A 72,089-nucleotide genomic window follows, 5' to 3' on the forward strand; every position below is an offset into this window, starting at 1 on the left:
CCATCCATCCATCCATCCATCCATCCATCCATCCATCTGTCTGTACGTCTGTCTGTCCGTCCATCCATCCATCCATCCATCCATCCATCCATCCATCCGTGCAGCTATCCAACCAGCCAATCCAACAACCACAGCTAGACATGGGGACATCTCTGGTCTCTGGTCTTCACAAGAGCTCTAAAGAGCGCACCCGCAATAGTGTAGTCCGAGCGCACCCATAGCAGTAGGGCCGGAGCGCACCCGCAGCAGTGAGGCTGGAGTGCACATGCAGTAGTGAGGCCGGAGCGCACCCGCAGCAGTGAGGCTGGAGTGCACATGCAGTAGTGAGGCCGGAGCGCACCCGCAATAGTGCAGCCGGAGCACACCCGCAGTAGTGTAGCTGGCCTTTCCACAACCAACAGTTTACTCAGACACTAGGCTGTCCATTTTTAGTGTTATCGACATGTACTAAGGGGTCTGCCCAGCCCCTCCCCCCCTCCAGATATGTTTACCCACCAGGCTGTGCTACCCTCCAGAAATCAATAGGAGTTCCAGGAAAAAAATGACAGCTTGCTGGCTGTTGGTTTCAGCACAAGCCTGGCAACAGCCTCCTAGCTGACGGAGTAAGGACATCTTATGGGCTCACTCCAGGGACATCCTTTTATCCTTTAATCAGGCGGCAGGCTCCACCCAAAGGCAATTGCTCTCAGGCCTTCAATATTTCCTTCTCCTTTTCTAGAATAGAGAGCCTCAGCATCCTCCCCAATCCAAATTAAAACCAGAAACAGCAACAACAACAAAACCCAATACAAAAAAACTTCTACTAGAAGGCAAGGAATTTGTGCCTCATGAGTGTTCTCTGGAACCCACTGAAGGTCTTGGCTGGGAAAACTGAGGGGATGAGCCCAGGACAGTCCCTTGAGCAAGGTCTATGGTATGAGGCCCATTGCCACATAGCATAGCACTATGGATGCTTAAGCTTCCCAGATGGGCACTGTTCCCAGGAGAGTGAACAGTATGTCAGGCAAGACGTGGCTAACTTGATGTGTGGGAAGAAAGGCAGACTTGTGGGGCCCAGCAGCTCTTGCATGTTTAATTCATAGTACAGTAATTAAGTTTGGGACCAGACCTCAGAAAGGGACAGAGGGAAGGAAGTGAGAGTCGGTGGAGCCCTGCGGACATTTAACACTTCGGTCATTACAATCCCAGGCCATACTATCATTTAATCATGGGCTCAACGACACAGAATTATCCGACTCAGTCTCTCATTATAAAGGAACACTCTTTATAATGCAAGTCACAAAGTCTTCCTCGGTAGCCCCCATTTCTACTCCCCTGGCCAACTACGTTTCTTTCCTCTCTCTGTGGGGACTGCTTAGCCCCATGGTGGTTCGTGAGTTTTACAAGTGTTGGAGAGTCCGGAGTGACTTAGACTAGCATGCAAACAGCAAGCTTTGGAAGTGCTTGCAGCAGTTCTCAGCCTGTGGGTCACAAGGTCACGACCCTACTACAGGAGTCAGTCACACATCAGCTACCCCGCGTATCTGATATTTATTTACATCATGATTCATACCAGTAGTAAAACTACATTTATGGAATTGCGATGAAAATCATTTTATGGTCGGAGGGCACCACAGCATGAGGAACTGTCGTAAAAAGTCGCAGCATTAGGAAGGTTGAGAAGCACTGTGCTAGAACAACCAATGGGGAATACGGGAGCCTGTCAGGGTCACGCGGAGGCACACGTGGTGAGATTTGTGTCAAGCTGGAGTTCCCAGGGCAAAAGCCACAAAAGTGATTCTGTGTTCCCGCAGGACTGACAGCTACAGCTACACAGGCCATCGAAGGGTGGGAGGGGTTCGAGTGAGCTCACTGCGCCCACTGTTTTGGAGGAAGGGAGACCTCATGGGCTTGGAATGGTTCTAGCAGTTTCCCTAGGATGGCCAAGGCTGCCTACAGGTGAAGACCAGGCAGGGTGACGGGTGACCTCATACTGCATTGTGGACCTGTTGGTCTCTTACCAGGTACAGAATATTTGGACTTGGGTGGAGCTGGGGTCAAGTATGCCTTGGCTTCTGGAGCATCAAGAACAGTGGGCGCTGGATGGATGTGGAGAGAGCGGTATAAAGGACTAAGCGTGACTCAGGTGGGCAAGTGTGTTCATTTCTCACTGAAGAGAAGCATTTTGAGGTAGAGATTGTTCGTTCTGCTTGGGGTCCTTGTTTCGGCAAGGTGTAACCAATGGAGAGTCAGGCCTGTGGGCATCAGCCCCGAACCTTTCTGGCCATACTCCCCACCACCACACACACCCTGGCTGCCATTAGCAGTGACGATAGATGATCTGCAGGCTTCTGGAGGGCAATGGCTGCTGATGATCCTACCTGGCTGAGGCAAAGCATGGTACTCTGTCAGCATGCCAGGCAAAATGTGCCCGTAGCTATAATTATGGCATAACTAGCATGGGTGCAAACAGACACTTTCAGATTAAATTTAAACTCACCCTCAAGAGGTACCACGTTTGGTACTATCAGCCTAGGCAAAAACCTTGGCTGGGGAAGTGATAAACCCCAGGGGGTAGGGAAGGTGAAGCTCTGTGGGAGCTGTGGCGCCCTTGCAAGCAGAGCACTGGGGTTACCCACACGTGCCCCTCACAACTGCTGAGAAGGGAGGGAACTGGCCGTATTGCCGCTGCCTGCTTCTGTAAGGAACTCCTCCCCGTGCTGCTGTGAGTCACAAACCCATCAGTTCTTCACACTGGACTGGGGTGGGATCGTTTCTTTGATCTCTCATTGCCCTCTCTCTTTGGGGTGACTATAAATAGACTCCCTAGGAAAGTTCATAAAACATGTAGTCATGTCATAGAGAGTCAATCTCAGGGACACGGCGTGCCTTCCTCACAGCGGGAAGATTGCTTCACTGTGGGACCGACATCCATTTTAACTTGTTCTCACCAGCGAGACAGTGAACTTGGGGCCAGAGTTGAAGGTTTGCCTTGTCGTCCCCTAAAATGACCTTTCTCCTTAGGGACACGGTAGCACAAGGAAGCCACCCTCTGTGAATGACAACAGGACAAGTCATCAGGACGCAGGCAGCGTCTATTGTTGTCCTCTTTTGAGAGCACAACCGTCTTCTCAGAGGTCCCATGAACGACCCTTCTACAACCCACTGGAGAATGCAGTGAATTCTGATTGGCTGCTGGCCTGTCCATCAGGGGTTAGAGTGATTGAGTTATAGCCTGCTGATTAGTGAAAGTGGGTGATCTGGCTTAGTATGTTTTAAAAGTGGGTCCTCTGAGAGCTGTCCTGCGCCCCGGGGGTCCACATACTATCAAAATTCTGAGGTCACTGGGCTTGGTGAGGCACGCCTTTAATCCCAGCACTTAGGAGGCAGAGACAGGGAGATCTCTGTGTGTTTAAGGTCAGCCTGGTCTACGTAGTGAGTTCCAGGACAGCCAGGGCTCTGAAGATAGACCCTGTCTCAAAAAAACGAAACACTTAACTCACTTCATGTTAACTATGTATCTTTTGGCTATAACTTTTTTTTTTTTAAAAAAAGTCAATGAACAACATGTATTAACAAAAAGAGCAAATATATGTGTTATATTTTAAAACAAGGATCTTCTCGTAAAATTACTGAGATCAATTTCCCATTTTACCTTTGATTTTTTATGAGCTCTGTTTATGTAAATAAAATTCATCTGAAGTGATAGTGATGATCCTACTACTTAAACTATTTGTAAGAAATTGTTCCTACTTGCAATATTCTCAGAAGAACTTTAGTGTATGCTTGGAAAAATAAAAAAAAATTACATCTTCTAATATCATAACAAGGACCATCCAAGTTCTAACCAAGAAAGACAGATAACACTTGTTAAAGATTTTAATGTGTCGTTTCTTTTGAAAGTATTGGGTTGGGTCTCTAGAAAGGGTTAGAATTTATGACTTCTTAGGAATCACTTTAACAGTTTTTTTTTTTTTTTTGGAGACAGTTCATGCTGCTGAACTCGCCATGGTGAGTTCTTGGTATCCTCTGATGTTTGTGTTCCACATCCTGTGATTATATATATATATATATATATATATATATATATATATATATATACCACCAAACTGGCTCAAGAGTCCTGCCAATTAAAATAGGCATCAATTCTAGCCACATTTGTAAGTGTTCTACAAATGAATAACATTTTTATAAATTCCAAGAGAATGATGCTGACATGCTTTATTACACATTTAATGAGATATTCTTTTATTTCAATTTCACAATTTTTTTCTTGGCTTGCTGCAATAGCTCTTTATTTAGGTTAAGTATATTTTTTGTAGGTTCCTGAAGAACTCAGTAGCCTTAGATCTCCCTCATGCCGGATGTACAGATGGATGCTGTGTGTTAAAATGGACACACCCAACTCACGCTCACCCAGGAATCACTTTGGTGGCCACCGTCACTTAGACATGGCCCATGACACATTGGTGAGATTGCTCTTCCCTTGGAGGCAGGTAGTTTCAGGCGGAAGGCATGGGTCAGGGTTCCGCTACACCAGGTGTAGAAGAAGCAGGAAAGGAGCTTCTAGGCTGACAGGATCTGGCCAGTTTTCCAAATGGAGCCAGTGGCCCGCCAGGTGTTAAAAGTGACATGAAAACAGGCACTCCCACGAGCCCAGGAAGTCTGGTGAACTGGGGTTCAACGAGTCTGTCACTTTGGACAATTCCACAACTAACCATCTCCGCCCCCCCCCCCCTTTTGCTCACCTGGCCACTGTCACTCCCCAGAGGACTGTCACAAATCAGAATGCTACTTCTGTACAGAAGTGAGGACAGAGACGGGAGGTATCAAAGTTCCCCAGACATAAATGAGACACATCCAGGTGCGGTGACTTAAGGGCCTACTCCTAGGTGGAAATGGTAAGGGAGCAAGAGAAACCTGATAGGATGGGGAGAGCCTGAACAGGGGAAGCTCCTGCCCTATCCATGGAAGACCCTGAGGGTAAGCGATGCTCCTCTGAGCATGCCCACCTAGGCGATGGGCTGGACGTCCACACTGCCACTGTTCAGCCACTGCTGAGACTACCCTTGTGGGATGGTAAGCGCCAGTCAGCATCACAACCCTGCTCTAGAGAAGCTGAGCAAGAGCTCTGGGCAGGCCTGCCCGACTCAGCTGAGCGCACCACACAGTGCCTTCTCAGAGGTTATTTTACCAGTCCTAGTCCCGGTTCTGGACGGGTGCTCCCCAGTGTTTAAGGCAGAACACAGTTATCTGGAGCAAGAAGGTTGTGATTTCACCCATTTTTGAGCCTCAACTTTGCTGCCTCCTCACCCATGGCTTGATGACTTCCCAAGCCCCGTTTGCTGTAACCTGTAAAGGGGGAAAGAGCATCACCCTCATGTCTGCGAGATTTAATCCAGTGCTGACAGGACTGTGTGGGTCTGGCATGCAGCGGGTGTTCTCTGAACAACGGTGGTGGTTCTTGTTGTCACCCCAAGGAAGAGTCTCTAAGAGGCTGCACCAAGTCCTCCAAAGCCCCAACTCTTCCTAAATATGGCTTTGGACTTTCTTTTCTTTTTTCTTTTTTTCTTTTTCTTTTTTTTTTTTTTTTTTTTTTTTTTTTTTGCTTCAGGATGGGTCTCTGACTAGAAAGGGTTGAACTCAGGAGGGTGTGGACCATTTGTTACTAGGAACACATTTTCTTGTCCCCTCTTGGGTGCATAACCGTAATTTCCCTGAAAGGAAGCAGACTGTTTCCCAGGGTGGTTGAGTAGACACCCTGTCCAGGCTGCATTCTGTGGTCTATGCTGACGGCTCCACTCTCTTGAGCTCTTATAGACAGCCTTATTGGGCCTGGCATGGGCCGCTGACGCCAAGATCTCCCTGGGAGCTGCCCTAGGGAAGAGGCTGGATTTCCTGGACCCAGAACCTGGGGCCTCCTTACCAGTAGTGAGAGAGCTGTTTAGATGTGTTCATAGCCTCAGAAATGGGGTGCAACTTATTTGCCCCACCCCAGTGGTTGCCTTTCCTTTTTTCCAGGACCCTTGGACTGTCAGTCACACTGCCTGTTGTCTTTGCTGTTGTCCCCTTTCCTGTTGCTCTCGGTCCACTTCAGACTTCATCCAATGGCTCCCAATCTCTGGCTTTATCTCCTTTGGTCTATTTATCCCTCAAATGCTGGGATGCGCTCCTCAGAGTCAATCACTTGGAGAACTAGAAGATCTCCGGCTCTCCTGCAGAGACAGGAAGCCCAGCCTAAGGCCTACACCCATTCTGAGCCCTCTGCGTGGCTCACATGTAGTTGGTGGAAGGATTTGTATACATTCCTCTAAGAAAAATCAAACCAATAGACAGGTAAGACAAGCATTTCCCTTTAGAAAAACAATGACCCTCTGGAAAGCAGGAAGGACTTCTACCCATAGACAGCACATTAGAAGGCAGGCTGTGTCTCTAGGACCTGTAGTGAATATGGGATTTAAACAATTACTCCAAAGTGAAGGTTTTTGTATAATTTTCAATAAAGATTAGGAGTGAAGTCTACTCCTTGGCTAGTTTGTTGGTTTTGATCCACTGTGTTTCTAGATGAAACCTAAGTAGTTGGGACCTTGCTGGTTTAGCTTCTTGTAGAGGCAAATGTGGAGACTGCAGCATCATGAACTGGCCACAAGGTGGCGCGGCACCTCTATATTTGGTTCCTGAGCAAATAAATGCATTAGGGGACCATGCATTGGGAGGGGAGATGCTGGAATTCCAGAATTTGTGGAATAAATCTGAAAACTGTAACTGTCATGTCTTCTGTTATTGAGGCCAACACAGTGTATCAGCTTATTCTAACTCCTATTCCATTATGCCAAAATAGCATTCAAAAAGCCATAGAACCCTCATAAAACATCATCTATACTAAGACCCATATTAATGAACATCAGTAATGATAAATACCCATACATTATGCACGACAGATAGTGGTGACTACACACAGAAAAATCAACAATTTCTTTCTTAAGTTTACTCAAAGGATTAGAGGTGATGCAGCAAGACACCGATGGTAAAGTCAACATAAAAATAGCAGCTTTGGCTACACTCAGCACATGCAACTCACTTGAGCTAATAACATAACACAAGTTTTCCAAAAGAAGCTACATGGGTGGTGGTGGGCGCTAAACAGTAGGCAAACCTGTGCTCAAATGAAGTACAGCTAAGTGCAAAGCCATGAAAAGGAGCCATACCTCAGGCCTACGGCCGCATGGGGCGAGCCAAGTGCACTTGCTTCCTGAGTATGTTCCACACAAACATGACGACTACGGTCTTCAAACCCACACCTCTGTAGCATCCCTGTTTCTGACACAGCACACTATTCATGAACAGCATCTGCAGCCTGTCATTACCCGACCAAGCTGCTGATAACAGGACTAAATCCTCTATGGAATCAGCCTAGTGCCTTCTCATCCCGACCCATCAACAGTACTGACAACTGGTTAATAAAAACCCAACCAGTGTGTGGGGCTTACGTGGGGGGGGGGGGCAAGAAGCCCTGTAAAAGTGTAAGATAAACGAGTAACGCGGTTCACTTGGAGCTGTCTTTGTATCTGTGACGCAGTAGCAAACGCCCATCTACATGTGACAGGAAGAAACAAACCACGAAGCCAAGAGAGCACATCTAGCTTGAGAGGACTCTGTCTTGACATATGAACTGTTTATGAATAACTTGAAAAGAAAATGGTGCCCAGCCCCAGATTGGGCCAGGGGTGGGTCTGCTGTTTTACACCTTTGAAGTCTGCAGTGCCTCATTTTATGCTAGCCCTAAACAGTTTGCCATTTGATGGCTGTGTGTTTTCCAATTTATAGGACGGCACATTTTAAAAGTAATCTTACCCAAGCAAAATAATCGTAACACCTGCAGGAGAGTTAGCCTAAGGGGTTATTTTTAATAGCTGACCTTTACAGTTTTTGCAGCTTATTGATTTTACACATCTCCCTAAAATCTTTACAAAGCAGATGGGTTAAGAACTTGTTTTTAAAACAAACTCAGTAACATGAAAAAGAAGAGAACTTAATAGGATAATCTCCTGGTGTGTTCTACTGAGCTAATATGTCTGTAGCAAACTCCTATGATTATTAGGTCTAGATTTATGCCATACTTTTACTAATTATGTGGGTAGAAAAAAGAGACAGCTTTAAAAATGGTATTTAATGTCCGAAGGTCCTCGAGCTGTCCTGCTTTAAGCATGAGCTTTAATAAACACTTCTACTTCATTAACCTTTAAGGTCACTACAGAACTATGGTCCCTGGATGAGCTGATGAACGTGCCCTCCGGAATTCTGCAGACTGACCAGGTGGGGTTTGCGTTTTTCTCCCTGCATCTGCTTCCTTGTGTCCCAAATACAGACTGGGTTTTTTTTTTTTTGTTTTTAAATATTTATTTATTATGTATACAATGTTCTGTCTGTGTGTATGCCTGAAGGCCAGAAGAGGGCACCAGACCTCATTACAGATGGTTGTGAGCCACCATGTGGTTGCTGGGAATTGAACTCAGGACCTTTGGAAGAGCAGGCAATGCTCTTAACCGCTGAGCCATCTCTCCAGCCCCCAGACGGGGGGTTTTAAGAGGATTAACGTTTTTTTGCTTGAGTAGGTAAAGATTGAAATTCTACAGTTTTGTAATAGTGATTCAGCATTAAATTAAACCTTTACAAGATGATGGCAGGATGTTGACTTCATTTTTTGTCTGAGGTAACTTCATTAGAAGCAAAGAACTAGTTTAGGTCAAAAGAGAGGCTGTTTTCCAGTGTGCCTTATTTTAAACTATGCTTCTACACATGAAAGAATCAAGCAGTAACTATACAACTAGCTTTATTAGACTGGTGTTACATAAAGAAGCCAGATTAGTTTCTTCGCCTATCTAAAATACAAGGTACATGCATTCAGATTATTCTAAAACATGCTGTAGCGAAGTCTATATTTAAAACGAGTTTTATGATTGGTTCTCTCTCAGGGCAAAGCCGATCCATTATAAATTTCCTGAATAAGTTCTCATGCAGTAGCCACACAACCATCTCTGTTGGTGGGGGCACTGGCTCACTGGGACATTTTCTGTTTGGGAGTCAACATGCAAACTTGCTTCATTGAGGCTCGTCCTTCAATGATCTCTCATGCTCACTCATGAACTCACACTGGATAATCGCCCCCACCCCACCCCCCGTGTAGACTTCACGCTCCAATGTTCACAGCACCACAATTAGACAGGAGGAAGGTTGCAGCTGAACAGCAATACAGCAATATGACTAGGAGGAAAGTGGAAAATACAGCAAGTGTTAATTTCTTGGCATATATACACAGAAAATTCAGTCCTGCCCCAGACCAGACTTTGATGTCCATCTTGAATGGCGATGATGCCATTGCTCTGTAGTGTGAATTCTGGTCTTGGACCCCACCTGACCTCTCTGAGCCTGACTTTCATTATCTACCTTCAGTTCTGCCATTTTCCCAGTATCAGGTTGGTTTTGCCAAGTGGGCAACTGAATATTATGAGAACAGAAGTGTCTACTGTCTCACAGGGTTATAAATGTGAAGGAAGTCAGAAAAGTATCAGCTATTACAAAAATATAGAAGGTAATATATATCAGCAAGTCTAATATAAACCATATTCTGAGAATAAAAGGTAAAACTGCATCCAACCTAATGAGTATCACTCTTCATAGCCTTTTGTTTGGTAACCTCCATGAACTATTGAAGTGTGCCCATGCTCTCAAACTTTAAAACTTTCCTGTGAGCACACGTGGTGGTAATCAGCCACCAATGGAGAAGCTCCTGCCTCCCTGTCACACTGCAAAGTTAGGCACAAATGCATTAATGGCTTTAGTGCTAAGCCCCGGATACCTGAATTGTTCAATAACAAAGCAACCAGGAGGACCAAGCTTAAGATATTCCCAAGCCACATGTAAAACTCTACCTCAGAAATGGCAGATATGAACAATACCATCTTTTGTTGGGTGTGCCTGCACACACCCAAAGTCCCAGACATTCAGAAAGCTGGGACAGGAGGATCACTTGAGCCTAAACAACATAATGAGATGTGTGGGTGGGTAGCTCAGTGGCAGAGTGAGTATCCAGCAAGGCCATGGGGTCAATCCCCACCCAGTAAACTTTACAAGACCCTGCGGCTCCTTCAGCTCCGTACAAGGACCTCTACCGCTGTGGCGGACACTGAGATCAGTGTGTGTTCTGGGATTCTGCCTGTGGCTGTGGTGAATGCTGCCTTTCAGTGAACACCTCCTTGCTGTCCTTGAAAACAAAGCGAGGTGGAGTCAACTAGAATTTTAAGCTGAAGATACAGTGTCTAAAGTGCCTCCACAACCAAACCTTGGAGCCATCTGTCCTGGTGTTTATGTCCAGAAAAGTGTCACCAACTTAAACAGTAATATTTAAATGCTTGAGATAGTTTATGGTGTTCACTGCCAGCCCTTATCGGTGCCTTCTACAGGGTTGCTGAAACTGGCTTTGAAAGAAGTTATCAATAATGAGCAGACTTTTGTGAGGTTTGGGTAATATTAAGAAAATGGGTACTTTTACATTGTTCATTTTAAAAGTTCATTCTTTTCCTCAGTAACAACTGGTGACATTGGTAAAAGCAGCAGGGAGCAAGCCAGTATTTTCTAATTGGTAGAACCAGGAATGAACCTGCTCTGGACAGATGGCCCTATGGCACTTTTTAATGATGCTGCTGGCCAAGGAGGGTCTAGACCTTTGCTCCTGCAGTTTGGACGGCTAGTCTCATTAAAGCAGCACAGCCATACTGCACCGCGGCTCGTTTGAATTCCCCATTTTCTATGCAGCTAAACAAAAAGCTTTACAAATCTCAGTGCAAACGTCCTGAAACAGCACAGAGTCCTTCAGCTATTCAGAGGATAAAGTCAGTTCATGTAGTGCTTGAAGGAGAATCCCAGATAACCTGGAATAGAGATGGCCCAGTTGTGACTTTGTCCTTGAGGCAATGATTATTTCATCTGAAGTCACAGGCGAGTGTTTTAGCTTTCCCTTACACGTCCCACTGAAGCTGGGCAGGAGCCAGTCTTTCACTGCGGCATGTAACCGCCTTGTCTTACAGTCTGTGGCAAGTAGCTTTTAGGGATTTCGTCATCCATTGCTGTCTCCATTCCAGCTGATTCAAACCCCTCTACCTGCCCCCCAGTCCCTGTGCCAAGAGCATCTGCAGGGCCCTCCTGAAACAGACCCCGCGGCTCAGACCCACAGGGCTGTGGGATGTGCTCTGAAACCCGCTGCTGTTTCAGTCTGAGAAAATCCTCCTCACTGCCCGACGAGGCTTGGTTTGACCTTTCAAAATGTGAAATATCTGGACTGGCCTCAGGCTGACCGCAGTTCTGTTTGAAATACTGTTGTCTGGGCAAAATCTCATCACCACTGTCGACATTATCTGCCAACTGCAGATCCTCTGGTCGCTCCTCGGAGTCTAACAGGGGCTGGGTGGACTCGGACCTGGAGAAGACCTGCACCGCGGGGACCTGGTGCCTGTAGCCGCTGTGCACCACAGTGGAGTACTGGACGGTGCTCGCGGCGCTCTGAGAAGACTCGTTCTCCTCACTGCTGGAGAGGCTGGGCCTGGAAGACGACATGCATGAAGACCCCCCAATGCCACTGCTGTGACCTTCTGTACTTATTTTTTCCTTCTTGAATAGGTCCAATGACTTCAGATCATCTGGACAAGGCTTTTTATTGTTTGCTTCTATTTCCACAACGCTCACATCAGTGAAATTGCCATCTGAATACATATGATCTTTGGAGCTAAAATTGTGCTGGAAAGAAAGGAAAATGAACAATTACTTTGGGCATATTCCAACTGTTTTAGCCATCTAAGCGAGTTCTATAACCAGCTGCAGTGCAGATAAATGAAATAAAGAAGTCTGAATCAGTGTATATTTCCAGTTTCCAAATTAATATTGTTATAAGCTATAAATAGGCTATAAATAGTATTGAATATTTCGTACTTACAGTAGGCCTAGAATTAAATAGACAAAAAAAATGCCTTGGAAACATTAAAAATGCAAACTTGAATAAGTGAGGTTTTGTAAACTATAAAATTTTTACAGTTTCACTTATTAAGTTTTAGGATTTCTAGGGCTAGGAAGGACTGCCCCCTAGGGTGTGGTCTGTGTGTGAGGAGTCTAGTGCAGTCCCCAGGACTGTCTGCTCAGGTGAAGACAGCAGCATGCCAGCAGCACTTAACACCCAGCCCAGATCCCTGTAACAGGCTCTCAGTTTCCATTTTCAACAGTCTCTGTTGTGTTTACTGACAGCGTGAGGAGCGCTGGCTCAAACGTGCTACGCTACGACAAACGACGTGCTAGGATGAATAGAGATTGTTTATGGTGTGACAATTGCTATTTAAGAATAATCTATTTTTACCAGGTCTGAATATCTTTTGGTTAAACTCTATAAACATACACTAATAAATAAGCCAGTATACTATAAACAATAAGAAGATATTATCTTACCCTTGGGGGTGTGTGAGGTGACCACTGAGCAATATGACTCTTTGAAGGATCTGGAACATTTGGCCAGATATGTTTTTTAATTCTAAAGAGAAAAGAAGAAAGGCATTAAGTACCAAACCAACAAAAATAATCTGTTATTCTAAGTCAAACAAATTATTACTTGTAACCAAAAAAAAAAGATATTGGTTAAACATACAGATTGTATTCCTAATGGAAAATGGTTAACAATACTAATGCTAATTATCAGTATTCAATTCCTCTAATAAAATCAATTAAGAACTTTAGATCATAACAGGTTGTAATGTGTCCGATCAGAAACAAATGCAAAGACATTTAACTTTCAATTAAAAGTATTCAGTCAGAGAATTAAATAAAAATGGCTTATTAATATCAGGTAAAATATGATAAACTTGTTTTTTCCCAAAAAAGATAAGACATTATGGAGCAGAAAGACAAGGTAACAGTGGTGGCCACTCAAGTTATAAACCCAACACTCAGAAGGCAGAAGCAGCAAAGACAGGAGTTCAAGACTGGTCTGGGCTATATAAAACCAATCTCAAAACATAAAAATTCAAAAAGAATAAACATAGTTTGGGGGAACAGAAATGAGAGTCTAGAAGTATATATGGACTTACAGAAACAACTGCTTTTTGGCACAGGAACAAATACATTTACTCGAAAAGAGCTGTTTCAAAACTCAAACAACTAGATGGGGAGGGAGAAACCTGACCCTGATCCATACCATGCCCCAAATTAATTCAGAGTGGATTATAGATGATAGAGCTAAAACCAGTGAACTTCTAGAAGAACACAGATGACCCCGGGGTAGACAGATTTCTTAAAAAGGTTACAAAATGCAAGAACCAGAGGAAAAGGCCTGGAAAAGGACACTTCAAAATTAAAAACTTCTGCTTTCTCAAAGTCATGGTTTAAAAAACAAAACAAAACAAAACAAACAAGCAACAAAAAAACCCGAAAAAACAAAACAAAACAAAACAAACAAGCAACAAAAAAAAACCCGAAAAAACAAAACACACAAACTGAAACAAAATTTGCAAAACATTTGAAAAAATTTTTTGTTCAAGCAAAAAGAACATTTACAACTCAATATTTGCAAAACAACCCAATTTAAAACCGGACAAAGACTTCACTGTCTACAGCATTAACAAGCCAGGTGATGCATGAAAGGAGCCACTGGGATCAGAAAGGTGGGCATGAGACACAGGAGTGCTTGGCCACACCCACACTTTCAGGAACACCTCAGTACCAAGTGCCAGTGATGGTCGGTGGAATGCTTGCACGACGGCAGCACTGAGAAAACTTGGGGCTGTTTCTTTACTCTCTCCTTGTTGTGAAGCTGGACCTAGCGCCTCGCACGTGTGATATGAATGCTCTGCCGTGGAGGTACATGCCTGGCTCCAGAGGCCTCTCATAAAGTAATTATCTGAGGCCCATGAAAACATGCACCCATGCAGTTTGGAATGTGGATATTCATAGAGTATTATAAACAATAGGCAAGAATTAGCAACCTCTAAACACCCTTATATACTACACTACAGACCATATCGCAGCAGCATAAAAAAAAAAAACTCACCTAAGCAATACAATAGCATGAATGAGCTCACAAGTAGCTAAATGTGAGACTTACAGAGACTGCAAGCACAGGAAATTCCAGCTAAGACAAAGCTACAAGGGAAACGGGCTGTTCCGTGTGGGGCAGGGCTGAGAGAGCAGGCTAGGAGTGAGCGAGGAGGCTTTGTAGAAGTGGGGACACATGGCGGTGATGCATCTGTATACAGTCAGTTCAACGGTAAACTTCAAACAGTTAAATACTATTACGTAAACAAACTGCAGCTCCAATGTGAAAACTGGCACTTACAGGTCTCGTTTATTAAAGCAGAACAGGACTCCCAGAAGAGTTGTCAACAGGAACGCTAAGCACACAGGCACCACTATGGCTTCTATTTCTCCTTGAGCTAAAAGACAAAGGTAAAGGTAAATGAGAAGTAACTGTTAGCACATACAAAAAGAGGAAAAAAGCATAAGGTCCTCACTGGACACTGCTTGACTTTCTGTTTATGGAGACAGTGTCTCACAACGTACCCAGGCTGGCCTGGCCTTACTAGGGAGCCCACCCAGGCTGTCTTGTCTGTATTCCAGGTACCTGCACTGCAGATTATCAACCAAGTATACATTCCTCTTGCCCGCCCTGCTGGTTTTCAGTTTTGAGGTAGTCTTTCTTCCTCTCTCTTTCCTTACCTGCAAACCTGGCTACGTAGTAAGCATAAAACACACATTGGCTGGGAGGATAAAATGAGTTTAGCTCACTGGGTCATGATCATCAGAATGATAATACATCTGCTCTAGGACCAAGAATTTAAGGAGGGATGCTCACAAGGCATGAGGATGGACAAGTAAACAACTCATCTCAAGAGCAGCAAAGCTGCTCGGCACACTGGTGCCTGCCTGTCATCTCAAGAAGGCAGAAGGTAGAGGGAAGGGGAGGTCTGGGAGTTTGAGGCTAGACTTGAGCCTGGGCTATATCACTAGAGACACTGTCTCAAAAACAAATAAAATGCAAATAAAATCAAATAAAATAAAATCAAATAAAATGCAAATAAAATCAAAGATGCAAATAAATCTGAAATTCTTAAACGCCACACAAATCATATAGTCTATATGCTTTTAAAAGAGGACTTAAAGGACTCATGAGGGAGAGATGCTGGAGACATCTCAACAGAGCTCCCTTGTGGCAGCACCTGGTTAGCGTCTCCAGCTGTCTCCACCTGCCCTTCCCCTGGTGCTGACGCCTGGAGTCAGCCTGCCGCACACTAAGCTTGTGCTCTGTCTTCTATCACGGAGCTAACGCCTTTTCATGACTCTTTATAAGAAGAAAACCGTTCAGAAACACAGCTCACTTAGTTTTAGTCTCCTGCCACATATATTCCCTTGTAACCCACATTCCATGAGGGCCAACAGAAATAAAAAAAATCAGATGAACGCTAGGAATAAACTAGTAGTTGGCTTTTGTTTTTGCTTTTGAGGCAGAGACTCCTATGCAGTCCAGGCTGACTTTAACTTGGGATCCTCCTGTCTCCACCCCTCCTCCAGTACTGGAGAGCATACACCACCATTCTCACCCAGATGTGAATCCTGTTGCTAGGATCCCGTGCGCAGACCGACTACCTAACTTAGGGTCAGCTGCTCTCATAACTGCTGCTAAGCCAAGCCCTGTGTCTCCTGTGCCTGTCCTGGGCCCTGTGCCTGCTGTCCTCAAGATGCCTTCTTCGTCCCATTTTCCACATCACATCTGCAGCTTTGTCTCCTCCAAGACCTTCTTGAAAGGTGAAACACCCCCTGCTGATGGCTTTAGACTTGCATTGTTTATGAATTAAATTTCCCAAATAGCTGTTTTAATTACTTTTGGAAGTATTTTTCTTTTGGGGCGAGACTCCCATGCCATTTGAGGAAGCTGTAACGGATGCTGCAGACAGGTAACTACCACCACGACAAAATCAAATTATAAAGTAGTTTTAGTATTACTGACCCATTTTTTAAAAATGTAAATAGAGCAGAGACATTGATAGATTACTTTAGAGAATCCTCTAACGTAAAGAGAATTCATAATCCTCTTTACATGTATTGCAAAAATTTCCTATAGTGAATATGACTTTTGCAACCAGGGAAATACTTTTAAAGTTTACTATTTATTTTAATGTTTGTTTCAAGTATCAGCTGTTATGGATCTACAAACATGTCATCACATGGGATCTCATTCCAGAAACTACACTAATTTTCCCTTTTAGGAAAGACCAGGATTTTATGCAATCATACTCATACACTATCTTTACATTCAACCCACAATGAACATGGACATTACCATAGACCATTCCTTGGGAAATTACAAATAGTTTCAATAAAATAAGAGAAAGTCTACAATGATTCAAAAAAGAATGTGTTGTAAGTCTTCAGGAAGGCCACAGAGCAGCCACAGCAGAGGGTAAGGATGTAAACAAGGAAGGAGCGTTCACTTGCAAAGACAGGATGAGGTGAAGTACTGGACCTCTGGCCAAAGGGGCAGCTGATTCCAACAGGGAACGGAGCACAAGCCACCCAACTTCCTTCCATTATGTGAGGGACAAATACAAAGAGATCTATTGCAATTACAACGAAATCTGTGGTTTTGCAAACAGCTGGATGGCTGTGGCAGGAAGGAGAAGGTAGCTGCGGCCGTGTGGGGAGTCTACCTGGGCATATGAGGAAACTGGACCAGTGACAGAGGGCTGCAGAATACAGAACCTGGACAAGTGCAGTGCAAGCAGGAAGACAAGAGCCTGGCACACAGGGAGTTAAAGCATGGAAAGGCAACAGATTCTGCGCTGGGATTAGAAGAAAAAGGTGAAGCTAAAATTGAGCACTGAACAGGAGTTGGGTCCTTGACAAGTGCCCTCAGGTAGCCTCTCACCAGGAATGGCAGGGCTGGAAACTGACTTCAGTAGGGCAGCGAAGGAGCCAGACTAGGTTCTCAAGCAATCTGTCTCAAGCAGAGGGACCAAGTGTAGGAAAGATGCAAAGTTGACACAAACCACCCTCTGAATAGAAGAACCTACAAAGAATGGTCAGTAAGCTCTTGGGATCTCAGTACAGGTGGGCTCAGCCACCAGTTAAGCAGGTTCCAAAGGGGGAGGAATTCCTATAAAGCAACAACCTAAACCAAATGAACACAAATAAATAAGCGTCCTAATGTACACACACCATTCTATGACTCTTACCCGCCCCATCTGTGATTCTCATGGGACAAGGACCACACCTCCCAGAAGGATCAGTTTCACCCCGCCGGACCGGAAGACTACATTTCCCAGGAACACCGCAACAGACAACCACGCCTGCGCGAACCCCTTTATATATCAACGTTTCTCCACCCCGCTCCCCTTTTTCCTTCCTCCCTCCCCCCCCCCCCCCCCCCCCCACTGTGGAACACTCCCTTCCCTTAATAAACAACCCTCCCACGCACGTGGTCGCGCGTCCCGGGCCTTCTTCCTCCGACACAAGCCAGAAAGAAACACAACACCATCCCCATACACGCACAGCCAGGGCTCAATGCTGTTAAGCACTTAACCACTTCGCTGCATCTGCCAACAGTGTACTTCTAAACAATGTTTTAGCAGAGTAAATCCATTTCTAGTCAAACTTCAAATAGATAAAACTTCATGACTTCTTACCAAACTTTGGTGTTGTAAAAGTGAATTCTGGACCGTCTTTCCCACCTTCATCTGTGTATGCTGCCATTCGTACCATGTACAACGTATCACTACTCAAGGAGGACAGTGTATATTCTGTGTGGGAAGAATCCACATTCACAACTGCAAGAAAAATGATGTTCCATTTATCCAGTGTATTTGATTTATCTGTCATATACTGGCATTGTAAAGTATTAAAAAAGAATAAAAATACTTTTCCAGCAAACTTTTACAACTAAATTTTTTTAAAAAAAGATTTATTTATTATGTATACAGCACTGTCTGTGTATATGCCTGCAGGCCAGAAGAGGGCACCAAATCTCATGACAGATGGTTGTGAGCCACCATGTGGTTGTTGGGAATTGAACTCAGAACCTTTGGAAGAGCAGGCAGTGCTCTTAACCTCTGAGCCCTCTCTTCAGCCAAACTAAAACTTCTTTAAGGACAAAAAAATATTTAAAGTTTGAAATCATCACAAAATCACATTTATTTACTATTTGGTGTGTGTGTGTGTGTGAGAGAGAGAGAGAGAGAAAGAGAGAGAGAGAGAGAGAGAGAGAGAGAGAGAGAGAGAGAGAGAGAGAGAGAAGGAGGGAGGAAGGGAGGGAGAGAGAGAGAGAGGGGGGGGCTGTGTGTGTGAGGGTCAGTGGATAACTTTTGAGAATCAGTTCTCAGTTTGCTCCCCTCAAGATCCGCCATGTTGAGCTGAGGTCATTAGACTCGATGGCCAATGCCTTGGCCTGCTGAGACATACTACCAGCTTACAATACAGTATTCTAGAAAACAGATTCATAAACACAACTGTAGAGACATTTGCAGGTGTCTGCTAAGGAGGCTATGTACTATAAGAACACATTATGTGAGAAACTAGTATTTAAAAGCTTAAGAAAAGGTTCTACTAACATATCCTTAGTAATTGCCACAATTTTATTACCAATTTCATTTCCAACAATGGTTCTGTAAGATATAGAGTAGTTTCTAATAAATCCATTCTGGTCATCAACAGGAAGCTGGTCCCATTCTAAGACAGCTTCATTTTTCCCCACTTTCTTTGTCCGGACAGTAGGTCCTCTAGCAGGTGCTGGAAGACAGTAAATACATCTGGTAAGTTTAGGAAGTAACACATGCCAATAAAGAATCACGTAATAAAATTATTCGAACATAATAAGGATTCTTACTTAAAAGTGATAGAAGGTTTTAGTGACTATTTTTCAAAGCAAGTGAGTAGGGGTGGACTCACCAGCTTGTTTGAGGTAGGCCTTTACTGACTCGGCGCTTCCGGGGCCATTGGAAAACACCGGGGTCAGGGTGATGAGATAGCATTTGCTCTCTAGAAGACTTCCTACAGGAATAGAAAGTAATTTCCCCCAAAATGAGAAATTTAATTTAAATTCATGTTTACCTTATAATTTCATAACTACTTAATTTTCCTATCTTCTAGAAACTGCAGTTTTATATATATAAAGTTGCCCTTCATACACCAAATGCAAACTTAATATAGTAAGATGCTGGCTGTGTAATTCTGGCATTCGGATGGCTGAAGTGGGAGGAAGCGACTCTGGGCTACACTGAGTTCAGGGCTATGATGAGCTACCTAGGTGACAAACACAAAAACCAAAAGGCCACTTTTATTGACAAGAGAATGAACCAAAAAATATAAAAAGTATTTATATTGTTGACAGAAGTAGACTGCCTTTATGTTTAGGATGAGTAAGTAAAACACTTCAAATTATTATGAGACGGTTTAGTGTTTTAGCTAATTTGAGACCTGTCAACTGCCAGCAGCAGGACTGTGAGATGAACACTAAGGCACAGCTGCAGCTGGCCAGGCGCTGGGAAAATGACAGCTAAGGCAGCTTCACTCAATTTTAAAAGAAAAAAACTTGAATATAGTACTTCGTTTATTTCTCATCCTTCCAAATGGTCAAAGTAGTTTTAGCAGGCAACTAAGATATGGTTTAGCAGGCAACAGTTAAAATGGTCTTTTATAAAATATGTCTCAATCATACCTGAAAGTAAGATGGTTATTAAGGTTATACCTTCAACATGAATTATATTTCCTTCACTAACATCCATAAAATTATACAAGCCTTTCATCTTCCTAAAAAGAGAAATTTTACCTTTTCTTGACACCTATTACCAAAAGTGAGCCATTTCTAAAGTTGCTCTAACAATGCTGCTTCTAGGGTAGTGGACCTTGAATCCTTCTCTCTAGATGAGCTCTTTGAGCTCCATGGTTTTCATAGGGTGACAAACAGGGCACTTTACAGTAAAGCACAAGTGGTTTGCAGCAGCCACCCCTGCTTAGAGCGCCCTCTGGAGCACTGGCTCTGGGGACCGCCTTCTGTACAAGTAAAATGAGAGCACTGTCTTTTCCTTCAAGCTGTTGTATGATTTTATAGTCATGTGGTAGTGGGTAGCAGCTACAAACATACAGAAGAGTGCAGTTTGAATCCTGTAATATCATTACCACTCTATGGGAGAACTTGAATGCATAAGGAAGCCCATGCTCTGTTTGGGTTCCCTGTACTCAAGGGCCCTCAAAGTTCAACTAGGGAACTGTTCTACATCTGGAGGATTAGGGAGTTAGCTGAGTTGAGCATATTAACAACCAATAGGCAGTAAAGGCTACACTTGATTCTCTATTAGTTTTGTGAGTGTCTAGAAAAGCATTGGGCCTTCTCTGCACAGAGACCCTACGATTCAGAGAGGCTAGGTGTTAAGTGTAACTCGCCGAGAGCACACATCTAGTCTGTAGTGAGGCTACGTGTCTTTTCAGTGTCTCACAACACCTAGTAAACAGGAAATAAGAAAAACATGCAAAAGAAACTGTCTCAAGGAGTTAGACAAGTGAATCTACTTAAGTGGTTAGGGAGGTATACCTCTTAGGTAGGTTTTCGTCACGTTGCCACGTTCTTGCTGCCAATCTGGGACACAGGGTGAGTTTTCTGACAACACACACCACTCGATTATGTATTTCTTCACAAGTTTAGGTGGAGGAGTCCATTCTACCCAGAGGTTATTATCTTTGGGGAATGCTTTAAGATCCACTACAGGATGAGATGCTTTAAAACAAAGTTGAATGAAGATAGAATCAGTCAACACTCATGGGTCTGATATTTCAATATTTTACCATCATATCCAAACCATGTGGCTCATAAAGCTCCAAAATAAGAAACACTTACACAGGTAGTCAATTTATTTTTTAAACTCAAATTCTCTCTTTTCTAAAATCCCCAGAGGTTTTTATGTATTTAAGTTATTACCGTGTCTCTGTCCTTTTAAAATAAGCTAGCAGTTAAGTTTAAGTGAGCCACACAGGGCTGGAGGTACGTCTTAAGTCCTGATGGCGGAGCCTCCTGATCTCAGTCTGTGGCCACTGCTGCTGAGCAGAGAGCAGCTGCTGTACCGTGTTCACACTTAACCCCGACACCCGCACGGGAGGCTTTGCCTTATACACACCTTTGAAGTGGGAGCTGGGAATGGTGAGGACAGCAGCACTTGATTTGCCAACCATATTTCTCGCTGTTAGAGATGCTATATAGCGATTATTTGTGAGATTTACTATCAATTCTGTACCATTAACTGTGTAATTTTGTGAAAATGATTTCCACTGTGTAAGAATTACTTCATAATCCAAGATTTTTCCATTGGCTTCAGAAAGAGGTAATTCCTATAATAAAATTTTACCAAAAATTATTTTATGAATCTTGAATAATCATTTTTCACATCCACAAATTCTGTATGTCAAACCTGTAAATATTTAATTGGAAGGAAAAGACAAACTCATTTTTTAAAAAAACTTATTCATGTTTATGTGTATTAGTGTCTTGCCTGCATGTCTGTACACACACTGTGTGCATGACTGGTGCCCACGGAGGCCAGAAAACAGAGTGCTACACCCCCTGACCTGGGCACAGGTAGTTGTGAGCTACCATATGGGTACAGGAACCAAACCTGGATCCTCTAGAAGAGCAACCAGTGCTCATAACTACTGACTGAGCTGTCTCTTCAGTCTGAGCTCATTTTGAATTTAGTACTACAAGAAAGAATATAAACAAAATCAGGAAAAAAAGCCCTTTAACTGAAGCGAGGCCATAGCACGGTCTAGCTCCTGGCTCTGCACTGTTCTGCGCAGCTGAGATGCTGGTCTACATTATTTACCCTTTGGAATTTTTCTCTCTACCTTTTAAAGTATGATGGGTTGAATCAGCATGAGTGTGGCCTCATCAGCCCACATTCTGCTGTTTCTAAGCCTTTCTCAGTTTCTCTCTAGGAGGCTCCCCTAGTGAGTTCAGGGAAGTTCATAACACCGGCCTTGTTCTCACAGAAATTACCCTTTTATGAACTGTGCTGAACTCCCAAATGAGGGATCAGCTAAGTTCATGAACTTGGTTGGCTTCTTCATTAGCTGTATAAGGCTTTGTGGTTGTTTACATTAACATTATAAAATGCCTGAAGGAAATTAAGATGCATAGAATAAAAATCTAAGTATCAAAAACTTAAAATAACATTTACATGCATTTATGTGGGATGAGTATAAATCTTTTTTTTTTTTTTTTTTACCTTCCATATGAGCCGTGCAGATCTAGCTTCCTGGGTATGTGATGAATTTATCTTATACCAGAAACTTGGTGGTTTGGATGGTCCTAAAAGAAAACACAAACTTCATAAAATAAAATGCTTTTTATCTTAACAATACAGTAAAATTCTGAAGTGATTCTTTTCGTTCTTGATGGTCTTGCCCTTCAATCACGCAGTGTTTCTCTTTCTAGCAGCAGGCCCACTGCAGTATAATGTACTGGGTCTTTTATTAGTCAGGCGACAGCTGATCATTTCGAACACCACCATCTTTCAACTTCTTTATTTGAGATGGGGTTTTGCCTTGTTAGCTAGGGTGGTCAGAAGTTCTAGACTCAAATGATTCTCCTACTTCGGCCTCCTGAACAGCTGTGCCATGGTGCCTGGCTGTGGATTACAATGGAATGCTTTTCTAAGATATAAGTATAATCTAACAAACAGACAAAGAGGCATCACTATTTGCTTCTTGTGTTGCAATGCTTCCTCCTGCATGGAGCCTCACTGTATTTACAGGCTGCTGTGAAGAGTCTCATGTCTTCAGGTGTATTTGTTTTGACTTTATGAGTGTTTCACCTGCATGTATATTTATGCACTATAGCATGCAGTGCCCGTGGAGGTCAGAGTGTGGGATCCTCTGAACTGGAGTTACAGACTATGAGCTGCCATGGGGATGTTAGAAACTGAACTCCAGGCCTCTAAAAGAGCAAGTGCTTGTACTCACTAAGCCACCTCACCAGACCCAAAGAGACCATTTTTAGACCCTAGACCTTTTTAGTGCTTTTATATTCTATACATGTACTTGTAATTATAATTTAATCAATGATGAAAAAAGGAAAATTAAAGCAAATCAACCCCAAACCCAAATCATTCCTTTTCCAAAGGCTTATCAAATGCTGGTAGGAAAAATAAAAATGTGTCACACATATTTTTGATAGTGTTTTATTTTGTTTTTGAAACAGGGTCTATGTAGCTCTGGCTGGCTTGGAACTTAAATTCACTGAGAGCTTCCATCTCTGCCTCACCAATGCTGGGATTAAAGACATGCTCCACCACACCCAGCTTTGACAGTGTGATTTTTAATGAATTAGGAAACGATTCTCTAGTTAGGGGTATCTTGGGACCACCTTCTTTTAATAGAGTTAAGTGAATAATTTTTTAATAACAACTAAAATACTTTTTCATAAAAATGTAACCTAAGCAGGTATCAAAAAGATTTACACTATCAATAATACATAACAAGTTTTACTTTGTGATGCCCTTACAATGAAAGAATAAAACACTACAGTTTGGCTAAAATGATCATATCTACAGAGCAGTGAGGTCTGTATCTTTAAAATGTGGCAACACAATTCACGGCCAGAACTTCACTGGTGTGCTCTCTTCATCCAGCTGTCTGCTTACTGTCTGCATGCGTAATCCAGCTGTCTACTTACTGTCTGCATGCGTGATCCAGCTGTCTACTTACTGTCTACATGCGTGATCCAGCTGTCTGCTTACTGTCTGCATACGTGATCCAGCTGTCTGCTTACTGTCTGCATGCGTGATCCAGCTGTCTGCTTACTGTCTGCATACGTGATCCAGCTGTCTACTTACTGTCTACATGCGTGATCCAGCTGTCTACTTACTGTCTGCATACGTGATCCAGCTGTCTGCTTACTGTCTACATGCGTGATCCAGCTGTCTACTACTGTCTACATGCGTGATCCAGCTGTCTACTACTGTCTACATGCGTGATCCAGCTGTCTGCTTACTGTCTGCATATGTGATCCAGCTGTCTGCTTACTGTCTACATGCGTGATCCAGCTGTCTACTTACTGTCTACATGCGTGATCCAGCTGTCTGCTTACTGTCTGCATACGTGATCCAGCTGTCTGCTTACTGTCTACATGCGTGATCCAGCTGTCTACTTAGTCTGCATGCGTGATCCAGCTGTCTACTTACTGTCTGCATGCGTGATCCAGCTGTCTACTTACTGTCTGCATATGTGATCCAGCTGTCTACTTACTGTCTGCATGTGTGATCCAGCTGTCTACTGTCTGCATACGTGATCCAGCTGTCTACTTACTGTCTGCATGCGTGATCCAGCTGTCTATTTACTGTCTGCACACGTGATCCAGCTGTCTACTTACTGTCTGCATGCGTAATCCAGCTGTCTACTACTGTCTACATGCGTGATCCAGCTGTCTGCTTACTGTCTGCATGTGTGATCCAGCTGTCTACTTACTGTCTGCATGCGTGATCCAGCTGTCTGCTTACTGTCTGCATGCGTGATCCAGCTGTCTACTTACTGTCTGCATGCGTAATCCAGCTGTCTACTACTGTCTACATGCGTGATCCAGCTGTCTACTTACTGTCTGCATGCGTGATCCAGCTGTCTACTTACTGTCTTCATATGTGATCCCACTTGACTCCTCACTCCAGTCACTCCAATAGCCTTTGCCATCTTCCTTTATGCAGCGGATCCTAAACACATACTCTGTGAAAGGTTTAAGGTCCTGGATAGTGAACGACGTTCTGGGAGACGCTGTATCTTCAAGAGGGACCTGAAAATAAAGCAAACTGAGTAACATCATCACCAACACCCCCAATATATAAGGTTTCTTAAACTGAGTGCAATTTTAGAAATCAATTTAATGTAAGATTAGTAAATTCAACCTCTGGAAAGAATGAAGGTAAAAATATGATAATCTATAGCTTACATCCATCTGTTCTTTCTTTTCTTTCTTTTTTTCTGAGATCTGCAATACTCAGGACTCTCAACATGAGAGAGATGATGTGCTTGTGAAATCAAGCAGGAGGACTGTGCTCGTGAAGACAGACTACACTACTGAAGTGAGAGCCAAACCAACTAAACACCAACTAACAAAGAACAAAACACTTCAAGGAGACTTAGTAAAAAGATATGGGCAAGTACACACACACACACACACACACACACACACACACACACACACACACACTAAATAAATAAATGAATGTTGAAAAAAAAGAAAAGAAAACCAGAAGCTTTATTTGGGCATGGGGAGATCAAATATACAAAATTACTATTTTTTCTTTCACTCTAAGATTTCGATAGATACAAAAATAGATGTTAAGTTGGGTGGGGTTTTTGTACTGCTGAATTAAGAATCTAAGGCATTACAACACACTCTGAAGAACTTTAGGTACATGTCCTCTGTATACAGTATGACTCACGAACCCAAACTGAGCCCCAAGTGGAAATGGAGCAGCAGAAAGTAGTACCAAGGTTTGGGCTCAATATCCTTCTAAGTTCATAATGCAACCAGGGTAGTAAAATAAATGAATGGACCAATCAATCAATTAAAGCAAAAGTAGGCTATTAGTGATAAACAGAATTGCAGCAAAAAATAACACAGGCAGTCAATGAAGAGCTGGCCTTGAGACAGGAGCAAGCACATCCTTTGCTGAGAGCCACCCCTTCCCTTCCAATTCTGAAGTTCCCATTAATTCTTCCCTGTACTTTAGGAGTTGGCAAACCCTCTACTAAGGGCTAGAGAGTAAGTATAGTGGGCTGTGGGCCAGAAAATCTGTTACAACTCTTCAATTTTCCCAATCTAACCCCCAAAATAAGGACAACAAATGTGTCCCAGTAAAATTCCATTTATAAAAGCCAGTGGCAGGTTTTAGCCCACTGTAGCAAAGATGGTCTGAACTACGTATGCCAAGCCCTGTTCTATTTCATTGTTAAAATCTCTGTATCAACCTGCATTGCATACTTTCATTCCTATTAGTGATGCTTTTCCTAAGACATCACTTCCTTAAAGTCACTGTGTGTGACTATCAGCATGTCTGTCAAAAGAAATGTTTCACATAATCAGAAACTTAAGACACTGAGAAAAGAGTTAAGACTTTTCATTAGTGTTAAAACAAAACAAAACAATCCTATTAGGATAAACAGCAACTTTCAATTTACCTGGATCCAAGTTGAAGCATCTTTGGTCCTATATTGGATGTCGGATTTCAGCCTTAACGAACTGCTAAAACCTGAATTGATCCATGTTAACTTTAATATACTGGATAATTCCTCTGAGTTGCTCACTGATAAATTATGTGGTGGGCTGGGTTTCACTGAAGAATAAAACAAGTCCTAATGTTAGCCATGCTTTACTTTTATAGTTTCATATACAAAGTCAAACCGACTATGACCTTCTTGATAAGATTATTTTTACCAAATGACCTCTCTAGAAATGATGCTCTGTTACACAATGGAAAAGGATGCTAAGGAAACTTTTCCTTGTCTGTTAAATATATTTGCTAATTTTCAGATGCTGGTTTAAAAAACAGTGAATTTTTTTTTAACAAATCACATTTTAAAAAGAAAATAAAAATAGAACAAGAAAGTCACTGTGATTGCAATGGTATGAGATGCTGGAGAACTGGATGAGTACCAAAGGTAACACTGGGAAGACCAGTTCAGTGTTAGCCTCAGACACAGTCAGTTCAAGACCAGCCTGGGCTACATGAGACCTAGTCTCAAAACCAAAACAACACAGAACAAACAGCTATGATTAAACATTACTAAAACACACTAAAAATGGCCATTGAGTGTGGCCGGACTACAGCTATTTTTCTGTTTCCAAACTACATTTAATAATATTACAAAAAGACTACACTAATAAGCATTTCTATATTAATCGAAGCCTGAAAGGCAATCTACAAACATGTGTAGTCTGATAAACTCTCAAATTCAGGCTTATAGGTACCTTTATCCACAGGATCGAAATTGATAGCCTCTGACGAGACCTTTCCGAGGGCATTTTCTGCTTCTACCCAGACTTCAATGTTGACAAAATAGATAGGAATATAGCTAACCATGCATGAGGAGCCATGCTTTGTTTGACAATCAGGAAACTTCTCTGTTGCCCTAAAAATAAAATTGGAAGAATCAGCCATTAAAAATAAATTTGAAATACAAAGGTGTAAAAGTCACTGGGAAAGAGTTAGATGTGACCCGAACTGTTAGAGCAAAGTTCCCAATAAATCTTGGTCACCAACAACAGATCACACATTTCTAAAACTGCACTTGATCTATAGCTATGGTCTTATTTCCACATTGTTCATCTAAGAGAACTTCATTTTAGAATTTTGTACTATGTCCTAAATATTGACTAAATATTATCTGTTTCCTGTGATCTCAGAATAGCAGACCTACCATAAAGACATGTTTAAGGATCCCCTCCAGATGCTTGAAGTATTGGGTAACACCGAATCCTTGGTATACACACTCCACATGCTTCACTATGACGGTACGTGGTCTCTAAATTGAGCATAGTATATCAACATCTCTAACATCCTCTTCCTAAATACCGTATTGTACTCACTTTTCTTGTCATGCTGTAAGGCAACACTCTGCATGTAAGATGACTTGAATTGAGGTGAATGACATCAGTCCCGAGAGACACTACTGGTCTGACAATAACTCAGAAAGAGGACTGTGGTGATTTGAGTAAGATGACCCCCAGGGGCTCATATATTTGGATGCTGTAGTCATTAGGGAGTGGCACTACTTGGAAAGGCAGGGGTTGTGGTCTTGTTGGAGGAAGTATGTCACGGGGCTGGGCTTTTTTTTTTTTTTTTTTTTTTTTTTTTTTTTTGGTTTTTCGAGACAGGGTTTCCCTGTAGTTTCTAGAGCCTGTCCTGGAACTAGCTCTTGTAGACTAGGCTGGCCTCGAACTCAGAGATCCGCCTGCCTCTGCCTCCCGAGTGCTGGGATTAAAGGCGTGCGCCACCACCGCCCGGTGGGACTGGGCTTTGAGGTTTCAAAAACCCAAGTCAGGCCCGATGTCTCTCTCTCCTGCTTCCTGTGGATTCAGATGTAGAACTCTCAGCTACTTCTCTAGCATTACACCTGTCTGCCTGCCACCATGCTCCCTGCCATGGACTCACTTCTAAAACTGCAAGCTACCCCCAGGTAAACATTTTCTTTTATGAGAGTTTATTTGGCCACGATGTCTCTTCCCAGCAGTGGAACACCGACTAAGACAAGGACCATCTGCTTCAGGTGATCCTAGATAAAGCCATGATGCCATTTGAGGCAGATTATGTTCATGGCTGGTAATCCTATTGTTTAAAGTGTTCGGTTGCAAGCTTCTAGAAGAACACTGTAAGTATAACTTGTCTGCTTTAATTCACCAAAGGACTGCTTAGTAATGCTGTAATCTTCCTGTGATCAGAAGCATGCCTTTAATGCTGCATTTCTCCAAGGACTATATTCCACACTTTTGTTCTTCAGTGTCTGTGTAACTCAAACACTCTGTAGCTTCCCTAAATTCTCAAGCTTTTTTCTATGAGGTTATTTCTATAAAGTGCTCACTGCTAATTATACTTCTATTTTCTCTTCACTTCTTCTGTATGTGACTCAACCAGATGGACCATTCCTCATTCATTAGTTCTTCTCAATGGCCTTCAATGCTGTTCCTTCCCTACATCAGCAAATCGTTCTCTACAAATGTATCTGCCATATGAATGCTTCTCCTGTCTTCCTTGTAAACCTTTGAAAACACTCACAACTGCACTTTATTGTCTTACCAGGAGGCGTTTATATATATAGTTTCCAGTTTGACCTCACTGCAACTCTATGACTGCATCTCCTCTACCACTATCATCTATAGCCTTGCTTATGTACAAACTAGGGACTCCACCAGTTGTGGCTGAACACAGTCAATACTAGCTGAGCACAGTGGCGTCTGCCAGTCAGACAAGGCTGCTGGAAGAGGTAAAACACTACTTGACACCTTGGTCAAGTCTATGCATCATCTACTGTTGGTAGGATTTTAAATCTTCTTAAACTCTTCTTCCAAGGGTTTTTCCTTGGAAGTACTGATGGAGACAGCCAATACAAGAGGAGTGTGTCACTGCCATATTGTAATTCTGCTACCAGAACAGAGGCAAATAAGCCTGCACTTTGTACACTATTCCAGGTTTAGTCATACTGAACTGGGACCACACGGTACCAGAGCAAATCTACGCTTTATGGCTTGATGCCACTACTGCACCTTAATGACTGACCAGCACTCAAACGTCAGAAAGAAAGTAAGTGGGAAGAAAGCTGGTTCAATTTCTAAAAAAAAAAATTTGCTTCTATTTTATGTGCATTAGTGTTTTGCCATGGATGTCAGGTTCCCTGGAACTGGAGTTACAGACAGTTCTGTGCTGCCATGTGGGTGCAGGGAATTGAACCTGGGTCCTCTGGAAGAGCAGTCAGTGTTCTTAACCACTGAGTCATCTCTCCAGGCCCAAGCTTGTTCAATCTTAGTAGCTACCTCATAGATTGGGGTTGGGGCTAGAATTAACTGAGGAGAAACACAATAAAAGTTCAGGGATCATCTCAGCTCTACAGGTATATGCACTCGTCAATACTTACTGCATAAAAGACATACTTTAGATCTGTGTGCGCACTATATGCAAAGTCTAGTTCAAATACTGATCTGATCATGTAAACACTGAAGTGTTCAACTGTAAATCATACTAATGCCCACCACTCAGTTTGAAATTCATTACAGAAAGAACTAAACTGACTGCTGGGGAGAGTGATGCAGATACATAAGCAAACCCAGTAAGATGTAACTGGAGAATCTAGGTGACAGGTGTGTACAGGTTACCATTCTTTTAGCTTTGGTGCGCATCAAAAAAACCAGATTTTTAATTTGCATAAGGCTGGCATCACTAGAAAATGCTCAGTGTGTGTGTATGTGTACACAGGCCAGTGGCTGACGGTCAATGTCTTCCTCAATCCCGCTGCACTGTACTTCTAAGACAGTGTCACACTGAAGCTGAAGCTCAGCAGCTCGGCTGGCTGGTCAGCAAGCTCCAGTCTCTCTATCTATCACCCAGAGCTGAAATCACAGGCCTGGACCACTGCATCTGGCTTGATATGCAGGTGCTAGGCAACTGAGCCCAGAGCCTCCTGCCTGTGCAGCAAGCACTGTACTGACTGAGCAATCTCCCCAGCCCTCAGCTTAATGCTAGGAAAAACAATGTGGTGGAAGAACACAGCATGCCTGTGAGTGAAATTTCTGGGGAAAGAAATCCAACCCAAATTTGGCCAAATATATAGACCTGAGAACAATTTTTAGGAAATAAAGGGAGGAGAAAATATGTTACACAATATCCAACAAGTAACTCCACTGCATGGAAAGGAAACAGAAGCAGGTAGAACCTGCTGTTTAAGAAAGGGAAGAATTTATTAACTTAAAAGATAGGAAGGGTTATTTTCTGTTGTTTTTAAAATATTTTTATAAGAAAACATTTTATGAGAGATATGAGGAAATAGTAGCTGAAAGTTTGATATCAAAATATTTCAAATTTTGGGATAGAACAATAGTGTGGCGGTTTGAATAGGAATGGCTCCACAGACTCATATTTTGAGTGCTTGGTGTTAGGGAGTGGCACTATTAGGAGGTGTGTCCTTGTTGGGGTAGTGAGGCTTTGTTGAGAGAGTGTGTGACTGGGGTGGGCTTTGGGGTTTCAAATGCTCAAGTAAGTCAGGTACAGTCTCTCTCTGTCTCTGTCTCTGTCTCTGTCTCTGTCTCTGTCTCTCCCCCCCACCCCCGCCTGCTGCTTACTGCTGCCGCCTCATCTACCTCCCAGCATCATGCTGCCATGCTTCCCACTATGCCAATAGTGGGATAAACATCTGGATGTGAGCCAGCCCCAATGAAATGGTTTCCTTCACCAGAGTTAGCATGCTCATGGTGTCTCTTCACAGGAACAGAACACCGACAAAGACACATGGTCTGTGAATGTGTCTGAAAGCCATTATTTAGAGCTGTGCACTGCAATCTCTACGAAGAGAACATGGCTGGGTTTCTCCTGAAGGCAGCATGGGGCAGAATCCACACTGCTCGCTTGTAGGCCCATATTTTGGTATAGCACAAGAGCCATAGGCCCGGTCTGAGGTGGTCACGTAGCTTTGCAGACAAGCTGTCTCAGCCTAACAACCACCTGGATGTGCTGCTCCTATTTTCTTTTGTTATTAATGTAGATCACCTGAGGAGAGGTGTTGGCTGAAGCTGATCAGGATGTTTGGTGCTCCTTCCTTTCGTAATTTGGAGGATGTCTTATAGAGATGCTAATTCATGGCCTACGTGACAGCTAGCATACTCGCAAACAGGTGGTTGCGGATGTGACAAAAGGCCATTCACCTGGTTACCTAGGAGACAGCCTAATGTGTCTTCCCGCTCAATTGAGGGGATGATATATAAACTGTTCGGAGAATAAATGGGGATCAGATCTTGCCCTTCAAGAACGACCGTGTGAGCTGTGTCTGATTACTCATCACGACTCCGTTCCAGTCTAGTTAGGGAAAATAGTTATCTATGTTGGAGCCTACACGGGCCTCGACACTCGCTGGTGACCGGTGCACATGAAGAGCACATTAATTCTGCAGCAGAGGATGTGAGATGTCAGAAAATATTCACACAACGTCACTACTGACAAAATGAAAGCCCCAGCAACAGTGTTTGATAATTCAACAGAGGGCCTATGGGGCGTTAACTTACCACTCGGATTTCAAAGTGTAGTTTGTTTCCAGGTATGTCTCCCTTCCTGGGTCCCACTGACACAGCATGTTCTTCCCCTCGTTCACAATGCAACTCAAATTTGTAGGAATATCTGGGGGAACTGAAAGGATATAAGCACTTTTTTATTATCCAAAATAAATCCTTTATATACAAATGTTATTCAACTTATATAACACCCAAGACCCACCTCAATTAGATAAACAAACCCAAGATAAAGATATGGGAGTAATGAGAAACAGATGTCAATATCTTTTTCTTCAAACTTCTAAATACTTTTTAGGTCATTACATACATATGTCATTAATTTATTGCTTTCACATTAGTTTTCTATGTATTTTTAAATTTATAATCAGATAAATTATCAGTAATGTCTCTATTAAGTGTTTTTAAAACTAATAAATAATAAAGGCAGTTATAGGAGCAAATATGGTTCATCTATACTTTATTTGGCTTTTGTACTTTAGGATAAGGTCCTACTATGTAGAGCACACTCCCAGTCCTCTCGTCCCCACCGCAGGCGCTGGGGTTTCTGGCGTGCGCTCCACACCTCACTGTCACTTCTGTCCTCACTGTCACATCTGTCCTCACTGTCACATCTGTCCTCACTGTCACATCTGTCCTCACTGTCACATCTGTCCTCACTGTCAGTCACTTCTGTCCTCACTGTCACATCTGTCCTCACTGTCACATCTGTCCTCACTGTCACATCTGTCCTCACTGTCACATCTGTCCTCACTGTCAGTCACTTCTGTCCTCACTGTCACATCTGTCCTCACTGTCACATCTGTCCTCACTGTCACATCTGTCCTCACTGTCAGTCACTTCTGTCCTCACTGTCACATCTGTCCTCACTGTCACATCTGTCCTCACTGTCAGTCACTTCTGTCCTCACTGTCACATCTGTCCTCACTGTCAGTCACTTCTGTCCTCACTGTCACTTCTGTCCTCACTGTCACATCTGTCCTCACTGTCACATCTGTCCTCACTGTCACATCTGTCCTCACTGTCACATCTGTCCTCACTGTCAGTCACTTCTGTCCTCACTGTCACTTCTGTCCTCACTGTCACATCTGTCCTCACTGTCACATCTGTCCTCACTGTCAGTCACTTCTGTCCTCACTGTCACATCTGTCCTCACTGTCACATCTGTCCTCACTGTCAGTCACTTCTGTCCTCACTGTCACTTCTGTCCTCACTGTCACATCTGTCCTCACTGTCACATCTGTCCTCACTGTCAGTCACTTCTGTCCTCACTGTCACTTCTGTCCTCACTGTCAGTCACTTCTGTCCTGTCACTTCTGTCCTCACTGTCACTTCTGTCCTCACTGTCACATCTGTCCTCACTGTCAGTCACTTCTGTCCTCACTGTCACTTCTGTCCTCACTGTCAGTCACTTCTGTCCTCACTGTCACATCTGTCCTCACTGTCAGTCACTTCTGTCCTCACTGTCACTTCTGTCCTCACTGTCAGTCACTTCTGTCCTCACTGTCACATCTGTCCTCACTGTCAGTCACTTCTGTCCTCACTGTCACTTCTGTCCTCACTGTCAGTCACTTCTGTCCTCACTGTCACATCTGTCCTCACTGTCACTTCTGTCCTCACTGCTTATGACACTGGGGTGGGGAAAGTAAACGCTGGTTCCACTCTTCTTAAGAAATGCATTTTTAAGATTAAAGTTCCATCACGTGCCCTCTCTTTCCTCCCTCGAAGGCCTCCCATATGCGCCTCCATGCTCTCCCCAATTCCATGGCCTCTTTTTTCAAGTGTTTCTCCATTTTCTTTATTCAGGGACCTGTTTAACTGGAGCCGTTCTCAGTAGTGAGGAGACACAGAAAGTTGCTATCTACTTTGCAGAAGCTCTGCAAATCGGTAATAAATACTCCTGAGGATACGGAAGCATCTCTGGTCAAAGCATTTTCCAAGAGCCTGACGATATGTTCGTGTATAGCAGTGAAAACGTGCACAGTATTTCCAACATTTTTGTACAGTAAGCCCTCCTGAAAGCTACTGAAGCAAGACTGCTCTTGGGACACTAACAGAAATCACTAAAAATTAGTCTGGCAAAGTGGAAACAAGACAAGAATCTTACAGCCTGAAAGTACAGTGGTTCCATACACGTTCTGCTCGATCTGTCCAAATGACAGGATATTGCAGGTGAGCTGGACCGTCTGGAGGTTCATGTCTGTGAAGGTGACACTAGACGTGGTTCTGTTGATGACGGTGACCTGCTCCTTGGGAACAGCAACATGGTTTGTCTTCCACACGATGAAACTCGCATTTGCATAGTACTGCTGAAGACAGTTTTCCTTCAGCACACAAATGGCAGTGAAGTTAGAGCCACGCTGGACAACCGGAAACTCGGGGTAGATATAACCACATGGCTCCACAATTTGACCTGGAAAAGAACAACAGGCTGTACTAAGCGGCCTGACTTTGCCTAGCATATGTGATGCCTTGGGTTCAGTGCCTGGCACTGTGACAGGAACAAGGCAAAAAATATTTCCAATACAAAATGGTATCTGGATAACAGCACTCAATGTAGACTCCACAAATTTATTATAATCATTCTCTGAAGAAAAAGGAAATGGAAGACTTAAATTGTGGTCTGAATTCAATACCTAAATTTGTAAAGAAATACACAAATGATAATGTACGAAATATAAAAATCACTGAGCCCATGGTTCAATATTCTGATTTTCTTAGAAACCAGTCGCGCAAAGCTGCCCACCCCCCCACCCCCCACCCCAACCCCTGATTCAGAAAGCCTAAACTAAACTCCAGAAAGCAGGTGGTCATTCTCCCTCTCCAGCCCTGGATGCCGGTGGAGGTGAGGCTGCAGGAACAGAGACAGACATAATGTCCATATATCAAAATTCAGACTGCAGATAAGAGAGCAACCCAAACCAGAAGGCCTAGAAAACATGGGCAAGTATTCATGTTTTTACAAGGTGTAGAGGACAGACTCTTCTGAGAAAACAACTGAACTAGTTTTAGCAATAAATGTGTTTTATCCATCAAAGCATGGAATAAAATTTTCTATTTAAAGAAAGAGGAAAAGAAGAAAATCAGATACAACCAAAAACTAAACCCAATTATACAGCTGAGCTGTCTTGCCCCGACTGCTGAGGGCAGTGGCAGACTATCTCATTTTGCCTGTTTTCAATATCCCAGATACACGTATCTTTGCAGTTGGAATTGTTTGGGGAACACACAGTATATGATCACTATTACAGTTACAGAGCTTATTTCCTGTATAGGTATAACTTAGTACCAGTGAGTAACCTTCCCCTCCCCTCATCTCCTAAGCTGCTCATAACTACCATTTTACACTCCACTTTTTATGAGATCAATGTGTTTAGATTTCACAGGTGAGATCCTGTGGTATTTGTCTTTCAGTGTCTGGTTTATTTCACTTAACATGTCTTCAGTTCAACTTATGTTGTCCCATTTTAAAGAAGGAATTGCATTCCATTATGAACATACACACTCATTTCCATGATCCACTTATGTATTTCTTGGCCATTGTAAATAGTGCTGCAATAAGAACACAGGTCTCATTTTGACATATGATTTAATTTCTTTTTTATTGTTTACCCAATAGTGAAAATGCAGGATCATGATTGTTAATTAGACAGGATTCAGACTTGCCTAGGAGATAAACTTCTAAGTCTATCCATGAGGGGGTTTTTAGATTAAGTTAACTGAGGGAGGAAGACACAATCTAAATGTAGGTGGTACCACGGCATAGACTAGAGTCCTGGAGTGAGTAAAAGGAGAGAGCAAGCTGCACACTAACATCCATGTTTCCCATGTGTGTGCATGATGTGCTGCACACTAACATTCATGTTTCCCAAGTGCATACATGATGTGCTGCACACTAACATTCATGTTTCCCAAATACGTGCATGATGTGATTCTGCTGTCACACTTCCCCAGCCTGGTGGGACTAGCCAGCCACTCAAGTCCTACGTTCCTCAAGTTGCTTCTCATGTATTTTGTCATAGCAATGAGAAAAGTAACTATTACAATTTGCTAGTGCAACTGCCTTTTCTTTAAGAGCCCTGTATTAGTTTTAAAAATATCTGTACTAAGCCGGGCGGTGGTGGCGCACGCCTTTAATCCCAGCACTCTGGAGGCAGAGGCAGGCGGATCTCTGTGAGTTCGAGGCCAGCCTGGTCTACAAGAGCTAGCTCCAGGACAGGCTCTAAAAAAGCTGCAGAGAGACCCTGTCTCGAAAAACCAAAAAAAGAAAAAAGAAAAAAAGAAAAAAAATATCTATACTAATATAAAATGCCATCAAAACTGAGTTTGGTTTCCTTTGTCTACTCTCCTGCCAGCATGACCTTAGGTTTTAGTGCTAATAGTCTAACAGGAAGCAGGTCATTCCTTACTATGACTGTGGTGGGCACTTCCTAATTAGTGCTGAGTTATGTTTTCATGGGATCATTAGCCATCTGCATGTCTTCTCTTGAGAAACGTCTACTTAGATCTACTACCCCTTTAAAAATTAATATTTTTATTATTTATATAAATATTTTATGTTTACATTTTTCTATTGAGTTGTCTGAATTCCTTACATAATTAAAATTAATCCGTTATTAGGATTGGAATATTCCCCTATTGGTGAATGTCTTTTATCTGGTTGATTTTCCTTGCTACACAGAAGCTAAAGTAACTTGTCTATTCTTGTTTATTCCTATGCTTTGGGATCCCAGTAGGAAACCCCTCAACCTGTTCCAGTATCCTGAAGCATTTCCCTACATTTTCTTCTAGTAATTTCATAGTTTCAGGTCTTATATTAAAGTCATTAATCCAGCTGGTTATGGTACACATGCCTTTAATCCCAACACTTGGGAGGCAGAGGAAGGCAGATCTCTTGTGAATACAAAGCTGACCTGGTCTACATAGTGAGTTCCAGGGTAGCCAGAGTTACACAATAAAACTGTGTCTCAAGACAGATGGGGGAGGGGGGGAGAGAAAGAAGCCTCTAATCTGTGGTGTTTTTTGTTTGTTTGTTTTTTGGTTTTTTTCGAGACAGGGTTTCTCTGCAGCTTTAGAGCCTGTCCTGGAGCTAGCTCTTGTAGACCAGGCTGGTCTTGAACTCACAGAGATCCCCCTGCCTCTGCCTCCCGAGTGCTGGGATTAAAGGCGTGCGCCACCACCACCTGGCTAATCTGTGTTTTGAGTTAATTTCTCAAATGCTGACAAAAGTAGAAAAACTAGATATTCAATTACCCCATATCTTGATCTGAAGAGACTGGACTTTAATATCTCAGCACCCCTGTCAAAGATTGGTGATTATACATAATGAATTTATTTCTATGCTCTCCAGCCTTTCCTGCTGCTGTTTTTATGTTCACACCATGCTGTTTTAATTACTATAGCTTTGTAAAGTATTTTGAAGTCAGTTAGTTTAATGTCTCTATTTTTGTTTATTTTGCTTGACTACTTTGGGTATTTGGATACTTTGTGGTTCCACATGAATTTTAGAATTTTTTTTTCTAATTCTGTAGACTGCTTTCAAAAATACAGAAATGTTAACAGTATAGATTCTTTTAATTCATGAACTTGGATTTGTCTTTCCATGTCTTTGTGTCTTTTTCAGAAATTATTTCATTAGGTTTTATTATTTATATTTTAGAGATTTTTTTAACTCTGACTAAGTTTACTTATATTTATTTTTGAACTACTGTAAATAATATTGCTTTTTCAGATACTTTACCATTAGCATATGGAAACACTACTGTTAGATGGAGGTTTCTGTCCCACAGTTGTTCAGTCCCAAAGAAACACACAGAGGCTTATATTAATTATTAACTGTTTGGCCTATTAGCTCAGGCTTATTATTAACTAGTTCTTGCAACTTAAATTAACCCCTAATTCTTGCCTGTTTTGCCATGTGGTTTGGTACCTTTTCTCAGTAAAGCATTCTCATCTTGCTTCCTCTGCATCTGGCTGGTGACTGATTCTCTACCTTTCCTCTTCCCAGAATTCTTGGTCCAGTCACCCCACCTATAGTTCCTGCCTGTCTACTTATCAGCATTTTATTAAACTAATATGAGTGACAAATCTTTACAGTGTAGAAGAGCATTGTCCCACAGCACTACTGACCTATATATGTTAACTTTTTTTTAATCCAGCAACTTTTTTGAATTCATTGATTAGCTCTGCTTTTTCATGGACTCTTTGGGGTTTCTGTTGTGGAATATTAATTGAAGATGTGTTACATTCATTTGTGCTGTGGAATATTTGTTTAATAATGCAAAGATGTGTTACATTCTTTCATATTGCATTTGTTTAACTCTGTGAAGCTGTGTTACTTTGCCTGCATAAAACACCTGATTGGTCTAATAAAGAGCTGAACGGCCAATAGCTAGGCAGGAGAGAGAAGTAGGTGGGACTGCCAGGGAGAGAGAATAAATAGAAGGAAAGAACAAGGAGCAAAGGAGCAAGAAAAGCAGGAGAGGAGGGTTTTAGGGGCCAGCCACCCAGTAAGACAGCCAGCCAAGGAGTAAGAAGTAAAGAAAGATATACAAAAATAGAAAAATATAAAAGTCCAGAGTCAAAACATAGACGGGATAATTTAAGAAAAGGTGTTTAGTAACAAGCCAAGCTAAGGCCAGACATTTATAAGTAAGAATAAGTCTCCTTGTGATTTATTTGGGAGCTGGGTAGTGGACCTCCAAAGAGTAAAGGGCAAGCAAAAAGTAAAAATAACCAACAACAGGTTTCCTGTATATAAGACCACGTCATCTACATGAGACGATCTGACATCACCTTTCCTAACCAGTATGTCTTTTATATTTCTTTCTTTTGCCTGATTGATTGCTCTGGTTAGGTCTTCAAATATCACATTTAATAGAGGTTGTTAGAAATAAGGGTAGTGAAAATAACCTCTGTCTTGTACCAGGATCTTAGAGAAAAAGCTTTCAGCTTCTCTCCATGAAACATGTTAGCTGTGGACTTGAGATATGTATGTGTGTGTAAACTTTTATTATGCTGAAATTTTCTTCCTATACTCAATTTATTATTTTAGGTTACGAAAGGTTTTACATGAAATTTATCAAATGCAGCTACTAAGGGGACCATACAGTTCCTGTCCTCCAATCTGTCAGTGCTGTCATTTGTATATGGTAAATAGTCCTTGCACCTCTGCAATTAAGGCATTTAATCAGAGTAATAATGTGCTGTTGGATTGCATTCAAGATTTTCTGCATCTATGTTCATCAGTATACTGGTGTATAGCTTGTATATTTGTGTGTTGCCTGGTTTTAGTATCAGACAATGTTGGTATGGTAAGCATTTTCAAAGTAATGATATAGGGCCCAGAATGGCCTTGAACTTGAAGTCCTCCTGCCTCAGTATTCTGAGTGCTAAGACTACAGATACACGTCAGCATGCTTAGCTCACACTCACTACTTCTTATGCTTACGCCTCTACCTCCTACCCACTTATCCAGGTCAGATGCCTTGTAGTCGTCTTCCCCATCTCTGTAGTTTCAGCAACTGAGTTTAAGGCTGCCCCCCCCACCCCCCGCCAAGGCTTGCTAGTGGATTTCTGGGCTGTTACCCATCCTATCTGGGCTTCAGTGTAAGGTAATACTTTCTCTCACTGGGAACTGTTCAAAGGGAAGCTGAACTGCGCAGTATGAAGACAGCTGACCTAAAGCGGTGCTCTGCAAACTATCTGCAACAGAGGTCAGGGGTTTTCTTTCAACGCGCACAGATTTGTATTTCTGTTTGCTGACTCCACTTGGTTGTCATAGCTATGTCAAGCTGTTTTCTAGGGGCTGGAGAGATGGCTCAATGGTTAAGAACACGTGCTGATCTTACAGAGGACTGGAGTTCACTTCCCAGCACCCACACAACGACTCATAATCTATAACTCCAGTCCCAGGGGATCTGACATTCCTATTTGGTTTCCCCAGCACCAGGAATATGTGTGGTGCATGACAAGACATAAATGCAGGCAAAAGACCCACACAGGTAAAATTTTCTTAAAGTTTTCTAAATCTATAATCTTAATTTCTTCGTTCATCTGATCTCAGGTGGCCATCAGGTAGTATCACCTGTGCTGCTCCTAGCACTTCCTTATTCTGGCAGCAACCACACTGCTTGATGACTTCTGGGTAACCGAGGAGAAGAGAAGTGCTAAGAATTAACAGATTTTTCTCTTATTCCTTTATTTAAAAACATTTTTGCATGCCCCCAACCTTACCATTATTGAAACATAGCTAATGAGTTTCATTCAGTATTTATGACTCAAATAAATGATATAAAACATATTATCAGGCATAACTGTACTAGTGACATTTCTCCCAACAATGGCCCTAGAAAGAATATATAAGGACAATTATTTAATCATTAAACATGAGCCTAATTATATGGTATATAAAATATAAAGTCGAATTTGTAGAGTTGGGACATTTCATGAGCCTTACCTATAGATTCAGTGGTGAGGAAAAGAAACAAAGCTTGTGCTAGCCAAATCCTCAGTGCTGGCATCTTGCATCGATGTTCCTGTAAAAGACACACTGTGAAATTTAAAAACCCGTTCTCCTATACACAAGCTAAACAAAGGCTTATTTCTACTGTGCAGTTATTTTCCGAAAGGTGGTAGAATGTCTATGTGAACGCAGAAAGGGAATATTTTTCCATTCACTAAAGTTATGGCTTCACAAAACCGCTTGCTGACATCAATAGTTAAGGTGTGAAATCATACATACAAGTGCATGCATGATGTGCATGATGTGAGGTGGGACTTCAGAAATGTCTGAATGGCAAGGTCCCCCTAAAGAACCTCAGAAGGCCCAGACAAATGGGAAACTCAGCTCAGTGTGACTACAACAGTCTGAGGCAGGAGGATGATGCCTACAAAGTACTTAACGATTATAACACCTCATAGAAAAACAAGCATGTTTTTTGAGTAGACACTTTATAGAAAAATAAACACATGTAACTAAAATGTGAAAAGACATTTTAAACTACTCACAAAGAGATGCAAGTTAAAAAAGGGATAGGAACGAAAAATGATGCAAACACTCTGGAAAACAGTGGGGCGGGCAAGGCTTTAGCATGTTAAAGAACACCCTCTAAGGCCTGGCATTACACACCTAACAACGTTATCTAAGGAAAATAAGAACAACATATGTCCACACAAAGACATACTCAAATGTTTATAGAAAATTTATTCAGAAAAATCTCAAACAGAAAACAACCCAATTGTCTATTGATTGGTGAATGGATAAAGAAAATCAGCTCAGGGTATATCTACAAAACAGAATAAATAGTACACAGCAATAAATGGGAACAAACTAATGATACATCAAGCACAAGGAAAACCCTCCACAGAAGGGTGGAGTGAAAGGCACCAACCACAACAGGTTGCATGAGCAAACTAAGGAGACGCATAGCAGATCAGGGATCCCTAAGCTGAAGTAGAGGGGAGAAGGACGGAGTCTTTTGCGATGATTCAGGAACTTGATTTGATTTTGGTGGTGACTTTACCAAGACTATAAGTATTTGTGAAGCTTCACTGAATTGTGCCAACATGGCAAAGGCTCTGATCTGAGCCTACTCTACTTGGAAACTGATAATTAGCTTGCTGTAGTCTCATGAACACCTGCAAAACACTGTAAGACCTTGAGTTAGGAACAAAAGACAAAATTCTTAGCAGCAGCAACGAAGTTTCTTTTGCTAACTACTAGCTCATTCTGCAGAGTTCTGTAAAGTCAGGTGACACCTGCAGACAGCAATTGTCTTACAAGACAAAAGATCTGGCTTAGGAAACCACAGGGTGAAGTGAGTAGGAGACAGTCTGGCCTTTTACTCTAGAGGGGCCATTACAGCTATCTTTTCAACTGCAAGCAAGCCTTCCTAAGAGAAACAGTATTTCAACATCCTTGAAATGATAGCAAGGGTGGGGCAGTCAGGGCTTTTGTAACTAAGACATACAGTATGCAAAAACAATGACCCACTCTTTTTAGTGTTTACACATTGAATCTTAATTATAACCAAATAACACTATACAGACAAGGTCTACATACATCGAAAGAAACACGTGCTAATGTCTTCCAAAGGGTATACATATAGAAATGGTTCATGGATGCCCAAGGCAGGTGCAGCTCCACAGAGCAGGTTCTCAGTATACACGGGGCATAGGTTCGACCCCCAGCAGTAAGAAAAACCAAAACACATCCAAAAGCTGCTAAGAAGCAGCCAGACAAACTGGCCGAGTCAAGTAACCAAGCCATAGCAATCAGTAAGAATGTACAAATCTGCACAGCCTGGTGAACTCTCGCAGGCACTACAGAACTAGAGGGGGTGGGCTTGACACTGCGCAGTGCCATGAGGAAATGGAAAAGCTTTCACTGTGGTGACTAGAAGTATTACTTCCTAATTTTAAAACTCTCACTGAGATGTGAGGAAACAACGTCTATTAAAGTGCCTGACATCAAAGTACAGATGGGTTCTGTGTTGTATCCTGTACAACCAACTTCGCTTGTGGCTTATTTTGTTTTAAAATGGACAGTATTCTGCTGAATTTTTCTTTTGATTCTGTTGAGAGTAAACATTCAAATTAGAGGTGGATTACATGTTCCTCTTACTCCATAGTTCTTGCAGAATATGCCCATATTGCAAAAATACTGCATACAATGACTTCCTTGAATTTGTAAAGGCTTTCTAGGAAGCTTTTACAAAGCGAAAACATGACTAGTAACTGCAGATGCAAGAAAGGTTCATTTCAGAACCGAGTGGCTCTTCTACACTGGTGATTCTTGGACTCTGGCGAGCCGACGGGGGTGTGCTAAAAGGTGTGTCAGCAGTGACTTCCTCGAGTAATGCTCGGCACAGATTATGGATGGTTTGCTTGAGAACTCAGAACAAATACGCAGTAACTGCTTCGCTACTTATTCTTTCATTCCATGGATTTCTCAAGTGGGAAAAAAGCAGTGTGATTATAACTGATGAATATTTAATAACTGCCACTTTAAGTATTTTTGCCTACACTCTGACTTTTATATTTATTTCCATTTTTAAAAAGCTAATAAGGGCAGGACGAAGACTGAGTAAGGACTGCATTCACTAAGCAGGATACCAGTATCAGCGGTTACTATGACAGTGGAACAGCCAGGACTACAGACCTTAGATGAAGTCCAGCTGGGTTCCCTGGTGAGTTGGGGGAGAGATCAGGTGATCTTTACAGAACGTGTTACTCAGGCTCCGTCTGCAAAATACTAGCCATAACTACATTAAATTGAGCTAAATTATTTTAATCTCACCCACCCTTCACGCCTTTCCTGTCTATGCTAATAGACACTGCACTGTTCTGTGCACAGAATGCTATCATACTAGTCATTTTTCCTTTTTTTTTTTTTTCCCTAAGGTTTTTCAAGACATGGTTTCTTTGCAGCTTTGGAGCCTGTCCTGGAACTGGACTGGCCTTGAACTCCTCACAGAGATCCACCTGCCTCTGCCTGGAGTGCAGGGATTAAAGGCCTGCACCACCACTGCCCAGCTATTTATTGGACTTTTACAAAAGAAAAGCAAAAATTCAGACAAACTACTTACCCAACTCACAGAATTAGCAAATGAAAAGGCATGGGTCTGAAGCAAGTCCTCTGCCTCCAAACGTCCTGCTCCTTCTTCCGGGTCTCCCTGTGAAGACAGCCTTGTTCAGAAAGCTGACTCTGGCAAGCACTGTACTAAGACCTTTGAGAACTTCTATTGTTCATAGTCAGCCTTACTCCTTCTCTAACTCCCGGATCCATCTGCATATGTGTTCTTTAAAGCCTTCACCGGTATCATGTTTTCGAGTAGCACACGTGAGAGAACTTCTGAATAATCCCACAAACACTTGGGTGAGAATATTCAACAACTCAGTGGTTATTAGTATGTCTTTTTCCCCCTTCAAGAAAAGGTTTTGCTATGTTGTCCTGTTGGCCATTAACTACTAGAGTTCAAGTAATCTTCCTGCTTCAAGCCTCTGGGACCACTAGGGCCCAGTTATGTCAAATAGTGGTTCTCAATCTGTGGGCTGTGACCTCTTAGGGGCAAATGACCCTTTCATGGGGGTCACCTAAGACCATAACAAAACAAAGATATTTATATTATGGTTCATAACAGTAGCAAAATTACAGTTATAAAGTAGCAATGAAAATAATTTTATGGTTGGAGGTCACCATAACATTAACTGTATTAAAGGCTTACAGTGTTAGGAAGGTTGAGAACCACTGGTTTAATACATAGTCGCAACTATTAAAGTCACCTACATCTAACTCAATGCCCTTGATGTCTTGTAATGTCACAAGAACATTTTGTTGAGGGTAATACTAGCTGGTTCTTAGCCTTAGAAGGATGACACCTTTCGTCTTCTACCTGCACCGAGTTAAAACTGCTGACTCCTCAACTGTCCAGCCATGCGTGGTACTAGGTTAAATTGAGCAGTGCTATTTTTTAAAATAACTTAAAACTTAGGCAAAGAATTGAATCTTGTATTGCTGCTTTCTACATGTTACATCTTTGATATGACACAATAACAAAGAATTAAACTTTTTACATTTTTAAATTTTCAAATGAAAAATGGTTATATGTGCGGGTGGGGGGTGAGGGCATGTGAAGTCTCTATAATTTTACCAAGAAAAATAGCTAGTGAAAATGTTGTTGGATAGTTTCATAAAATTCTACACCTACAAGTTTCTGTTCTGTAAGTAAGCATGTACTTCTTACTTTATAAGGTCGGGCTCACACACGTGATGAGTGCTCTGACACTAGAGTGGACCTCTATGCACAGGGCACAGGTTAAGTCTGCAGCCTTTGCTCTCCCACAGAGCTCTTTCTCAGCCTCTCCGAACTGCTCCCATGCCCTGCTCTCCTGGTGTTTGTTTTCTCCGTCATAATATCTGAGACATCTGAAACAGACTGGCAAATATTTTATGTATTGAACCAGATAAATGTTTAGACTTGCTTTACAGAAAGACTGCAAGTCAGATTTGGTCTGTAGGCCATTGTTTGTCAAGCCCTACTCTAGATTGCCACATAATTTTCTTATTTAGCTCACTGTTTGTTCAAGGTTGAACTGTGTCCCCTACAAAAGATGGACTCAAGTCTTAACTCCTAGAACCTCAAATATGACCCTCTTTGGAAACAGGACCATTGCTGATGTGATTAGCAACAAAGCCCTAGAATTTGAAACATTAGGAAAATATTTTTTATAAGAGAGACACAGAAAAATGCTATATGACAGACGGCAGAGACTGGAGTGACACAGCTACAAGCTAAAATAATACTGGAGGCCAGGAGGAGCCGAAGCAGGCTTTCCAGTCTCAGGACTTCTGGCTTCTGAAGAAAATAACATACTCTAATTTTATTTGTTTATCATCCTGTAAATTCACTTATTTGTTTGGTTAGTTGCTTTTTCCAGACATGCTTTCTCTATGTAGCGCTGGCTATACTGGACTCCCTCTGAGGAGATTCACCTGCCTCTGCTTCCTGAGTGCTAGGACTAAAGGCGTGCACCACCACTGCCCAGCATCATTTCTATAATTTTGAACTACCTGATTTATGACACTTTGTTACATTAGTCCTAAGAAATGAACACAATGTGTGTTACCCAAATCGCTTATAAGCAAAGGAGGCAGTTTTCTGTGTTTGTGCCATATCTCTAGAATTCAGAACCACCTTAGCATATTATATGCTTATTAAAGAAACATTTGAATGAGTATATAACATATAATGCTGCGACTTTTTCTTTGTTTGGGTTTTTGTTGTTGTTTTCTTTTTCTTGAGACATGGTTTTTCTCTGTAACAGTCCCGACTGTTCTGGAACTTGCTCTGTGGACCAGGCTGGCCTCAAATTCACAGAGATCCACCTGTCTCCACCTCCCAAGTGCTGGGATCAAAAGCGTGCACCACCACCGCCCAGCTGAAATACTGCAACTTAACCAGTGCTGAGTCTGTGTGCGGACACATGCCATAGTTTTAAGAAATGAATACTAGGGTTAGAATGGCTGGGCCATGTGGCAGGTGTTATGTTTAGTTATAGAGCTTTCTGGATGGTTTGAACATTTAAATATTTGCTAACTTTTAATTAGACTTGCTTCATTATTATTAGGTTTGACAGTTTTGAATATATATTCTGGATATAAGGCCTTTGTTAGAAATTTGATTTGGACATAATTGTTCTGCAGTCTGTGGCCTGTCCTTTTACTAAAAACTTTTAAAAACCTTTTTTTTTGGTATGTGCATGCATTATGTTCTTGTAACACTTTATAACACAAACAACAACAACAAGACAAGAGGTTTGCCTTTTCCCACCTATCTGTTTATTCTTACGCACTTTTACCACTATTGTGATAGTTTCACCAGTTTTGAAATATGTGGCTGCTACAATGTCAAATGAAGATAAAATGCTAAGCTAGCAGGACTCCTAGATATTTAATATAGTGTTTGAATAAACAATTATTTTTTTAAAAAATACCACTCCTGCACATCAGTAATAACCAACTAAGAAATATAATAGATAAAATACTACTCATAAGAGCACCAAAAGCAACACTAGAATAGGAAAAATCTAGTCAGAACTATACAAGCATTTCACAATATAAAAATGTAACACGTTGACCCAATAGCAAAATAGTTTATTATAGAACCTTAAACATTAATTAAAATTTCACAATAAAATTAGAGACCAAGGGCCAATATCAGACAACAAAAAGAGGATTTGGTATACCATCATTCAGACATATAAAAAGAATAAAACATGCATGGGCACATAAGAACAGACAAGTCAACAGCATGAAATAAAAGAAGTTCAAGTGTATATAATCACTTTTAGGACTGAGATGTAGCTCAGTGGTTCACAGCACATCTTCATGTGTATGACTTTGTTTTGATCCCTTTGTTTGACCACAAAACAAACAAAAATTCCAGATAAATAATAAAAAATTTATAAGCTGGGCATGCACATACCTGTAAGTCTCAGCTGGGGGGCCGAGGAAGGTAAATCAATTAAGCCTAAGACTTGGAGGCTAGGCTGGGCAATATAGGGACAGCATACAAAACAAAATTTGATTTTACATATATATGTATATGCATGTGAAATATATAAGATATATACACATATATGTGTGTGGATGTATGTACATGTGTATGTATACACATATGTATATATTGTATATATCTTATATATATTGCCTCTCATGACATTATTCAAATATATACTTTAGAACAAGTCCTATGAGGAAAAGTACAAAAGGATATTTTTATTATACAAACATATTTCAAAGTTAATAAAAAATAAGCACAAAAGTCAGATTTTATAAACATATTGGAAAACACAAAACATTGATGACCTTTGAGAACAAATCTTTTACAAGTTATCTTGCCTATTTTAGTCAAATGAGAGTTTCATGAGTACTTTGATAAAGATCCATGTTCTCACCATCACTTAAGACCTAAAACTACAAACACAATTGATGACAAACAGTTCTCAACCACAGGAAGCTAAACGCTAACAGGTAAAATATGTGCAAAGTGATTTGGGAACAAAATATCCTATTCAGGGCTCGGGGCACCCAACTATAAAACAAGGTTACAGTTTTGAGAACAAGAAAACTGTGTAGGGTTGAAGACCACCAACGGGAAGGTCTACCAACAAGAACTGTGCTATCTGAAATAGAGCTCTGATGAAATCAGCTTGCACTAGGGGGTGCAATTGCAGGGGATGTAAGACAGGACCTCCACACAAGAAAGGACTGCACAGGAGACAGCACCCCACTATTTACAAGTAATACTTAACCCACCCTTCCTTAAAGCAAAGGATGAAAGTGGCTACTAAAGAGAATGTGAAATTTTGGAAGCAGGACATTCAACTTTTAACAGGACAGGTCACCTGCTTTACTGAAAGGCATTTATTTAAGTGCTTGTCCGGAGATCAGTCCAGGCGGCTTTAAAGCATCCGTCTAGTCTCAGCACACACTAACAGACACAGCGCTCTGATTCGGGATTGGAGAAACTCACAAAATCCCTCTAAACGAAAAAGTCCTGGCAGCCCTGTGACAGCACAAGTGCTTTTTAAATTCCTCAGAGCTTCTGGGTCAAAACGCAACCACAGTGCAGCTGGTTCTTTCCTTTCTCCACTCTTTTGTATTCTCCGCTAGCTTTTATCCCCTGGCCATGAATGGACTCAAAGGTAAAGTACTCAGGATCTACTTTTCTTTTAAAATATTTACTTTGAAGACATGTAACTTCAATTATTACCTTACCTTCAAAACAAATTTCAAGAATTCTGGCTTAAATCTTCAATTCTACTTATGTATCATCTTAGATATTCTGCATCTGATACAAATCAATTTAATAAATCTCCCCCTCAAAAGTACCTACAAATGTATATGCTCATGTACACATACAACATAATGGACCAACACACAGAAACCCCCCTACACACACCAATAAACAACTCTTCATTTTCGGTTGCCTAGGTCAGTAAAGTCTGTTGTTCTCTGATCTATCCTTTAACTTGACTTCTGTTACAGTCCTTACCCAGACTTCTTCCCCGGCCCTCGCACCTGCCTGTCTTTCTTGCTGACTGGACCAGACCACAGCACTTAACAATGGCTACCGCAGCTCCTCTACCACCACCTCCTCTCCCTCTGATCACAGCACTTATAAGATTTCTCGTCTATCAGAGAACTGGTTTCATCTATCTGCACTGTCCAAAGGATCTCCAATAGCCAGTTTTATTTAAAAACAACGGTAATAGAGGAGGCTGGGGTACAGTTCATAGTAGAGCACTTGCTACCAATGTGGAAAGGCCCTGGTTCAACTCCCAGCCCACTACATAAGACAGACCCTTTCCTTAGATGTCTCTCAAACGATTCTGCTATAATCCTAGAGAGAATTACAAGCAATCAGGCTTTTTACTCCAATTATGCTGAAATTATTCTTTTAGTTTTCCAACTGCAAAGTAAACATTTAAGCTCCTGAGACCAGGCCTCAGCAAAGTGGTCGAACTTTCACCGTTTCCATGGCCGCCACACCTAGATGGTAAGCTCCAGTGACAACAGACCTCTAGACTTCCTTAAAGCACCTTCTCGATGTGTGCCTGCCAGGCCTTACAGTTTGATTCCACAAGCCAGTGCCCTGCTGATTCCACCCTGTTTGATTGTTTATAACCCAAATGAACATCTCTGTGGGATTTCCCCCACAAGCACAAACATCTGTGCTCCCACTGCACTTTCAGAGTTCCCTAAAAGGAATCAAACTCGAGCACAGTAATTAAACAGCTTCATAAGCTGAGAATCTTGAAGCCCTTAGCGAACAACTGAAGGGAAGGTTAGTTTATGTATGTATGCACATGTGTAAGTGGTGCTGATGGAGAATATATGCATGCATGCAGTGCTGAGGACTGAACCAGGACGGGCACATGCTGAGCAAGTACTCTCCTACTGGGTACCTTCCCCACCCAATACTGAGCTTTAAAAGACCTGGTAGAGCCATTTTACCCTGTCACTCATGGACAATATGAAAAAGTAACACGTACTACAGTAAAGAGTTCAGCCTAAACTAAGGTTATCTAAGTATATATATAGAATCTGATGATAATGTCTGTGTTTGGGGGCTTGCTGTTGTGTACCAGAGGCTAATAAGACCTACTTCTATAAGGCTATGTTCAAACAGAGACTGACATACAAAACTGCACAAGTTACTGGTTATTAAAATGAATATACTGTAAGTAACAGCACATGGCAGTCCTTTACAAAGTTCTACAGTCTCCGTTCTATGTTTGGAACAGGATCTCTCTAGCTTCCCCTTTATCCAAACCTTATCCAGGTCTCAAGGCTGATCTCTAGGAAACACACTGGCTACTTCAATTCCAATCTTTACGTCACTCATTATTTACTTGAAACTCCTCTGTATCCAGGTAATTTTTCACACACCAGTTTGTCAATCCAATTTTGCAAACGCTCAAGAACCTAGATGCTATCTCAGGAATCTTTAATTCCACAGAAGGCTGAGTGCTTAGTAAAATAATCTCAACAGAAACCTCGCCTGTGATCAAACCACTCGGCAATCAAAGACAAGGAGAAAGCTGTGAAAATTTCCATGTTCCTTTTAGCAACATGTATCAGGGCCAGGTGATATGCGGCAAAATGAGGTCTGAAATCATGTCTAGGGAAAACCCCTTTCTGCTACTGCAGTGCTGTGGGCAACATTCAAATTATACTAATGAATTTTCTATAAGAAATCTGCCAGTAGGGCAGTTTGTGAACACAGGTTTGGAGTCATATAATTTTTGAGCCTGTTTCCACTTCTAAAAAGGAGATATTGCAACACCTATGTCACAGGTATATAATAATCAGCATCCATCCTAGTATTTAACTGAAATGTCACATCCTCTTAGGAAAAATATTTTTAGATGAAAACTGTTATAAATAAAACAGAAAATGTCCAGTTACATAACAATGCCGTATTAAATTAGCAGGTAGCGGTGTTTATGATATTCTAGATCACCTATGTCAATAATACAAATAAGAGTGAAAAATTCTACTATAAATTATATCCTTATCTGACATTTCCCCCTTGCAAATTTTTTCTTTCATCTGTGAGTAGAATCAAATGGGCATAGTTATTCCCTAAAAGAAACCTGTGGAAAACGCAATTGAATCTACAATCAGATTGATTCTCTTAATACAGTATTCCAGCTTAGAGTTCAAAAATAATTCAAAATGTTGAAATATGAACAGAAACTTAAGGCGATGGCGATCATTCCCTCTAATAATGAGTCAGTAATTTCAAATTAAGAGTTGTTCCAACGGGAAGCTGGCAGTCACACATGATCTAGAAGGGTTTGTTTACAGCACTGACCAGACCAAACAGCTTAATCTTGCAGAGGATTCACCCTGACATTCCAGTATCAACTGACGACTTTTGAAGCAGTACAGCTGCTGGAACGTCCAATAACTACACAAATTAAGCCCAAATGAGTTTCCTTTTGATGGAAAAACGACAAAAAGAGCAGTGGGCCAGGCCTTTGACAATGTCTTGTTTGGCGTTCTGAATTACAACGTCAATGTCGTTCATCAAGGAAAGAAGAGAGAGGCCCCTGCTACTTGGAAAAACAAAAAAGAACAAAAAAAGTTTGCCCTTAGGAGAGGAGGTGAAAATTTACAGACAGATGGGATTGCTCTCGGGCTGTAAGGCAAGTGGGATTTATTAGGAAGGGTGCGTAGAAGGGACGGGAGGGCGCGTTAATATTCATAATCACTGAACTTTCATCAACGCCAAAACGTTGCGATTTCTGGGTGAAAAGTTCACTTTGGGAAAGAGAAATCAAGAGCAAGGAGTGAAGTTAAATCTGGGGCGGGTGGCATTTCAGGGGACACAGAAGACTACACTTTTTGGAGCCCAGTCCATAGCTGGTTCAGGGGACAAGGCACGGGAACTGGGAGAACCCGGGACGCGGTCACCCAGGACGCGCGATCTCGAGGGAACTTTGGGGTGGGGGGCTCCGGAACTGTGCGTCAGGAACGCGGCTGGAGAAGACGGGTGACAACGCCAGGGAAGTGGGAGCCAGGCGTGGGGACGGAAGGAATGCGGGGATTCCCAAGCCGGCCTGACGGGCTCCGGGTGTGCGCGCCGCTCCAGCCCGGCCCCGCTGGGCCCCGGGTGCCAGGTGGCGGCCGCGCCAGGCAGCCCGCCCCCTCCCGCGCCGGGGCCCTGATCTCCTCACCTCAGACCGCGAGCCTCGCCGCTCCCGCGCGTCCCGCAGCCTCGCGGATCGGGGCCCACTCCGCCTGCCCCTCGGCTGAGCCGCAGCCCGGGGGCTCGAAACTCTGGCCTCCCGACCGCACACGCCGCCCTCCGCCCGCAGCCGACTTAGGCTCTCCTAGCCCCGCCCCTTAGGGGCCCGCCCCCCAGTGTCGGAGTCCTGGAGCTGATTGGCTCTGATCAGTCCCAAAGCGCGCGGCTATTGGTCCGGGGTCGCCGGAGACGAAGGGGCGGGACTGCGTGCAGCTGCGATTCCCGTAACGCGGCTCCCGGCATCCCGGATTCCCGTGGCTGAGCCGGGTCTTCTCTCCCGGACGAGGTCGAAGGCTTCCCAGCTGCCGCTCCTCCGCGGGTGGCCGGGCGGAAGGTTCCATTTTCCCGAGGGTAATGGGGTCGCGAACCGTAGCCCGCGATCCCTCTCGGCTGCCTCCCTGGGCGGTCTTCCCCGAGGGCCTGCTAGCCTCGGGAGAGCGCCCGGAGGCCCTTGGGGCTCTGGAGGCGAGGGAGCTCCCTGGGGATAGGGCTGGGCTTGGTGGCTGTGAATGCACACGCCAGTGGTGACCGCTTCAATCCTAGGCTTAAGTAAACGAACCTTGCTTCTGTGCTATGTTTTGTTGTTAGTAAATGAGTTTGGGTGTGATTGATTTGATCAGTGAGTCCCAGAACTGGTGACTTGCCATGAAACTCTTATTTTTTTTGTGGTTTGGGTCTCTTGATCTGTGATTAGAAATACCGCGGAAAAGCCAAATTCATTGTAATTCACCACCCTTCCCTCGACTGAAAATGAACCTAAAGGCTCTCGTGTGTGTACCCCCCCCCCACACACACAAAGCAAGATAAGAAGCTTAAAGATAAGGGATATGTATCTGAAAAGTAATACTCCAGCTCACGTTGGTTAGCTGAGCATGGGACCTGCCCTGGAGTGTGGTTGATATCAGTGTAACTCCCTTGGAGAAAACTGATTCTCTCTTTCCCAACATCTTTTTGTTTGTTTTGTTCTAAAGGAGTGAAAGGACAGGAAGTTGAATGGATGGACGGGTGTGTGGGAAGCGTTGAGTGAGGGACAGCAAAGAATGTGATAAAAGTATAGTCTATAAAATGCTCAATAAATTTTTTTTAAAAAGTGAAAAAATGATTCAAAAAGAGAGAGACTGCGGGCAAGGGACTTTTAGGAGAATGGTAGGCTACAATAATGATTTAAGGAGCAAATGATACCCATAAATTAGTCATTTTAAAGTTCTTTGTTATGTTGAAGATTCAGCTGGAATAAAATGGTTCAAGCACAACATCTCTCCCTACTCCCCTTTCCTCCTCTTTCTGCTGCAGATCTCTACACCCCCAGCTCTAAATCATGGCCCCTTAGCTGTTGGTGAGATAGATGCTTTGCAAAGCCACTGTTAAAGGAGTCCCAGACACGCTTGAGGTTGATGCTTCAACCAAAGACATGTTCAGCTCTCGTTGCTGCTGTCTGCTAACTTCAGAGTGTGACTAGATAGGGGTAGAAAGACTTGAAGAGACTGTTCAACTGAAACGTTTACAGAGGTACAGCTAAGGTGGCTTTGGAACAATGCATAGCGGTTCATGGTGCCTCTGCTTCCAGACTGTCCAAAGTGCAGATCGCCGTGACCCTGGAAAAGTCCGGAGTTTTGTTTTTTTTTTTTTTTGTCTGCAAAATGAGGATAAAGGTTCTGACCTGCTAAGTTGCAAGAATGAAATTCTTTAAAATGCAGAAAGGGTTTGACACATGGTTATAACTATATTCAGTTATCCTTGAATGTCTCTTATGCTGTCACCTCTCAGACCTTCCTGCGTTACAGCATTCATTTAAAGTTCGGTTTCTCTGAGGTGGTCATGAGTAGAAGGAGGTTAGTATCTCGTAACACATTCACCTCCTAGACCCATTGGTGGAGAATAGGAAGGTCTGCGCTGCCCTTACACATAGGTACCTTATCATTTATTTATGGCTGTCCATATTGGCTTTCTTGGCACTAAGAAACTCACATTTTGTGAGAGTCATTAAAATCCTAAGCAAAGGGCCCGGAGAGATGGCTCAGCAGTTAAAATGTTTGATGCTCTAGCAGAGGATCCAAGCTCAATTCCCATCACCCATATCAGGTGGCTGATGGCCACCGTAACTCAGTTCCAGGGGCTCCAGTACCCTCTTCTGACCTCCAAGGACGCCTGCATACACATGGTGCACTTAAACTCAAAAGGAGACACACTCATTACAAGAAAAATAAGTTTGACAAACAATCCTGAACAGAAAAGATTAATCAGTGTTGGACAAAGAAGTTCCAGAACCACAAGACAATAGGAAATACCCACTCTGTGGAGGTGGCTGGATTTTTCCAGACCTCTCTGCAGAATGTTGATCCTGAAATGAGCGCTTTCTGGTTAAGAATTTGTCACTAGACAGCCCTGTCAAACATCGCAACATGCACCTTTTTTTTTTTTTTCGTAACATCTTGTTTCTAAATATGGTTGACAATAAGTACTAGTTTGTGAAAGAAAGGACAGGAAGAAGAATGGGCAGAGGAGTGTCATATGACCCCTCCCCCCCAACTGTGATTGGGACCCGCGAACAAAGCTAATGACACAGGCTACAGGATGAAGGTGACAAACTCTGAAGACAAACTTTACCTCCTTCTGCTGATCTACGCCTGCGCCCGGTGATGTTTCTGAAACTCTGTGTCAGACCTACAGTTGATCACACACCCTGCTAGCTAATGATTGCAGCATGCGTCTCGATGATTCAGTGACTGCTCCGAGCTCACAGTTTCTCATCCTTTCCCTGTGATCATCGCCTTCATCTTCTATGCAAGCAGCCCTCAGGTAAAGCCACACCTCCATCCTAGTCATTTAATGAAATTGCTCCCTCTCCCAAACTTGGGGCTGTGTTTCATTCGCAGTCCTTAGCCACCGACCTCTGCACCTCCCTTTTGTGCTCACACCCACGGAATCTGCAGCCTGTCCTCAGTGTGACCTCCAGACTTTGTTCTCAGAGCTTGTCAGTTATTTGCTACCTGTTCTCATCTTCCTAAGCACTGAGAACTTTTCAATCAGTCATTTAAACCATACTGTCATTTGTTTCTTTAGCCATATTTGCCTTATCGGCCTAGTTGCTAACAATTTTCCCTTTCCTTGGACTGTATCCAATGCTTATCTTAGTATAGAGATGCATCTCATATTCTCAGGAAAATCAAGTGAGCGTCTTTGATTTTATTTTCAGTTGTTTAGGATTCATTTACTGTACACATGTATCTATTTCCTCTTTATCCTTCTGTCTCCCAAAAAGGAAGGTCCTTCACAAAAATGTTCATAAGGAATATTATTTTACTTTCAATCAAACTTTTCTTAAGATCTGTATCTGGAGACGGAAATTATATCAAACAGTGCTGTTTGGGGGTCCTGAATTCATGAATTAAGGAGGTACTGTTAGGAATACAGCGTGAGTTGAGACCTTGCGGGCAAGGGTGCCTAGATGCTAACAGGTACAAATTATTCCAATTGTTCAGTGTATTTCCTCACTAAACATTCACTACTAATTACATGTCGGCACTGAAATATAGATCTAAGGAGACATATATTTTCCTTGAGGGGCAAAAAGTTTAATGCCATAGATAAATAAGCAAATAATGATGATCTTGATGTCACACTGCAACCACTAAGGTAAAAAGAGTATTTTGGGAGAACTTATTCTTGAATATTTCAGGAGCATGGTTCTCTCTGGCTCATTCATGTACCCCTTATCCCTGGGTGGGCTAGAAACAACCACAATCCCTTAGCACTCTGTGGTAAAATTAGAACTAGTTCCCTTCTTGAATTTGAAGTTGAGTCTGCACTGATCAAAGGAATACAGACAAGCGAACCTGAGTGAGCTGGGGGCTCCCCCTGTGGCCTCTGGGAGAGCTGAGACACTATGTACAAAGTTCATGCACCTTAGCAGACCACCTCAAGAGAGCTGAGCATCACCTCAAGAGCTCTGAGAAACAAAGGTCGTCCTGCTGACGTCTGCTTTGCTGCCACCCCTGCTTATGCACCAAGCATGTGAGTGAGACCCATCTTGGAACTTTAGATCAGCTTAGCCATGAGATGAATCTATGACCCCAATCAATGACACCAAGGCAGAATTGTCTAGATGAACCCCGTCCAAATCTCCAGCTCAGAAATTATAGTATGATAAAAATGTAACAGTAAATCACTGTTTTGTTAAGAGCAGTAAATAAAAGCCCTCAAACTAATCATACAACATACTGAAAATCTGGCCGTTTTGCTCCCCTGCAGCTATCAGCAGTTCCTATTGTCAAAGCCTTTTTATAAAGTCCTCTACAACCTGGCCTTTCCCCCAGCCTCGTCTCCCAACATGACCTCCCACTGTAGGTGCTCTAGCGGCTCATATTACCTATTTGTTAATGGTTCCTGGGCCAAGATCCAATATGCTGTATTCTACGTCCATGCCAAGAAGAAGACAGCTTATGTTGTTCCCAGGGCCTGTTGTGGCCTAACTTGCTTGCCAGTTTTCGGCGTTCATCTAAGGACTGTTCCAACCCAGAAGTCGACTCTTGGCCATGAGAAACTCACAGCAAAAATTCAGATCATTTCAAATGAATGACCTTTCATCCAAGAAAAGGAATTGGGGAGGTTGGAAACTTCTGACTGCAGGGAGAAAAAGGAGTTGGAGCAAAAGAAAGAGCCGGATTTGGGTGTGACATTGCTTGGAGTGTGTCTCCCCCAAAGAGTGGCTGTCAGCGTGGTGATGTTGAGAGGAGACAGGCCTTTAAAAGTCCGTGCCTAGTGGAAGGTAGTCATGGTGCAGGGGCAGCCCCTCAGAATGAATTACTGTCGATCTCGTTAGGGGAGGTTGTTATGGAGCTGGCCCCATGTGCGTGGCCTCGTCAACACATGGCATTTCCTTCTGCTGCCATGCCATCTTGTGATGCAGCCAGGATACCTTTACCAGAAGCCAAATAGAAGGAGTCACTCCATCTTGGACTTTCAGCCTTCAAGAATGAGCTTTTCTTTATAAAACAAAAACAAAACAATCAGCATCTGATATTGTGTTATAGCAACATAGGTGAATGAATATACCTTGTTACATGGTAAACTAGAAAATTTTCTTGTTCCTCACCTTAGTCTCTGGCAACACATACAATATTATGGGTCAGCCGTGTGTGTTTGTGTGTGTGTGTGTGTGTGTATGTGGTTGGATAGATGCATGTGGTTGTGGCTGTGTGCATATGGAGGCCAGAGGCCAGAAGACTACATTGGATGTCTTTCTATTGCTCCTCACCTTAATTTTGAGACAAGGACTCTTTTTTTTTTTAATTAAAACACTGCTTGGCCTATTAGCTTATGCATATTTCTAGCTAGCTCTTACATCTTAAATTAACCAATCAGTGCATCACCATGAGGTTATGGCCTACTGGCAAAGTTCTGGAGGGCTCCAGCGAGCATCTTTCTCCTTCAGCAGCGACACTGCGATATAAAACATTAGACTCACAAAGATAGGATTTATGATAGAGTATTTTCTTTAATTTGCCAAATGTAAATGGACTAAATATTGTAACTGTAATTCTTGTTTGATAACTGTTTTGTTGTATGTAATTTTGTTAAAGTTAAGACCGTTTTTATTGAGACAGAATACGAGAGATGATGTGGGAAGTTCTGTATTTGTGTTGCTTTTATTAGTTGATGAGTAAAGAACTGTTTGGGCCTACAGCAGGGCAGAATAGAGCTAGGCAGGAAAGCTAAACTGAATGCTGGGAGAAAGTAGGCAGAGTCAAGAGAGATGGGGACTCTTATGAACCTGAAACTCACTGCTTTGGTTAGACTGGCTAACCAGCAAGCAGAAAAGATCTGCCTCTCCATCATCCTAGTGCTGGAGTTAGAGACAGGTACCACTGCCCTTGGCTTTCATGTGGGTGATAGGGATCTAAACTCAGGTCCTCACACTTGTTGGGAAGTGCCTTATCCCTTAAATCATCTCTCAGTCCAGGAAGCAACTTCTGGAAAGATGAACTCAGCAGGTGAGAACTCGGAGATAGTTCCAGGGAGAGGGATCAGCAAGAGGAAACAATAATACAATGAAAAGACAAATTATCAGGAGATGAGAGCAGTGCCGAGTCTAGGGGTGAGAAATAAAAGGGTACAAGAAGGAGGAGGCCTTCCTTAGATACCTTGCCACATGGAGAATTTGGGCTTTATTTTGCGGGGAGGGACTGTGGTGCTTTTATTGGTTGTCGTTTGGACAGGTTCTCAGTAGCCTCCTCTTACTGCTCGGCCTTGATATACAGATAAGGATTACCTTAAATTTCTCATCCTCCTGCATCCATTCGGGTTTCAGGCTTGTGATACCACACCCAGTACATGTGGTGCTGAGCATCAAACCTAGGGTTTTGTGCATGGTAGACAAAACACTCTACCCACTGGCCTATATCTCCAGCCTAGAATTGAAGCTTTTCAACCAGAACCTGGCTCAAAAAGTCAATTCTCAAGCACTGTGGAGGGTGAGTTTGAGGAGCAACAAAATGGAGGTGACAGGTGACTTCAGGGCGTGCACGTGAGGGCCTGACCTAGGGCAGTGCCTCCTTTTGTGGGGGAAGGAAGGTGGCCATTCTGGGTGATGTCAGTAAGACGGAATAGATAGGGCCGAGCAAGAGGTGTGGTGAGGAACGTGTGGACAGCTCTCTGTTGAGAGTGTGACCAGCAGTTCTTAGGTAATTTGCAACATCTTAGAATGTAAGAGCCTTCATCTGTGTCGGTGGTTACAGCATGTACATTTGAGATTCCTTGAAGGCTGACAAAATGTGGAAAAGTAAGTAGCATGGCACCGAGAGAGTAGACTCCCACTGTTGATGTGTTGTCTTAATTCCCTTTAGTCATCATCGGAAGTAGGTAGTGAAGCCAGGGAGCCAATAGGGATGGATACAGTGGTTACACCTTGGGTGAGATGGTGAATGGTGCAAAAGTGTGGAGCCCCCTGGTCAAGAAAGAAGCTACAGTGTCGTATTCTGAGACACAGCCTCCGAAACAGTGCTGTTTAAATGCAGAGTCTCAGAACTGAATGTGGGGATCACACAAAGGTTAGCCAGAGTAAAGGGCTTCTGAACTTGCAATGACCAACAAGTCATTCAAAACCGGAGACGACACAAATGCGAGGGGTTTCTGGTGGCAGTCACCTGTATTGCCTTGGTGACCTCACCACAGCCTTGCTTCCACACACACACCAGCCTGCCCTGAATGACACCAGACCATACAATTCCCGTGAATGCTGTCCAAATCATGACTGTTGTGTAGTATGAATTGCATTGCTTTGACTGAAAACACATAATTTTCTGCTCTTATAGAAACAATAGCCTAGAGCCAGGCAGTGGTGGTGCAGGCTTTTAATCCCAGCACTCAGGAGGCAGACGTCTGTGGATCTCTGTGAGTTCGAGGCCAGCCTGGTCTACAAGAGGTAGTTCCAGGATAGGCTTCAATAGCTACAGAGAAACCCTGTCTTGAAAAACACAAACAAACAACAAACAAACAAACAATGGCCTAATTAGGAAAACAAAGACAATATTTTCCCACTGTCATTACTCAGCATGTGTTAAATAACTTTATGTTTGGATTGGCTTAAAATGTCTGCTGTTGGACTTATTAACTTGAGTTTCATTTAAAAATTGATGAATAAATTTTGGCTTTGATTTATAAAATAAGCCTGAATGTACTTCTGCTACTTTTTCATTACCTATTTATATGAAATGTGAAGAAGTATTCTAAGTACTGAAGACTATAAAACCAAAAGATCAATCAGCTGGATAATACTGGAGATGTTCTCTGTCCTGAAGAATCCAATCTTCGGAATCAGGGCTGGGGAGAGGGCTCAGTGAGCCTGCTCTGCAAGCATGATGACCCAGCAGTCATGCAAAAAGCTGGGCGTGCTGTGTACTCAACTGTAACTCCAGTGCGGTGGACGGCAGAGGCAGGAGGATTGCTGGGGCTGGCTGGTTGCCAGGCCAGCTCCAGGCTCAGTAAGTGGGAACTTGTCTCAAGGGCATAAGGTAAAGGGTGGTGCTTCTGTGTGGGTGTGTAAGGGCATGCATACCTGCACACCTATACACAGTTGCACACATACACACGCATGCAAACACAGCACACACATGACTTCTGTAAGATGCAAGAGACAGCATGCCTGGCTCTCTACATTTAAAAACACTGTTAAAAAAACCTAAAAATTGTACCAACATGGTAATACCCCAAAGTCATAATATGTTTATATCATAAACAAATGACATATACACACAACAAACACACAATCAATACAATTTTTAAAGAGGAAATCAGGATGGCAGTAATAATGTTCATTTCTGAGCTAGTTCAAGGTAGCTAACTCTTCCAGCGGTGAAAGAAATACCTAGTATTTCATTGTTGGTATAACACACAAAGAAGTGACTGTCAGTGTAGGAAGGCAGAGTCTGCAGACACTGGGATTTGACTCTCATTCTCTTAAACACTGTGGAAATAGTATTCACAGTTTACAGAGTAGACGGTTTCTTTCACAATTTAGAATTCATCTTCATAGACAGTCAGGTATCAATGGACTCTCCTTAACGTTCCTGAGAAGTGCACAGGCGTCAGGCAAGCTTTGATCCACACTGCCGAAAGGGTCCAGCCTTCCCTCCATCTGTCCATTCAGCCTTGACAATATGGCTATAGTCTTGCTTTCTTCTCTGTGGTTGCCTGAGTCATTTTCATGTCTTCTGTCTGTGGTAACTAAATGACTCCAGCAGTTTCAAGCCTCCCACTGGCACACCATTCCTGCAGATGCATGAACTCTTGTCTTTCCACGAAGCTCTAGGAAACTTCTCCTGTGTCTCATCAGATCGCGTGTCCATACCCAGAGGAGCTACGTATGATGATTGCTTGCAGTTCACTGGATCCCCTTTCTGTCAGTCATCCCAGTCCTACCTCTAGGGATGGAAGGAGGCATTTCCCCATAGCAAGAGAAAATGTACACTGGCTGGAAGAGTCAGCTGTCCACTATGCCCTCATGACTTCAAGTTCTCATGACTGCCATCCTGACTTCCTTTTTAAATTATATATATTATGATTGTGTGTCTGTTCTGTGTATGTGTGTTTTTATATCATTTGTTTATAATATAAATATCTTCTGACTTTGGGTTATTACCACGTTAGTGCATTTTTTTAGTTTTTTTTTTCTAACAGTGTTTTTACATGGATTTACTTTGTTTCTTTTGTTGCCCCATATCCTAAATAATCCCCTATGTTGTTTGTAAACTCATTTTACTGACTACACTCATGACATTTTTATTAGCCCAGTGAAATCTCCCAATGGAGCCTGCACAGATATCAGCAGTAACATAGCTGGTCGATATATTTTCTTCAGACTGGCCTGAGTTAATGTCCTGGAAGGAAGAGCTGCCCAGTTGCTCCCCCATTAGTCTTGCCTTTGTCATAGTCAAGCCTTCAGAGTTCTTTCTCCGCACGACTTCTGAGGCTTGGCTGGGGAGGGGAGAAGATGGAGAGATGGCCAGTTCAAACATCAGGTCTGCACTGTGGTTCCTTTGCCCATCACCACCATTTCCTAATAACAAAAACACTAGACACCAGTTCACACTTCCTTGTAGCTTATGACACCTTCCATTTTGTGAAAAAAAAAAAAAAAAAAAAAAAAAAAAAACACCAAAAGTGGGAGAAATCACCACTAGGGTCCTGGAGATCCTAGGTGAAAGAAGCTAGTATCAAACAACCCTGAAAACCAGCAGCACCCTGGCATTGGTCTCTTAAGAAACACAGGAGCACCTCTATGAAAGGTGGTTTTCATTGGGGTTGCACTTTTCATGGGTAAGAAGGCCAATTCCTTTAGGCTTTTCCCAGAATGTTTCAGATCCTAAATTTGTGAGCCCAAACTTATGTGTTCATAGTCTAAGCAAAATAGTCAAGTTGAACTTGGGAATTAATAGTTGACTGCATGCCAACCAAAATATTTATCTTCTTTGATACAACCAACGAGTTCCAGGATTTTTCATGAGCCTTTCTTATATAAGGCAACAGGGCATTTCATTAAAACTACCCTGGAGGAAATTGTATGATAGCCTCTGTAAAAATAATGTTCTAGAAAGGAAGGATAGGACAATTCCAATATTGGGAGAATGATGGGCTGCATTTTGTGACTTTGGCTGGCTGGATGTTGTGTGTGCTGCCAGAGCTCATGGTAACCACATTGTAAGCAAAGGGAAAGGTTCTGGCTAAGGGGTTAGAGGCAGTTGGCTCTGTTTTCCACTCTGCTGGGGTTGTGTCGTCTCTTGCCTCTGACAGAAGTAGTACTCTTTACTATGTCCGATGAAGAATCAAGAAGAATGTCTAGATGTAGAGGTAGGAGACTTGGAGGCTCTGTTATGGAGACACGGAAGCTTGGTTTCCTTATCTGTGAAATGGGAATACAGTCTCATCCACCAAGGGATTGTGAAATAGAATGTCATCTATGAGAAAATGACTTCTTTTTCTACAATTTTCATCTATATTGTTGTCATCGTTTTTACTTTAGTGCTCGCTTGTGATGAATTACAATTTGACAGTGATATTTTACAATTTGACTGTGATAGCTTAAGTTGGAATTTGTGGTTTAAGTTCTCAAAGTAACAATGAAAACATGAATGGCAGATCCTTTGCACACCCAGACATGCACACGCACACAATTAGTGTAACTAGGGCTCACCTTGAACTCACAATCCTCCTGCTACAGGCAGCTGAGTGCTGGAGTTGCAGACCTGTGTTCCCATGCCTGGCTGCAGCATCTTTTGTCAGTAGATATCTGAAATTATCTCAAACAGTGGTGGAGGCTGAAGAATAAGCATTGGATTTTGCTTTTTTTTTTCTTATGCTACTTTATTGTATTATCTGTGAGGGTGTAGCTCAGAGAGCATTGCTTACTCATGGTTTAAGATTAGAAATAATACCCACTATATGCCAATCAAGACTATGCCCAGACATGCTACTCAGGTAACAAGCTAGCAGACAGCTTAAACCTTTTGCTTTTGTGAATATTAGTATTACTCTCCCCTATTATAGATGAAATCAAAGATCTGGGAGGCAAGTGCCTTGGGTTTTGTGTGTGTGTGTGTGTGTGTGTGTGTTTTGTTGTTGTGGTTTGTTTTGGTTTGTTTTTTGGCAACTGGACACAGGTAGGAAGTTATCTGAGAAGGGACCACAGTTGAAAAAAATGCCTTCATAAGTTTGGCCTGTGAGGCACTTTCTTATTTAATGTGGGAGGGCCCAGCCTGCTGTGGCAGTACCACACAGGGACAGGTGGCCCTGGAGTGTGTAAGAAAACAGGCTGAGCAAGCCATAGGAAACAGGCCAGTAAGCAATGGATGGCAGTAAAGATAGCTCATTAGCTGAAAAGTCTATTCCTCTTTATGTGGGGCACCATATACAATGGGTCCCAAGGAGTCCCTCCCGGCTCTATTATAAGGCTGAAAGAATTTTGTACATTGAACACACACGCGTTTCATTGGGAAATCCCATTGCCTGTACAGGGCACAAGGCCATGAGGGGGTGGGAATGACTAAGTCTGGCCTAGATCATCTGGGGCTGAGCCCTGACTGCAACTTCCTGACCCTACCGTCTTTGGCAAATTGCAGTCACCGGACTTTGCATTTATAATAGGTAAAGGGAGGCTTAATAAAGATTGTCCTGAGCTGTTACACAAGGCTGGTGTGAGGGCCACATGAAAGAACAGACAGAAAGGGACTGTGAGCACTAGAGAGTGCTGGGTGGATAGACCAGGCAGTGCCTACTGCAGGGTTAAAGAGGTGGTACTGGGAGTTAGGGGATGTTCCCAGAGGGAGGATGGTGGCGATATTTTACATCTCTGTTGTTAGTTAATGCACAGCAGCTGAAGCAGGCAGAGTGCTAGGACGAGCTGCACTCCAGGTCCTGACTCCCTTAGCTTCCCTGACTAAGAACAGCTGCTATAGTTTGAATCTTGAATGTCCCCGGAAGGCTCATGTAATGAAAGGTTTGCCTCTTTAACTATTGGTGGTGGGAGATCCTATAAGAGGCAAAGAAGAAAGTTAAGACATCAGAGCCTGCTTCCGAAGGGGATAGAGCACCTGGACCCTTTTTGGTTTTCTCTTTGTTTCTCAGTAACTTTGCAGCGAGCAAGCCTCTTCTACCACACATTCCTACCATTATGTGTTTTGCCACTACCAGCCCAAAACAACAGAGGCAAGCAACCATGAATTGAAACCTCTGATACAAAGCAAACCTTTCATAATGATTTGTCAAGGACCGGCCTTGACAAAAATACTTCTTACCAGGGTAAGGGCATGGGAATTGAAGAAATATAAGTAAAGAATATGAAGACATATACAAGTAATAAGGCAGAAACCATAGAACGTATCAGGAGGGCATTCCAGTGACTGAAATCCTGAAATTCACATGTTTTATTTTTTCACAGCTCTTAGACCCAACATAAAGAGGGGGAGAAGGCAACAGAAGACTTTATTAACCTGATACGAAAGGGAAAGGGTAACTCACACAGTCAACGGCCTTATCACTCTGAGACATCAAATCATTAGCATTGTCTAGTTAGCTGAGGTGCTCTAGGTCAAGTAAGCTGAAGACCGCCCTTCCCTGGGTGACCTCCCAGTTACTAAAGAAGGAGCAGAAGTATATTTGCATATCCTGACCTCCTGTCAGGAGGGCTGCAACTTACTGGAGTGAGCTACCTTAGTTTAAAAGAACCAAGCAATCACTTCCTGAGTTAGGAACTGCGACTTAAGCTTGTCAAACTCTCTGAACGGGCCTGCAATTTTTTTTTTTTTTGTCTCCTCAGATCTTTTATCACTGTGGCAGAAGACAGACTAACCCAATAGGAGGCTGTGTAGAGGCCTTCACCTCCCATCATCACAGATGAACGGAAGCCAGCACCGAGCCACAGAAAGACTGGGCCCCTAACAATGACTACTATTTATCTATTTGTTGAGCACTCACTATGTGCCAGACAGGATGCTACGTAGTCTATGAACACGGCCTTTTAAAAGAATTTCTCATGTCCTATAATGAGGCCAAGATGATTAGAATCCCCATTTTACAGACAAGAGAACAGAGGAGTCAACTGACTTGCCTGGAGGTTGTTCTTAGACAACAGCATCCCCCTAGAGAGACCCGTTCAGGTGTGGTGACCACATCCTCAAACACTAAGCTACACTGTAACCCCCAGTTCTTGTACAGTCCTCACACTCTCTGCTTCCTGCCACAAAGCACAGACCTGCTGGTGCTATCTAGCTTCCGAGGAGAGCAGACACAGAAGAAGGCCTGGGTGCTGATGCGGGGTTTCTTCTGTTTCTTCTTCACTGAACAGGTGCTCCCCACCACATCTGACTCCAGACAGATCACAGTAGGATGACAGTCACAATTATAGTGGGATTTGATGAGGTGGTCACAGTTAGAGACTATCAGGGACTTAATGATGGGGTCAGCATCTGGTACCCCAGCATTTCTCCAAAGAGCAGGGCAAGTCATCATTCCCGTATCTCCTTAGTCATGTCCAGTGCCAGGGGCCAGTGTACAGGAGAGAAAACAGAAGGCCATATGTGATGGAAACACACTGGAACTTTGCAGAGTAAGTGAAATTGAAGCCCGAGGAGGGCAGAGAGTTTGGACAGAACGATCAAGGCACCTTGATTGACCTATGAAGGACTTGGGAGAGTGGGTGGGATTTGACTCAATAAAAAGGGGAGGAGACTGATGGGAGAGCACTAAGGTGACATTTGTGAGAGACAGAGGACAGAGCAACAATAGGTTGCAAATGAGTTGAAATGAGCCCTGGTCTTGGGATGCCTTCAGCTACTTGAAATGGAAATGCCTTAAACTGTCAATCATGACGGTGTTTACCAGTAACTTTGTGGGTGTATACCAGTAACTTTGTGCTCTTCAGAGGAGGGAGGGAGGAAAGGTAAGAAAAGGATATACAAGAAAATGAAGAATTGACTTAAATGAGTTAGTTGTTCACAGTCTAGAAGTATAGTGGGTTTCTGAATGGATTGAATTAACAGTCACAGAATGCCATTAAAGAGCCAGTACTTGATTCATCGCATCATAGCAATCAGGCAACATGCTCCATCTTGCGCATCCGACAAGAGAGATTCATTATCTTCCCAAGATGTCACAAGAAGGCCCTTCTTTGTATTCCATTGGCTCGATCTGGCTTTACCGCTGTCTGTGCTTATATTAAACAGTGATGAAGGGGGTGGACTGTGACTGGCTTCTGTTAGCAGATCGCAAGTATCAGCCTGGAATAAAAGCAGCTTTGTGTTCCAGGGTTTCTGATGCCATAGGTCTGGGGCCATTTTGCATTCAAAAATAGCTGCCATGTCACAATTGCGTTGCTGTTCCAGGGCCACACTTCACGGACCGGTATAAAATATGCAAGGTGACAACTGATGGTGCCTCGGCCACTGTGTCCCCCACAGTCAGGGCAGCCCAGTGTCCTGCTTTGCCTGCCTCTTTATGCTGGGTACAGAACTCTCCACTCTCAAAAGGGTTCAGTCATTTTCACATAGACATTTGACACCCGGATGACTGAGGTTTAAGAAAGAGTCTATGCTTTTGGGTTCTGAGAGTACCAAACATTTATTAGAGATTCAGATTTTTAAAGGGATCGCTTAAAAGCGATCTTCACTTCTGAGAAGTTCTTGAGATGGGGTAACTGCATGAGTTGCTTTCTTTCACTTCTTTCTTTCTTCCTTCCTTCCTTCCTTCCTTCCTTCCTTCCTTCCTTCCTTCCTTCCTTTCCTTCCTTCCTTCCTTCCTTCTTTCTTTCTTTCTTTCTTTCTTTCTTCTTTTTATTTTTTTTTCTTCCTGAAGTGTGGAGTTCATGAGAGAGCAGGACTGGATGGAGGAAGAATTCGAGCTTTAATATAGGCCAACAAAGTTTCAGCTAGTTGAATACAGAGTGGAGCAAGTGTTAATTGTCAGTTTAGTTATTGATTACCTTGACAGTCTTTTCTAGCCCACAAAAGAGAAAGTGAATCATTAGAAGTACAGAGGTCTTGATAAACGTATGATGTAAGGGTGGGGACACCAACGGTTCTAGTGCTCTTTTGTTCCTTTTTTCTGTACCCAAAATGAGTTGATGTTAAAAGAAGTGCATTTTTCAAATAAATGGCAGATAATAAACTTATGTTGTTCTTCCAACAGGAAGAAATCATTATCTATTGATCCATCCATTTACATTGGATAATCAAAAAGAGATTTTGAAATTGGTAATAAGGCCTTGGAAATGTCAGCTTCAGGAAGAGCCTAAGATGATAGCAACTCGGGGAGTTGGAGCTCATAGTTGGCTGGTATGGGTTGAATGGCACAGATTATAATGCATTTATACAAGCCAATCAATTGCCCAAGAATGTGCCATGAGCAAAAAGCACGATAAATTAGCTACTGTGAGAAGAGGCAGGGAAACTGCTCAGCAGGGAGCCTGCTGAGAGAATGATGAGAAATACTACAAAACAGCGAGTTCCCCCTTGACATGCTCCTAACCTCTCCTGGACAGTCTCTCACTTGAGACGACTGACTGGGCTCCCAGGCGGTAAATATTACAAAGCGGCAGAGATGACCACAACTGTTCAAATTAGTTGCTCTTTCCTCCTGTTGCCATTTTCCTTTTGTTTTTCTTGGTTCCAAGGGCGATAACAGAATGGAATTTAGAGGTGCGGTGCACATAAGCAGAGGTTCCACCAAGTTCTACCAGGGCAAACGTGACCCAGCCATCACGTTTTCTTACTTCTCAGATGTGTATATAGAACAAAGCCACTGATGACAGAGTCTGCGTCCACCGCTGAGAGTGACGACTGTGCAGCTAATATGGAAATTAGATAGAGGTTCCTCAAAAACCTAGGATCGTATCTTCCAGAAGACCCAGCTCTACCACCCCTGGACATGCGTCCAAAGGATACCTGTGGAATACTGTGGTCGAGACACGTTGTCTTCCACCTTTGTACTGCTCTCTTCACCATAGTTAGGAATTGGAACCAGTCTACATGTTTGTCAACTAATGAGTGGATTAGAAAAATGTGCTCTATTATATTCAGCATGCGTAGCACTAACACGCATATACCCATATGAGTGTGACTCTGGGGCATCCTCACAGTGCCAGAGGGTGAAGTTGAAAGCACAACTACCAGATGGGTTGGTTGCTACTCTGAAAGGAAGATTCTGCCTCCTCCCCTTCATTCTGCTGGTCACTGGCAGTCTTTGGGGATACCCTGGTTGTAGAAACATCACTTGAATAACTTCCTGTATCTTCACATAGACATCTACTCTTTCTGTCTCTCTGTCTCTCTGTCTCTCTGTCTCTCTCTCTCTCTCTCTCTCTCTCTCTCTCTCACACACACACACTCACACACACACACACACTCTTCTAATCTAAGGACATCATTCATCTTGGATCAAGAGGCCCACTTTTCTTAGAGAAGTCTCTAAAAAATTGTTGAAGAATTCAAACCTGGCAAGGAGAATGAGAATGAACACATTGCAAGTCTTTTCTGCTGTCTGATGAGCTCTCTCTAAATTGGAGATGCTTTGATGGGAGTTGGCGAACCTTCTCTGAGACATCATACTTAGAGACAGAGCTATTTTACAGTCTAAGATTATTCACGGTTAAAGGTGCTCCATCTAACATTAGCAACAAGAAGGAAAAGGAAAGAACAGCATGCCTTTTATTTTTTCCCATGATAGCTATCAGTAATTAGATAATATACAGTGAAGATTTTTTTTTTACGTCCTTTACAAAACCTTGGTATCATTAGCAAGAAGTTTTAGCTACCAGACTATCTCATATATTTTCTTCTATAAGTAAAAACAGATTTTGGGCTTCCTTGAGCCATTTATACTTGTGTTTTAAATTGCTACCATGTGTGTGTGTGTGTATGTTGTATGTACATGTGGTATTATATGTGTATGCATGTGTGTGTATGGGAAGGCAGAGGCCACAGGATGAATCTTAGACCTTCCTTCATTATACTGTTTTATTAAAGTAGGGCCTACCTAGACTACAGAATGAGTTCATTGTCACTCTGTGTGTGTGTGTGTGTGTGTGTGTGTGTGTGTGTATGTGTATGAGAGATATGGGATTCCCCTCTGTATGCTATGAATATGTTTTATTACCATTGGTTATTAAAGAAGCTCTTTTGGTCAATGGCTTAGTAGAGGAAAGCCAGGCAGGAAATCCAAGCAGAGATACAGAGAGAAAGTAGGCAGAGTCAAGGAGATGCCATGTAGCTGCTGAAGAAGAAAGACACAAGTAGCAAGCCAGAACTTTACTGTTAGGCCACAACCTCGTGGTTTTACATAGATTAATAAAGATGGGTTAATTTAAGATGTAAGAGTTAGCTAGGAATACACTAGAATCATTGGCCAAGAAGTGCTGTAATTAATATAGTTTCTGTGTAATTATTTGGGTTTGAGTGACCTGGAGATGAACAAACAGTCTCTTCCTGTGTGTGTGTGTGTGTGTATCTTGATATCTTTTTTGTTTAACATTCTTAATAGCATGATTTATTTTACCAAATAGTGGGGCACCAACTAAAACTAACTTGTTCAATGACTTCTACTAATATTTTGTATTAAACTAAAATAGAATGTGTGTGTGTGTGTGTGTGTGTGTGTGTGTGTGTGTGAGATGTGGGATGTCCTTCTGTATATGTGTTGCCTTTATTAGTTAATGAATAAAACTGCTTTGGCTTATGGCAGGGCAGAATATAGCCAGGCTGGAAGAGATAGAGTAGGAGGAATAAAAGAGACGCCATGTAGCTGCCAAAGGAGAAGGACACGTTGGGACCTTACCAGTAGGCCACAGCATTATGGTGATACACAGATTAATAGAAATGGATTAATTTAAGATGGAAGAGTTAGTTAATAAGAAACCTGAGCTAGCAGGCCAAACAGTGCTGTAATTAATATAGTTTCTGTGTGATTATTTGGGTCTGGGTGGCCAGGAATGAACGAGCAGTCTCCACTTACATACATAAACTGGCCATAGCTCAGTTTACAGTAAAACAGAGCCCAGAATTAATAAATAGGGTTGGTTGCCAAATACTTATGAGTGAGCCATAATTCCAAATTTGGTCTGGTGGACTTAACTACATCTGTAGACTTACTGGGAGATCATGGAGGGTGTAGGAGAAAAACAATGACTGAATAGTCTTGCTTTTTCCCCTAACCTAGTTTCTTTTTCTGGGCTTTTCCTACCTAATAGTTACCAAGCACTATGCTTGAAATGAGTTTACCTATTAGACACTTCTAATCTCCTTCATGGAATCAGACTTAGCTCTTTGAAGGTTCTTCTTAAGAAACTGATAAGAAGAAGTGTTGAGAATGCTGTTCAAGAACTGACTAAACCACACCTCTGAGCTCTCACAAAATTACAAACCCATGCACAGTCCAGATTACAGTCAGACCTCTGAGCTCACAGCAAATTCAAGAACTTTGACATTTTGGGTCATCATACATTGTCTGAATGTTGTTTTAAGCCTTCTATTAGACTTCCTTTGTATGATGAAATAACCATCTATGGATCCAGTCTTTCAGAAGAAGGGTGTTTATGGTGAGTGTACTAAAATAGCAATGTCAAAAAGTTCAAATATTGCAGCTTTGAGCGAGAGATCTGAAGTGCTTTCTCTTCCACACTTCATTCACCCTAGGAATGCGTTTCTCATCATCCTGGAGGGACGCAAAAAGCCACAACTTCAGAAAGTGAGCAACTGGTTTCACTGTTGAGTAGCTTTAACTACGATGCTTTCATAGAATGAGTCATATTGTGTGGCTGACCACATTTACTTCAGGGGACTATAGACAACACACTACACTGTGCTCTCCTGAAGTCTATTTGCTGGAGTGCTAACCCACAGTGTAAACCGTATTTAGAGATAGGGCTTGGGGAAGATCCTGAAGGCAGCTGAAGTCATAGAGATGGGAGTCAAATGATTGGTGGCCCTGTAAGACAAGGGAGAAAGAGGAAAAATATCTCTAAGGAAAGCACATATCAGAGCACATCAAGAAAGGGTGGTTAACTGTAAACTACAGAGAGCCTATCAGAAACCAAGCGACCATCACCTTGCTGTTCAATTTCACAGCCTTCAGAACTGTCGGGAATCAATCTCTTTTCTTTTTGTTTGTGGAAGTCACATAGACTATGGTATTTTGTTACCATTCAGCCTGAGCTGAATGAGACACTGTGTACATGTATTCTTTTCTGTGTCTATTCTCTTCCTTAAAGTTGATCATGGTTTTCATTATTCTCCTCCTGTTTCTGTTCCCCCTTATCATCATCATCATCATCATCATCATCATCATCACTAATATTAGTGTATGCATGTGTATGTGTGTGTTAACATGGGAGCATATATGTCACAGAGTGCATGTGGAGGCCAGAGAGTAACTTTTAGGAATCAGTTCTTTACCACATTCCAGGGACCCGCTTGTACAACAAGCACTTCTACCTGCTGGGTCATCTCACGAGATATAGCTTCCAACCGTTCTTTAAAAAGTTCACAGTGGATTCCTTTGTTTATCTTTGTTTATAACTAGGTTGCTGTCCAGATTGAATGCCTATTTTTGAAGTCACCGCAGCTTGTATTGAACTCATCAAAATCATCTTGTTAGAACTCTCCATGGTGTTCTGAGTGCATTAAGATTTCATGTCTTCTTGTGGACCATACATAAAACCATGCTGACTTTGCTCTTTCAAACACACACACACACACACACACACACACACACACACACACACACACACACACACACACAGTGTAGCTCAAGGAAAGAACACCTGACTAGCATGCATAAAACTCTGAGTTTCATATCCAATACTTAAAAACAAAAGCTACCATAGCCATCAACACCACCAAAGCCAGAAAGTAAGAATAAATCTGACCCGATCCACCTACATGAAATGAAAACCCACCAGGAAATACATTACACACAGGTTAAAGCTGTGGCTGCCTACAATCCTCGGAGTTTTAGTTGAGCTTCTTCCTGGAACTGGCAATGCAGCAGTCTCTCAAATTACCAAGTACAAAATCATAGTTTTAAAATGTGAGGATTTTAAAGAATGTTATTTCAAAATACCAATGTGAACTCCATGAGTCAGCTGGTTTTGTAGTAGAACAATTTCTGTACTCAAAATCTAGGCTTGTGCAAAATATTTCCTATTTAAAAGTTGATGCTTTGCTGGGTGTGGTAGTGTATACCTTTAATCCCAGCACTCAGGAGTCAGAGGCAGGTGAATCTCTGTGAGTTCGAGGCCAGCCTGGTCTACAGGGTGAATTTCAGGACAATCGGGCCTGTTACACAGAGAAACTCTGTCTTGAAAAACAAAACAAAACAAAAATTGATGCTGTGTAGACTGTGGGCTGGATATGCAGCTCTGTGTTAGACAGTACTCATACTTAGCATGTGTTAGGTCCTGAATTCAATTT

General features: G+C 42.5%; 1 protein-coding gene across 3 annotated transcripts; it reads right to left on the reverse strand.

The window, feature by feature from the left end:
- Positions 1 to 8,795: 8,795 nt before the first annotated feature.
- Positions 8,796 to 51,710, reverse strand: Il6st (interleukin 6 cytokine family signal transducer). Of its 3 annotated transcripts, XM_038321260.1 has the most exons (17): positions 51,566 to 51,710; positions 43,405 to 43,491; positions 40,275 to 40,353; positions 33,924 to 34,229; positions 31,814 to 31,934; positions 27,017 to 27,177; positions 26,227 to 26,381; positions 24,676 to 24,835; positions 22,278 to 22,360; positions 21,174 to 21,384; positions 20,594 to 20,776; positions 18,952 to 19,053; positions 18,646 to 18,792; positions 17,694 to 17,834; positions 14,351 to 14,447; positions 12,472 to 12,553; positions 8,796 to 11,772 (listed from the first exon to the last, which is right to left on the reverse strand). In XM_038321260.1, the coding sequence occupies exons 3-17, from the start codon at positions 40,336 to 40,338 to the stop codon at positions 11,035 to 11,037; spliced, it is 2,751 nt and encodes a 916-aa protein (XP_038177188.1). In that variant the 5' UTR covers positions 40,339 to 40,353; positions 43,405 to 43,491; positions 51,566 to 51,710; the 3' UTR covers positions 8,796 to 11,034. The 3 variants fall into 3 exon arrangements, with proteins under 3 accessions (XP_038177188.1, XP_038177189.1, XP_038177190.1); XM_038321261.1 differs by lacking the exons at positions 43,405 to 43,491; positions 51,566 to 51,710 and adding an exon at positions 42,978 to 43,050; XM_038321262.1 differs by lacking the exons at positions 22,278 to 22,360; positions 26,227 to 26,381; positions 27,017 to 27,177; ... (3 more) ...; positions 43,405 to 43,491; positions 51,566 to 51,710 and having other exon boundaries at positions 24,676 to 24,735.
- Positions 51,711 to 72,089: the final 20,379 nt, after the last annotated feature.

The sequence above is a fragment of the Arvicola amphibius genome, chromosome 3, assembly GCF_903992535.2.
Source record: "Arvicola amphibius chromosome 3, mArvAmp1.2, whole genome shotgun sequence".
Lineage (NCBI taxonomy): Eukaryota > Metazoa > Chordata > Mammalia > Rodentia > Cricetidae > Arvicola > Arvicola amphibius.

What these genes read in the sequence shown, in the direction of transcription:
- Il6st (XM_038321260.1), bottom strand. Translation starts at nt 40,338, where the DNA reads ATGCCAGCACTGAGGATTTGGCTAGCACAAGCTTTGTTTCTTTTCCTC. An exon ending in TTTCGATCCTGTGGATAAAG is followed by an intron (nt 26,382 to 27,016) that starts GTACCTATAAGC and finishes TTTATTCTTCAG; the next exon opens with TGAAACCCAGCCCACCACAT. An exon ending in GACGAAAACCTACCTAAGAG is followed by an intron (nt 19,054 to 20,593) that starts GTATACCTCCCT and finishes CTATTCCTGTAG; the next exon opens with GAAGTCTTCTAGAGAGCAAA.